This window comes from Gymnodraco acuticeps, unplaced genomic scaffold, assembly GCF_902827175.1.
Source record: "Gymnodraco acuticeps unplaced genomic scaffold, fGymAcu1.1, whole genome shotgun sequence".
NCBI lineage: Eukaryota > Metazoa > Chordata > Actinopteri > Perciformes > Bathydraconidae > Gymnodraco > Gymnodraco acuticeps.
This window is the reverse complement of record NW_022990459.1, coordinates 1,084,819-1,145,766: the sequence shown is the minus strand read 5'-3', so window position 1 is coordinate 1,145,766 and position 60,948 is coordinate 1,084,819. Positions and strand designations below refer to the sequence as shown.

General features: G+C 41.2%; 1 protein-coding gene across 7 annotated transcripts; it reads right to left on the bottom strand.

Annotated features, from left to right (window-relative positions):
• Window positions 1-1,150: 1,150 nt before the first annotated feature.
• Window positions 1,151-53,260, bottom strand: ppp1r12a (protein phosphatase 1, regulatory subunit 12A). Of its 7 annotated transcripts, none has more exons than XM_034225867.1 (27): window positions 52,925-53,260; window positions 33,091-33,221; window positions 30,534-30,652; window positions 24,965-25,124; window positions 24,256-24,400; window positions 24,097-24,171; window positions 23,878-23,969; window positions 23,522-23,679; window positions 22,540-22,631; window positions 20,072-20,299; window positions 19,855-19,946; window positions 19,496-19,609; window positions 18,605-18,757; window positions 17,439-17,624; window positions 16,701-16,856; window positions 15,627-15,717; window positions 14,839-15,018; window positions 14,579-14,750; window positions 11,465-11,586; window positions 11,265-11,324; window positions 9,670-9,686; window positions 9,447-9,567; window positions 8,745-8,849; window positions 8,616-8,663; window positions 7,585-7,635; window positions 6,619-6,630; window positions 1,151-2,886 (listed from the first exon to the last, which is right to left on the bottom strand). In XM_034225867.1, the coding sequence occupies exons 1-27, from the start codon at window positions 53,159-53,161 to the stop codon at window positions 2,800-2,802; spliced, it is 3,204 nt and encodes a 1,067-aa protein (XP_034081758.1). In that variant the 5' UTR covers window positions 53,162-53,260; the 3' UTR covers window positions 1,151-2,799. The 7 variants fall into 7 exon arrangements, with proteins under 7 accessions (XP_034081758.1, XP_034081760.1, XP_034081763.1 ...); XM_034225872.1 differs by lacking the exon at window positions 1,151-2,886 and adding an exon at window positions 41,193-41,266 and having other exon boundaries at window positions 5,719-6,630; window positions 52,925-52,996; XM_034225869.1 differs by lacking the exon at window positions 6,619-6,630.
• Window positions 53,261-60,948: the final 7,688 nt, after the last annotated feature.

Below are 60,948 nucleotides of genomic sequence, written 5' to 3'. Positions count from 1 at the left end.
CCCACCGTCGACCTCTAAGCCACGTCCGTTTTTAATGACATTTAAAGAAAAAGTATCTCTTTTACGTTATCATTGTCTTTTCCCTGCATGTTATTTTCTGCCTTTTTCTTTAATTGTAACTTGCCTCATTGTTTGGCTTTCTTTTTTATATTGCCTTCTGTGTATCCTGCTCCCTCAGTTTTAAGGTGCTGTATAAATAATGTTACGAGTTTTACTTTTGATGTATGATGCTTTTAAAAAAAAATCATTTCCCCAGTATGTATTGCTTTTATTAATGAAATGTAATTTATTAATTTGTGCAAAAGTAAAAAAAGGCCATAAATTGAACACATTTCTAAACACCTTAACTCCTGAGTGACATTTTGTTTTGCATTAGTTTGTTTTTATTTGCTTTAAAACATTTTAGTTTTCTGTTCATGCCCTCAGTTTTGAGTTATTGTAATGCACATTGATGTTTATGTGCCTTGCCTAATATGCAGCTGATGAAGCCAATTGATATGAATGTGAGTGTTTCAGTATAACATCCTTACCTTACATATTCAGACATGCAAGAAAGCCTTCCACTGTAACTGTGAACGATTGTAAAATGATGTTCGGTGCAGACTGACGGTCTGTAAAGAAGTGCCCCATCTACTGGTGTGATGGTGTAACAACAGGGAATTGGTTCTTTGCTCCCTTTCAATATTTAAGTTGTCCAAAAACAAAAGATCTACAACATTATATTAAGCCCCATTGTATTGTGATGGAAATAGATATAAAGGCTGATTTCCCCCCCCCCCCCCCCCCATTTTATTTCAAATGAATTTAACCAATAAAGCTTCAGCCTTAGATCCACACATCTGTTTGATCCTGTTCAAGAAAGGAAGAAATAAGTTAGTAAAAACATTATAAAGACAGACACTACAAAACTAAATTAAACAGATGTGATTTTAAAATCCTGAATACATCCAATAGTCTCACAGATGACATCATAAAAATGAAACAAACGGCACATATAAACAACCCAATCAAAATCAATGAGACGAGATATTCCCAACATTCGAGGATAACTCTCCACAAAAATTGTGAAAATGGGTGAACTCAGCCATTTCATTAAGGCAAAAATAAATCAGTATATAAACATTTCAGTAAATAAATAATGACACGTGGGAACTTTACAATGTACAAGTTTATTTTTTAATGAACTCTTCAGTGGTTGGTAGTCACAGCACAGCTTGCATGTATTAAGCCACACACCTATTTTACAAGATGACGGGAAAAAAATAATAAGAAAAAAACAAAACAAAAAGTCTAAACCAGAGCAGATGGTCATCAGCCCGTCTGCATTGACTTTGTTTTTAAAACTTCTTTTACTAAAATATCCTTAAAAAAGGCCACTGAAATGCATAAAATGTTTCAGATGCATGGAATATTTGATGGTGGCGTTGCTTAAACCTGACATAAAGACTCCTCACATGGCATTGACAGTGCATGTAGACATTTGTAAAACTGGGTTAGCGATACCTAAGATATTCTTTTTTTTTTAGTGACAACACCTTGGCTATAATACTACAGCTTTAAAAAAAAAAAAAAAATTGGAAACAAAATTAACAGCACTCTTCCAAGATACTGAATACAATGAAAGTGAAATGTAGTGAAGCGATTATTTGTTTTTAAATCTCACAATTCATGTGAACATTTATTTTAAACTGGAAAAAAAAAGAAGGAAATCACTGAACACTGCCAGCCGAGGCTTTACTGAACTGTATCCAATGTCTTTAGACTATCAAATAATTAAAAACACACCTCTTTGTCCTCTGGAATTTGTATACTTTTAATAGTAACAGACGGGAACCATAAATGCATGCCATGTGCTGCTCTCAAACAAATACAGGTATATACAGCATCACTCAGTACCTGCTAAAAACAAAGTGAGAATACAGAGTATAAACTGACTACACTACAAACTTAAAACAAAACAAAAAAGAGGAGGAGGAGGAAGGTGAGCGATGGAAGCGGTGGAAGAGTGAAAATCCTACTTGTGATGGACTCATCATTAAAAAAAAAAGAAGAAGAAATGCATATTGCACATACAGTGAAAGCTTAAATTCCACCAGGTCCGCCTCGTTTCGCTAGAGCGAGATTTCAACATTTTTCCCTCTTGGAGGAAGACACGCAGAGGTAACAAAAAAGGGTGTGCATTGGTGATGTGTGTGTAGGGGGTACAAATGTAAAAATGAGGGGCCACAAGGAGCTGATATGAGGCTTGGAAGTGGCACTTTGAGGGGGTTAAAAAGGAAGGGGGGAGAAACTGCACAGCACACAACACTAACACAGGGAGAGGAAACACAAAATAAAGATAATTACATCAGAGAGAGTGTGGCACAAATAAAATCAGGTGTTGGATAATATCTGTCGTTCAGCGAGAGAGAGAGAGATAGAAGAGATCGCTGCAAGTGTTTTTTTATTTTTCTCTTTATGTACAACTAAGGCTTATTGGTTAAATAGCTTTCAGGCTTCCCCACCCACAATGCTTTTACATGCTGATCACACAACTCCGTTTGCTCTGTAAACTCAGTGGTTCTATGGGTAATAGTGATGGAGGGATGGATGGATGGATGCTGCTGCTGCTGCGGTGGTGGTGGTGGTGGTGGAGGAGCAAAATGGAGATAAAGAGCTGCGAGGAGATAAAACGGGAAAAAAAGGAGTCTTGTCTCTGATGTCTGTTGCAATTAATATCTAAATGTGCAATTCCATTAGTCACTGCCATGGGGGACTGGGGGGGGGGGTGCAGAGGACTGGGGCAGGGGGGGGTCTGTTCTACTTGGAAAGCTTGCTAATGACTCGAATGAGCGCTCCGTTCTCGTCCTTTAGTCTCTGGTTGTCTGCTTTCAAGTCTGGGAGCGTCTGAAAGGGAATAAGAAGGAAACAGGGAAGGGAGGAGGAGACACAGAGAGAGAAGGCTTAGACGAGTCTCCACACATTCAGCTGTTGTTAAACCAGTTTCACAAACGGTTAATGGCAGCCTGTGTACAAAGCAAATCTTTGGAGTCACACGGCATCAATCATGTTTTATTTTATCCTTCAATAAAAAAAGTTGACCTCCTTGTTCCGAGTCAAGATAGAGAGAAGTAAAAAAAAAAAAAAGCGGGCACACCACAGGCCAGAGATCCTGAGAAAGCCATGCAGGATCTGAACGGCTGCTCACACAATACATACACAGCAAACAAAAGAGCTTTTTTAAATTTTTGATCTAGCGTACAGAACATGTGACATCTTTGTGTGTTATCTTAAACTGCTGGGTGTCAGGAGGAACTCTTTTCTTTTTTTTTACAAATAGGTAAATTACACGTTAGAAAATAAAGGGTTTGGTCCAGTATTGTTCGAAAGTGCTCACATGAACAAACAAACAGACTGGATAAGGCAAAAGGTAAATATTTATATTCCTCTCACGACACCTCCCTGATTCCACAGCATCTACAGTAATGCTTCACTTGTCATGACAGACTGACAGCACTCTCCTTGGATGTGTATAGTGATGCATTTGTGTACAGACTTTATATGAACACTTCTGACTTTGAATTTAGGTTTGCTGATTTTGGAAAAAGTAGAGAAAGAAAAGGATAATATCTCCTATAAAAAAATGTAATTGCTCCTTTAAATTCACCTGTATAAGCTGCAGTACATATATATTCAACCAGGCTGTTATAAATATGTATATTTAACTGGTGTTGTGGTGGAAATCAATTACATCAGTGACACTCCAACAAAAGATTCAGTCCCCTTTAAAACAAACGCATTCATTGATTACAGGAGACGATCAACTGTAGGTTTAAATTATGATCATCTGAAGTATATCCTTGACTTGATACATAATACTGATCGGGCACAATGCGGCTAACATTTGTTGATGTCATCTGTCAAATTCAAACGTGGGAGGGAGAAAGAAAAACGTTTCATTCCCTGAAGATTTGGGACAAAAAGTGGATGCATAAAAAAGGAAGCCACTTCATGCAGAGAAGCCAGGTCAAGCCAAACTGAACCAGAGCCCCCTCTAATGGAAGCATCAACACCAGAAACTACACAGAGGACACTTTCCTTCACAGTACTTGGTGCGTTTGTTTATAATAAAACTTGAAGTACATTTAGAAACCGGTCGGCTTTAACTCTGGGGTAGGCAGCTTTTTTAAATGAGCTAAAAACACCTTGGAGCATGTTGTAAATAAAGTAGAGACGAACTACTAGACTCCTCCCTCTCATCTTTAATAAAACAGCCTGTGAAGGGGGATTCAGGCCAATCACAGGTCATTTCAGAGAGAAGGATTCCGATTGGCTGGAAGACTATTTAGAGGAGTATAAAAATAGATTCAATGCAAAGTTTTGGAGAAATGGAGGGAACAAGTCGCTAAAAGTTTAACTCTTCTGCTAAATGTAAACCAGGGGTGCCCAACCAGTCGATCGCGATCGACCGGTCGATCGCGGGGAGATTCCCAGTCGATCGCGAGATGTGTCTAAAAATAGAACAACAATATTCTGTTTTATCGTTAATGTCCGATAACATAATCTTCCTGTGCCAGAAAAATGCACTTGAACGCATCAAAGCTTTGTGATTGGCCGGCGTGACCCCATGTGTCGGGGCGTGGCTGGTGGGCAGTGCACTAGTTCGCTGATGTTGTCCCTGTCAACAGGAGTGACAGTCCGCACACACACAAGACCGCAATTATGGCAGAAGCAAAAAATCCGAAAATATATAATTTTCACTCCGAGTGGGAGGATGATTATTTTTGTATCTATTCCAATTCAAAGTCCATCTGTCTCATCTGCAATGCGAGCGTGGCTTTATCGAAGAAGGGTAATTTAGGAGCGGCATTTCAAAACAGTGCACAAACGCTACGAGACGGAATTCCCTCCTAATTCTGCCCTACGCTCCAAAAGGGGAGGGGCCTGAAAGGACAGCTAAATGCACAGCAGTCCATTTTCACCAGGCCCAACAACAAGAGCAAGGCTGCTACCAGAGCATCTTATCGTGTCCGTCACGTTCTTGAGAAACACATGAAGTCTTTCGAAGACGGCGAAGTTGTGAAAGAAGCTTTCCTGGAGGCTGCGACGCGCTTTTGCGGGACAGTAAAAATAACAGCAGCATTTCTACAGGTTTTTGATATAATAAAAACTCAAGTTGGATACCGTTATTAATCAGCTGTATGTTTTAGTTTGTTTGAACTTATTCATTATAATTATTGTACAAAATGGTATAAGAATGCAAACATTAAGATCTGTTCTGTTTAAATTGATTATAGTCTATTATCAATTCAGGTTAAGAAACTAGTGTTGCTTGCATCCTATTTTTATACTCTACTAAAATGCAACAAAAAAAGGGTTTGATTCTATACATTTTGTCTTTTTTATTGCACTTTGGCAGCAGATTCCTGTGTAGCTTCTGATCTGAATTGTCTTATTAGTAAGCGTAATTTATACTTTTGTAGCAACACTATTTGTATATAATGGCAAAGAAAGGGTTCAGAGTCTTTTCTTTTGTCCTGTGTCATATGTGGCAGCACTGTTCAATGTTTCTTGAAAACATTACCCACTGTAGTATGTGACTCTGTATCAACAACACTGTTGTGTAACTTCAGTTAAATACTTGTATGTGTGTAGATTAGAAAGAGGTAAGATAAAGGATCTGCAGTATTTTATGAAGTATTAATCGTACGAAGGTCAGTTTTATACAAGTAGAAGTGTGTATTTACCTGGTAGTAGGCTGTCAGTAATGGCTACGCCTCTCTATTTGGACTGGTAGATCTCGGCAGACTGGCAACTTTAAAAGTAGCTCTCGGTTCAAAAAAGGTTGGGCACCCCTGATGTAAACAAAGGGGCGGAGCTGTGGTTAGCTCACGGCTACGGTTAGCAAAATGCTAAACTATTAGCAACTTTCTCTCATTTTCTGGAATGCTATGCAAATATTATAGCTAGCAAAAGCCCTACATCATAGTACGACTATACAGATGTTTGCTAAAAAAAACAGAATATAAATTCTCATAGAGAAAACTGCATCAGGATCAGAATAAAAAAAGGGATGATGATAAAAATTAAATGAATGAATGATGCATTTTTCAGAGAACTGCCTACCCCAGCTTTAAATTGTACTTCAATAAGCTTTTCCTCTAGTTAGTTTGACATATTCAAGTTGTTTTTAATATGACGAAATGTGTGAAAATCACCTTCCAGCTGTGTACTGTAAAAAGGAGAGTGTCCTGTTGTAAAAACTCCAAACCAAAAAAAGAAAAAGGCACCCTCCCCAATCTGAAAACCAAAAGCTCTGGGGAGGCAGAGGGGGCTGGAAAGGGGAGTTTTACAAAACCAGTGATGTTTGGGCGGCTGGACACCTGCCTGTCTATGTGAGCGGGCAGAGCACGGATGGAGCATGAGAAGAATGGGGTTGGGAGGGGGAGGTGAGGAGGAGGAAGAAGAAGGAGGAAGAGGAGGAGGAGATGGTGGTGGACAAACGGACGTGGCTTAGAGGTCGACGGTGGGCAGCTGGCTGCAGGCGGACTGCGAGAGCTTTGCCAAGACGCGGGACAGGGCCCGGTTCTCAGCCTGCAGCCGCTCCTTCACCTGCCGCAGGGCCTGAACCTGCTTTACCTGGGGGAGGTTCTGCAGGGGGGGGGGGGGGGGACAACCACAACACAGGGGAAGACAGAGAAACAGAGAGGAGGAGGAGGACAGGAGAAGAGAGGGACAGAATGGCAGAAAAAGGAAGTTTCAATAAACAAATGAGGGGTTAGGGAAAGGTTTAATGAAAGACAGGACAGTATAAATGAATAGAGAAGAAGAGGGGCCGAGAGGAAGGAGAGAAGGGAAACAGAAAAGGAAGATTGTTAGAAAATGGGGACAGATTTTTGGAAACCGAAGGAATGATTAAGAGCTTTCCGCCTCAGCATGATGCTTGTAGGTCAAATTGATAAGATCAGCGAGCTGCCTAAAAGTAAACACACTTTGTAATCACAGCGACACGACCCATTCTGGTAAACACCTGCTTACTAGAATTGACTACATTATCTCCCCCCCCCCCCCCCCAATGTCAACATGGATTACAACAGCTGACCATATCACGATTGTCCTGCCTCACCCTTGTGCCTCAAAAATAATAATAGGAGTCAAGGTGGAATTATAAAAAAGGAAGAAATAAACCTTACACCATTGCCAAAATCTATGCCATAAAAATCTATTACATTTAAATAAAAAAAGGCAAAAATGTGATCCACAAGGGGCTCCTTAGGAAAAGATATAATGTGCATACAGAGTATCTTAAGGAAAATACAATTCTGTATTCAACCAGATAACCCATTATTACTTCTATTATAATACTCCAGATGGGAATTGTTGAGTTACGGGAAGGCGGCTGATCTGCTCACATTCCCGGATGATAGATTCCTTGTTAGAGTTCAAGTAAAGGCAAAACCATGACAATAAATCAAGTCTGTAATAATTGCATATGATCTTTTACGCATCATGGCATTTGAGGTGACTCACCACTCCTAATAGACTCCTATCTTCTAAAACCCCCACTGTACATGAACAGAACATATAATGTGTGTGTGTTTATACCTTAAGTTCCTCCTCCATCTCAGATATCTTCCTTTCTAGAGCTCTTCTTTCCTGCAGGCGGAGGAAAGGCAGGTTAACTCAGGACTTTGAACAGAGATAGCAGAAAGCACACTCGACACACTGCATACAGAAAGGTGTGGAGGATGGTGAGGGTGGGCGACAGCACACACTGGAACACACACATGTCTTGTGAGGAATCTGCAAGCAACAGCCAGTTCACTTACATATTCAGTGATGTAGAAATAATTCATATGTAAGGAAATGAATGAGTTAAGGGATGGGGACGTAGATGTTTAGAGGTTGTTAAGGATGATAAGTAAATGACTCGTGAACATGGACAGAATGTCATTTTTTTCAACAAAAGAGGACACTCTTCTATAAGAGACAAATGGAGGATGGGTTTTGAAAGTAATGGATGGATTTTACAAATGTAGGGTTTCATTGCGACACATCTGCAACTGAAGATGTCAATAATTGAATGAGTGGAAAATGATGAAAACACACACATGCTTCGACTGTCATTTCACACGCATGCACAAGTTGTTTCAACAGTCATTCGACCGTCTACAGTCGTCCTGCATACATTGAGATAAACACACTTCAACACGCACGCAAAAATAACAAAATAAGCAATCTTGAGAAGAGGTGACCACACGCTGCCTCTTAGGTTTTAAAACGAGTGAGAGAAGGGAGGGGTGTTCTGAGTGGAGAGGAGGGAGGAAGTCCCTTTGACCCCCCCCCCCCCCCGACTACATGTGTGACACGCAGACAGCAGCAGAGAGTAGACTGATACAAAGAGTCAGGTTAAGATCATACCACCACCCAGATGAAATTGGGGCCTGCTTGTAACCTTCAGATAAAAACCCATTGGTGGAGTTACCATCATGTTTAAAGCAGGGATTTATCAGAGAGAACAGACCTGAGTTCTGTGTTTATTAGAGATGAACTTGAGAGACAGAAGTTAATCATGTTTTCAGTCATGGTGTAAGAAGGACATTTGTTTGTGAGTTGCGTTATTGAACTGTCATTACCCTTTTCTCCATCTCAAGCTGTGATCGGTCGGCATAGCGTTCCTGCCTCTGCAATGAGGGAAAAAACATCAGTCATCAGGAATTGTGTTATTATTACGATAGATCTGAATTGGTGTGAGGTCAGTGTACCTGTGTGGCCTTCTCTAGTTGTAGCTTCAAGTCTGCCAGCTCCAGGTCTGTGTCACGTAACTGGGCCTTCAACTTCTCATTCTCAGCTAAGATCTGCTCGTAGAGCTGCAGGGAGGAAATACACAAAGACAGTCAGCAGGTGTAAGAGGCAAGTCATTTGTAAAAACCTAGTATTGTGTAAATTCCACATTTTGAGGGTAGCAAATCCAAACTTCTCTCAGTCCCCTTAAAGGGGATGTCCAGCTCAAAAGCAGGAACTCGTTTTTTTTACATTACTCTTGCTATTTATTGAATTGTTTTTATTGCTAAATGTCTTTATGAGGCCGACATCTTTACTGTCATTATCTCCAACACTTACACCAAAACAATTTGATATATATCATTAAAGATAAGAGGACAAATATTAATTGTCCCTTTAAAATGTTGTATCACTTGGTACTTTTTAGACTGAGCTATCAATTATTAAAGGGTGATTGTAAAATAATACTTATATGTTAATCGGGCCTACGGATTGTGAGCAATGATAATCAATTGCATTAAAAAAATACATTTTGTAGCAGCCAGTAACTTTTCTTTTTAATGAATCTTCTGTGTTCCAGAGTCCTGAGTCTAACAGAATAATTTGCCAGTCTTCAGAATTAAACCAGGAACCCAACTGATCTCTAGCAGCAGTTTGTATAGCGTTTTAAATACACTACACACCTTCTTATAGTCAGTGGTGTCGTCTCTGTCCAGTCGGCTAGAGTATGTCCTCCGACTCTCTCCATAGCCGCGGCTATAAAGAGTGTCGTTGCGATCTAAGGTTGAAGTGCTGCTCTCGTTCCTGCGACAGAAATGTAATTCAATTAGAGTTGTTATAACACGGACAGCATATAAAAGATAATAATACAAAATAGAATAATAATATAAAGAGGGGAAACAATACCTGGACAATCTGTCACTCTGTAGGAAAACAAAAATGAAAGATATGTTAATGTGGATACAGAAGAAAAATAAACACTTAATGAAACCGAACGCAGACATTGCCTTCTTATACATACAGCAAAACTAAGTAGAAGAATATAATGGGATATGTTTTTCATTTGAAACTTAATGTCATACTTTCAGACTCTGCAGCCCTTCTCTCTGAGCTTTCAATCTGCGTCCTACACACACACACACACACACACACACACACACACACACACACACACTCCTGCACTAAGCACATATCTGACTTATGTCTTAGCAGCTGTCATGCCAGCTAAGTGCCCGATGCGTCTCCGGGCCCGCTGTGCAGAGCCTCAGCAGCGGCCCTCAGAGCAGGGCCGGGCATCAGATAGGGCGGGGCGGGGCTTCCAGCTATTCTAAAATGACAATGAGCTTCCTGAGTCGGACAGAGGGCGGTGACACAACAACGCTACCATCTGAGTCAAGAAGCCCTAGAGCTTTAAAGTGTGCCAGTGTGCCTCCATTTACTGCAAGACTAGGAAATGAATTACAAAAATGATCCTGAATTGCATCCTCAGAGATTTAAAAGTTGAGTCTTGGTGATGTCGTCTAAAAATGCAATACTATGCAATGTAAACTGTTGAGAGTGTCAGGCAGGAAATAAAGAGACTCAAACGCTTTTCCTGTTCGCTTTCCAATCTCCATGAAGAGATAATTGTTTGTTTCCTATTCAGTGCTCTGCTGCTGCTCCACCCTCTCTACTATCTGGCTGAAAGTGATGGTTGAAGGCTGCGACTACTGTCTGCTATTAAAAGACACTCCCATTTAAACAGGATGTTCAGCAGCCAGCAATATTTCCACAACACTGCCATTTCTGCCCCATGCTGCTTCTTCCATGGATAGTATAAACATAATTAAATGAATCTAAGAGCTTATATATGCTTTTATTTTTTATTTAAGGGACTGGAAGACCGGTTAATCCCTCTTTTTTTTTACATTAACAGTGAGTTCATGTATAAAAAAAAGCACAAAATAGCATACATTTTGGGTTGAACAGTTTTAAATATCATCTCCAAATCTGAAAAACTCTCCACCATCTTGTTATGTGTGTGCTTTGACCCAAGTGACCCAGACTTCCTCTCCTTTGCATGTCTGCATGTTTTTAAAACCCACTGATCCATGTCTGATACCACTTTTGGTGTTCAAGGTCACCCAGTCAATCACCCGAAGATGTAAAGAAAATTCAAAGGCATCAAAGGGTGAGACTGAAAGATAAGTGGCAGGGGAGGAAATCATCCCTGCACAGGGCAGAGCGCTGAATATCAAAGACTGCCGGACTCGCTTGGCCTTCACTTCACGAGATGAGACAAGAGGAAAGACGAGAATAGAGAGGAAATGCAGAAGGGCAAGAATCAAACGGAGGTCTGGCCACACAAGAAAAGCCAAAGGGTAAGTTTGCTTTTGGGCTGCCAGTTGAGTATTTTTTTCCTACTTCCTGCTGTGTGTGTGTGTGTGTGTGTGTGTGTGTGTGTGTGTGTGTGTGTGTGTGTGTGTGTGTGTGTGTGTGTGTGTGTGTGTGAGATGAGTTACCTGTGGCTCTCCCTTGATGCTGCCGTCCTCCGAGTCTGACTGCTGGTCAGGGTCGTCACCCTTTAATACAAAATAAGGATAAAAGGGTTAACGTCCAAATGATGAAAGAGAACATTTGAGGGTTGCGAGCGGCTGCCCCTTATGAAGAATGCTACGAATACTTAAATACAAATTGAAACTCCTGTCATTGAGTGTCTCACCTCTTGGGTCCAGAAGGAGACCCCGGTGGAGCGTCTCTTCTCGCGGGGCCGCCTGCGATCCCGTATGGAGCGAGGCTGAGACTTGTCCTCTCCCTCCTTCTCCTCCTCCCTTTTGTCCATTTCTGTCCAATCAAGTAGAAGGACAGCAGGTTAACTACACACACGTGATATTTCTCCCATAATATTAAAATGACAACTGATATCTGTTCCTGCCATAAATCCTCTGCTTCTGTATTTTACAAGAGCAAAATGTGACTGTTATTATTTTTATCAACAGTAAGCAAATAGCCATACAGTAATTTCAACAAGGATTAAACGTGATAATGTTAAATAAGGCATGATTTCACTTCACAAAAGCACATTCAGGACAACAACTCCACTTGGCTCGAGTTCAGAGGGAAAAAAAGAGAAACGGTTGTGGTCGTGGGAGAACAAAGAGGTCAGTGTTTCCGTCAGTTGAACAGATTAAAATGGCTTTCTGTTTTCCCAGGGATGCTTCATGGATTTATTTGTTAAGAGAAGAGTGACTTCTTTTGAGACACAACCCAATCCCTTTCTGTCTGGATGCACTTTGTCAGCATGTGGCAGTTCGCCCATGTGAATGTGAACCTGTGGAGACTGACACCAGCCAAGTCCACATGCTGCGCCTTTATCGCTTTATATTGGTGAGGATAGCACTGAATAAATATTAGTTTCAGGATAGTTAAGGTAATCAAAGATGGCTTTTAGCAGTGTTAGAACACATCTTCCAGTTTTTTTACCATTTCAGTAAACAGTGGCGAGCCGTGACTTGTATACCTAGGCCAGGGGTGGCCAACCCGCGGCTCTCGAGCCGCATGCGGCTCTTTGCCTAGTTTCATGCGGCTCTTCAGTTCATATCGAATTGTATATGTGTGAGTTTGGGGGAGAGACACTGACTCCTGACTAGTGTTGCACGGTGTACCGATACTTGAAAGGTACCGCGATACCCTGCCGTTAAAAACGTTACGATTCCTCCGTTTCATTAGTATCGGTACTTTAAGAATGACGGGGAAAGTACTCCGGTGAGAAAGCGCCATTTTAATAAGAGCCGTGTGTGTTCAGCGCTCTGCTTCCACTCTCTGCACTGCAGCCGTGCCTGCAGTCCCTCCCTCTCAAGCACGCTCAAGTGCCTCCCCTCTCTCGTGCACGCGCTAGCTGCCAGAGCATGTGAGAAAACGAGAAGCATGGCTGCAAGTGGGAGTGCAACTGCCGCTGCGCCTCGGCTTGTTGACAAAAAAGACGCCAGAAGCGAAATTTGGAAGTATTTGAGCTATATCTCTGACAGTGAGGGCAAGCCTACGGACACCACGAGGCCTGTCTGTGAGACATTTATTAATTTTATTTAATAGGAAATCTTGTCATTTATTTTGTTTATTGTTCTCATTGTTTAAAAGTGTGTGTTATGGTTATGGTTCTGGTGTGAAATAAACCACAATAATTACATTTAAGACTGTTTCCCTTTTTTTAAGAAAAGTATCAAAAAAGAATCAGAATCGCAATTCTTGACTTGGTATCGAAACCAAAATGTTGGTATCGTGACAACACTAGCTACTCCTGACAGTTAAACCTGATATTTAGTAGGTCTGTTAAGTATTAACATAATTTGGCCGGTCAAAGTTGTTTGGGCTCGGATAAAATCGCTCCGTTACTTTCGTCGCGTGTTACTTTCGTCCCGGCTCCCGGTGTGTATGTGTGGTGTCAGGTGTCAGTATGAGAGGATGACAGCGCGTCTAATTTTGATGTGGCCCAAGAGCCAATCAAAATAATACCTGTGATGCAATGAACCAATCACCTTTGAGGGGGGGGGAAACCTATCGTTGATTAAACAATATCCAGTGTTTCCCCTACCATTGTTTTGGAGGGGCGCTGCGCCCCGCCAACGGAGCCCCGCGCCCCCCCCTGAAATTCAAGGTGTTTAAAACAAATATATAATTTTTTTTTTTAAATATATATATAGCACCAAATTGCAAATAATCTATAACTACTGTCACTTTTCACATTGAACATGTGCTCTTTTAATAAATAAACTAAACGCTTTCATTTTAAGTTGTGAGTTTAGTGTTTTTGACCCCAAGAAACACTGATGCATTAATCAATAACAATAATCCACAGCTCCTCTCTCTGCTCCAGAGGATTTAAAAAAAAAATATCCCAATGCCACAAAGATGCATCAGTGACGTGGTTGAAATCTTGTCTCCAGAAAACCAAAAAACGGAAACAAGCGGTATCAGTGACTGTGTGTTTGATGTGGCTCTTTGCAGTAACATAGAAAAAATGTGGCTCTTAACCTCTGACTGGTTGGCCACCCCTGACCTAGGCCCTCTGACCCCCAACCCTTCCCTCGAAAAAAGAAAAGAGTTATTACGTCACAGCGTATACTTCAGCGGAATATCAAAACAACGGCCCGGGGTGCAAAACGCATCAATGAAAGCGACCCTCTACCACACAAAACACATGTAAATGACCCAATTTGTGTTCTTTGAATTTGAAAAGGATATTGCATTGCGTTTGTTACTTTCGTTGCAGTTGTATGTCTTAAGTGTAATTTGGCATGCTTTTATTTTGAAGGCGAGTTTACGCTGTTGACAGGAAGTTGTTGTTGCTGTGGAAACAAGAAAAGCTTCACAGCGGGCAGAACTTGTCATAAAGTCTGCGATAATAAAACCCACCCATTTAGATGGAAGATATGATTGGTCAATTGTACTGTCATTTGACATTACTCTCTCGTTCAGTTACTATCGCTGGCCCTCTGTGAATTTACAGCAGGACCACCAATCAGCTCCCGTCTTCACAGTAACTCGCAGAGACGGCTAAAGGAGCTTCTTTCATTTACCCTTCACATTCAAACAGAAACTGAATAGGCAGATTCGAAGGATTTATTTCTTTGGAAATGTTATTTTAAATACAATTAAATCAAGTTATTTTGTTAAAACAAAAACAAATATTTTAATTTGTAATGTTTTTAAATATTATTTTTTAGAATATCTTAGGCCCTCAGAGAGGGCTCGCCACTGATATATAACTATTGTTAATAAAGGAATTTAATAGGCCATATAGCGGATTTTGAGGTGTATTCTGGAGAGTGGTACGGACCTTTTTCCGTGTCTCTGGAGGAGCGGCTGTAGGAGGAGGTGATCCCCGTCAGACTGTTGGGCCTGTTGAGGGAGCTGGAGCTGTAGGACAAGCCGGTGCTAGAGTACGGGGTGGATGCAGTGCTGACCGAGGAAATGGCGGAGGTAGAGGAGGAAGACGAAGGCCGGTAGCGCTGGTAGGGAGAAAGGCGAACGGTTAGAGGGACATTGTAGTCAAATATTCAGGGTGTGGAAGTTATTACATGCAGGGCAGAGATGTACCTCTTCGAGGCTGCGGTACTTCGACCGGTAATCGTCTTCCTTAGTCTCCATCTCCTTTTTCTCTTCCTGCTTCTCCTTGTCCTGCTTCTCTTTCTCCTCCTTCTCCTCCTCTCGGGTCTTTGGGGGACGACTCCTGCCGATGGTTTTCTCAGCCTCTTGCAGGTCAGTCAGAGTTACACCCTGGAACGAGATCGCAATACAACATCGGTCAATCAAACTTCATTTACATAGCACTTTTCATACACAGAAGGAAAAATAAAGTGCTGCCGAAACCAAAAAAGCAAACATAATACCAACAGAAATCAATTAAGACAGGAATTAATTAAACCTAATAGATAACATTTAATTCAAAGCCAAATTGAGAACAGTTCTTGAGTTAGATCATAAAAGTATGAACACGGTTTCCCAATGATCTTTGAACTCTAGAATTCTTATTATTGGCTTGGCTTAGACCTTTATAAACATAATTGTATTATTCAAACCAAGCTCCTAGCAGCTATGCAGTGAAAAGTCTAGCTGGTGATTTACAATGTTTAATTTGTTCTTTGTTGTCCTATAAATGTCAGCTAGTAAAACAGTCAGCTCTTTGTACAGACCTGGATGTTAAGTGGTGTCTATGTACACAAAACATGGCATTTCAACCAGTGTGACAACATTCATTTAAACACACATGGCCAGGAACAACTAGAAGTCACCATGACGTAGGAGACTTATTGGTACCAAAAAGTGTGCCTTTTTTTGGTGGGATGGAGGAAAAGAAAGAGCTCAACACTTTGAAATGAACTAACCTGGGTGGACCTCCTCGACTGTCGAGCCTGTCTGGAGCGAGCTTTCCTCTGAGACTCTGACTCCTCGTCTCGCACTGGCGTCAGGTATGACCTGAGACACACACAAACGCACACAGGGTTAATTCATCTGGCAATAAAAGCATAAATATTTCAATCCAGAATCAGATCAGTGTTGAGATGGGGAAAGTGCAATCAAATATGTTTCTGTTTAAATGTATTTTATTAATATATCTGGTAAATGTGTTTAAGGTAGCTAGTGATCAGCAAGATGGCCGCTTTCATTTATGAACTAGCCGGGAAATGAAGAAAATAACTATGATCTTAAACAATAATTACTGCTAAGTTAATATATTAAAATCATAAGGCACTACGAGTGGCCAAAGCTGACGGAATGTAGGCTTCCACTTGCCAAAAGTAAGAGTGCAGATTTATGAAGAACATGTGTGCCCTAAAACAACTCTTAATCCTTCTGAAAGTTACTGTGGTGAAATAGGATTCAGTTATGTTTGCATTCAACCTTTTGCTGTAACAGTACCAGGCTCAAAAGGCTCCGAGTTATAAAACTGTAAATGAATCTAGCCCTTTGTGTCAGTGTTCCTCACTACTACTGAATTATGAACTCATTCAGCGCATTTGGAGCCTCGGCCTTGAGGAGAATGTGCAGCTTCTGCCCTCCTCCCTTTAAAGGAAAAGTCACTGCAGCAATCCAGTCTCTGAAACAGTCCCGCCTCACTCCAACTATGACAGGTGGCTTATTTCAGCGTTTGCTACAGGAAGACGTGCACTCGACCCCACACACGTGCAAATACATGCTCCCTCTGTCACACTGTGGAGGAGGAGAGATACTTTCTCTGTCTGTCTGTGTGTACAGAGTTCAAGATCACACACACACACACACACACCCTGTTCTCAAACAAAGGAAGCGCATCCGGATAACTATTTGACTAATGGAACGATATTAATGCAAGTGCCAAAATATGTTAGAGCTGCCTTTAGTAAATGTATAAAGACATATCAGAAGGTGAGACAATAGTTTGGGTATACATGAGTTTTGTAGACTTTTTAATGCGTTACCTGCGTCTTTCAGAGCCAGTGACAATGCCAGTGGTGGTGGATGTGGCGGTGGTGGTGGTGGAGGACGAGGTGGTCGTGGAGCCAGTGTTTATAGTAGGGATGACGGCGGCAGACTCCTTCTCCTTCTCCCTGTCTGCACTCTCCTCTGACCAGTACCTGTTCACACAGAACAAGAAACTTGCTTAAACTGAGGGATCCAGTTTCAATGGCTTTGTTATAAAACATAAATGTGTGGTTGTAAATGAGGCCACATGTCTGTTGGCAGCCACTGTGGAGGTCAGGTACTGCAGCATAAAATACTTTGAAGGTGAATGAAGGTGGTCCAGACTTATATAAGTTGTTTTCTCCCCTGTGTCCATGACATTAGAACAGGTGAAAATAAGTGTTTTGCCAGGACAATCTTTCATTAAGTCCCTTTTTGTAATCTCTGAAGAGGTGGGGAAAACGGTTTGCTGATGTTTTAAGTCACTCTTCTTTTTTTTCCTAAATAGGACTGTATTTAGAAAACATCTATATTTTCTACGGCATACTCATATTTGTTAATTCATAGTATATAAAATTGTCAATAACGCTCTGTAATATATTAATTCTGTAATTCTGTCTTATTTATACCTGATCTGTGGTGTATTAATGTTCTATGCTGTTTGTAGTGTGTATACAGAACAAATGGAATAAACCTTCTCCGAGGAAATCCACTGAGTTATAACACTAGTGGAATATCTACAAGCTGTTGATTACCTGCTGGTGAGACTGGTGGAGCCAGTGCGGGTGGAGGAGGAGCCCAGGCTGGAGAGCAGTCCGCGATGGCCTGTGGGCGAGGTAACAGAGGTGGTGGTGGTGGTGGTGGTGGTGGTGTTGGTGGTTGAAGAGGGCGAGGTGGTGGTCGAGGAACCCACGTCCTCGTTCCTTCTGCCAAAGGAGCCGCTGGAGGACAAAACGTCAGACATGGACACAGCAGGGTCACCAGTGAGCCAGAGCAGAATACAAATACCGATATATTAACAACCACAGCATCTAGCTAAGTTATTGTAGAGATAATTAGTTGATTATTAGATGTAAGCACTCTTTTTCTGTTATTTGCTTCACACTTCTCAGACACATATTGCATTACTAATAGCAGAGGTTTGACAGTCAGTCTGAATGCTGTATTTCTAACCCTCTGCGGATACTAATGGCTGCACGGCATGTATTATTTAAATGGTCAAAATGTCAGACGCTTTATATATTATTTGAGAAACCCTCTAGACTAGAGGAAGCTTTAGAGATAACACTTTTTTTCACACATTTTGTGAAAACAAGCAGTCTTTTGGAGACTACTCGATTTTATTTTTGCAAAGCCAATAGCTGTGCCAAGAATGGTCACGTAATCTGTTCATAAATGACCAGTGACATGATTTAAATTATATATAGTTTTTGAGTATCAAGTAATGAGACCTTTCTTGAAGAGTTTCACTCTGACCTTGCAATTTTCAACATCATTTTTAAGAAACATTTTACTTTTAGCCAAAGCGGCCTGATAAGTTTTGTATTTGGATATCCGCTTGTAAAGAAAAAGAAGCTCAGAAGGCACTTCCTAAGCCCCAATTTTTAAGAAATGATGTGGGCGGCTGAGTAAAAAAATAAAACAGAAAAATTACCTGTGCTCTCAAAAAGCACATTTAAAATACTACTGTTTCAGAAAATGTTTTATCTGAACATAATTTCCTTGATAGTACTGGGTTGTCGTACTATTCCTCCATATCATCAACATTGAAGGTTTGCAGACTTGTCATATGGACATTAAATGTAACACAGTACTCATGGTAGGCAGTGAGCAGAGCACGGACAGTCAGAGAGGACAGGAGGGTGTAGAGACGGCGGTGCCCTGGTGGGTGGGGGAGGGTGGGGGGCGGCGGCGGGTATACCTGCGGTAAATGCTGTAAGACTGGTAGTGGGAGGTGGGTGGCTGCCAGGGTTTAGTGTTACAGGTGTTAGGGTCCAAGCTGGAGGTGGACGAAGACTTGGCTGGCACGTCCCGCGTGCTGCCGCTCCGCCCTAGTGCTAGCGTGTGGGACGTGCTGCGTGTTGGCAGGCGGGTGGGAGCGAGAGAGGCACGTTAGCGGTGGAGGCGCACACACAAACAGATATAGTACAGGACACATACATATTTAAGGGGTATTAAGCTTATACACACACACTATTTGTGCATTCATGTCATATGGGGATAGAGGTCGAATCATAGCAACTGTCAGGAGTGTTTGGAGAGTTCATGAATGAAGATTTTTGTAGATTTGTGATGATTGCAATCACCTTGAACAGTCAAGTTCTAAGGTAAAAACTAGGAATATTTAGAGATTTTAAGATAGATCATGGATCCAGGATTTCCCCATATGACATGCATGCAGCTTGAGTCCATGCTAGGTTTTTAACAACTCTAAGAATTTGATTTATCTGGTAGTCAGACAGGTATATAGGCTTGTTAAAATGTCATGAGTAATGCTATGAAGACTCAGTGGCACAGCGGCCTGACAGGACAGGTACAGTCATGCAACACACTCAGTGGCAGTGATAGAGAAAAGGTGCTTTCTCAGCAGCTGCTGCTGTGCATGGAAGCATGTACGTACATATCTCTCACGACATAATCTGAGCCAAATGTACAGTAGGTGACTGATCAACAACTATCAATGCTGCCTACACAGTGGTATTAGTTCCAAGGCTATGCAAGTCCACCTCATAATGGATAAACACATGACATCAGATGGAGCAGAGCTCTGATGAGGAGGGGGGATGGGACTTGTGTCGCAGTAGAGGCTGACCTGCGCTGGTAGGTGGGGGTTCGGTTGGTGGAGGCGCTTCCTTCGGAGTTCTTCAGGTCATCATCCCAGCGTCGCCGGGTGTATGAGCCACTACGTATCAGAGCAGTAGAGTCCCTGGGGATTACACTTCAATAGTACCTCAATCTTCCTCAAACAGATCTGATGTAGATACATGTCTACCCTGTATGAAATCTACCCTCCTTTGTCTTACTAAACATAACATCCTAATGAAAGCCAGTTTCTAAGGCCAACACAGCATGCATAGCATTGAGACATCTTGCCTGCAACACACAGCAGTGGGCAGCAGGAGCCGCTCAAACCAATGCATGTTAGCACAGAGCCAGGCCCAAAGGTCTCACCTGTTCTCCTTCTCGTCGATGTCCGAAGTACTGGCCAGTCTCCTGGGGATGGTGGGGGCAACGTAAGCAAGCCGAGTTCCTTTATCTTTTTCCTGCAGACAAAAAAGGACCAACATTAGTGAAACTGTCAAACAAGGGATACAAGTCTTCAGTGAGCTCTCATAAAAAAAAAAAGGTACAGCATTTTCATATTTCTACATTCTATACTAGAGTTGACCTTCTCTTTGTCTTTGTTGTCCAGAGAGGAGGACAGGCGGGGGCTGGAGGCAGAGCGCATCACCCCGCTCGTGTCCTTCTCCCTCTGAGCCTCCTTGGTGGCCGTGATCTCCGCCAGCGCCCCGTAGCTGCCCGTCTTCCTCAAACCCAGCCGCCACGACGCAGGAGACTCGTCCTTCCTGTCGTCCTCCACCACCTTAGATGTGACCTTTCCGGCAGGCGGAGGGTTCTGAGAGGGAGAGGAAAGGGGCAGGGGGTTAAGTATGCAAAGCTAAAATCTCTTCACATTTAAATAGTTAGGAGATTATGAGTCATATTGGTGAGTAACACAAACGTCAATCAGGTCAAAAACCATTTGGATTAATCTCCAGGGGCTGAGGACGGGCATGCCAGTTAAGAGATCATAACCACGACCAATACTAAAAGTTATTTCTGAGTAAACCGATCAAACGTGTTGGTTTTTTAGGCTCCGGTTGATGGACTTCAGGTTTGGCCACATGATACACTATCCAAAGATGCATACATGGTCATGAGCAACCAAACAAAACACAGACGCCACACAGACACACGGTGAAGGACGACCAGGAGAGTGCATTTGTTGATTAAAAGTGAAAACGACACCATGGAGGGCTTATGAGTGGACGCCAGCGTTAGAGGGTTCATTCTGCGTCACCTGGATCAGGCCAGGGTGGTTAGAAGGGGGCGAGGGGAGGTGTAAAATACTTTAATTTAGTGCACAGGTGCATGTAGGATGAGAGAACAACTCCGGTGCACACCAATGCCTCACCATCAGTTTTTTGGGCAACAGAGATATGCCAGTTTTGCGCAAGCCTTGACGCCACAATGCAGGACAGCCTGGCTCCGCCACAGGCATGAGGGGAGTAACACAATCAAACTAAAGCCAACCAACAAGAGCCCAGGATGAGAAAGACGCGGAGGGAGGGGGGGGTGGGGCAGGGAGGAGGTTGAGACAGAAAAAAGCCAGAATAAGACAGAAGCAGCAGCAAAAGAAACGCACTACATGGCAAGGACAGATTTGTAAGGCCTAGTCACACCACACAATGCTTACTGCCAAACCAGGGGGGGGGCTACCGGTATAGTTTTCAGCTGGAATAAGTGACAGGTCCAACAAACATTTGGTAGTGTCGAAACTGGACGTTGTTAATGTTTTGCTCACTCTTGTTAGACAGAAGACATTGTGATGTGTGAGCACTAGGCTTCAAAGGAGGACTGGAACAAGGAGATCATCGCAAGAACAGAAGCAGGAGAAAATAAACAACATTTAGGACGTTTTGGAGAGGTGGCCTACTTGTGGGGTGGGGTGGGGGGGGGGGCAGAAAACTGTGAAGGTACCCTGCCATTTAGGCTGCATTCAGGAGTGTGGAATGATAATAACTTAAGGAATGGGCGTCAGGGCTTTTGTGTATCCCATACATGAGAGGTTTAGGACGATACAAAAGAATGAGAGGAGGATGAAGGTAGATTCTAAAGTTTATAGTTGGGATGGGCATTATATTATTTCACTGGGAATAATTTGCCCAAGACAATATAATAATCTCATAAACTATTTTATTACTTATTATTTTATGTCACTTTTAATTAATATCAATACGGTTCCAATTTTTAAATACAACCATATATATTTATAGCATCCGTTTTATATCTGTGAATGTAAATGAATATAATTTGACAAGTATTTCAAATAATATAAATGAGTATTTACAACAATATATGGAATACAATATCCTTTGGCTAAATTCAAGATATTTGAAGCACATGTGTCCACTTTGGCAACGTTAGTTAAGTGCTTGGCCTCATCCTGCCAGCAGAGGGCAGCAGACTCAAAAGTGGCACTCCCATGCAAGCCTTAGTTTTATTCCTAAAAACTAAACCACTCTTAGCCTCCTAGTTTCCCCATCTTATGATGAACTGTTACCATCATCCAGAATAATGGCCATTAATCATCCCCACTGCTCAGCCTGTTGCAGTGTTTGCCCCCAACGCCACCAACAATCACTTTTAAATGTCACTCTCAGGGCCTCCGTGACATTTGTTAGCAGTGTGTGCTCATTGTACTGCGACATGAAGAGCAAATCACAAGCAGGGACAACTATTGCTGTGATGGCCCCGAGTGTGAACGGCAAACTCATTTATGTAAACCCCCAGTCAGCTGTGAAATGGAGTTTGCGTTCAAGTGGGAGAAAAACTAACTAGATGGTGAATTACACTGATTTGTGTATCGAGTGAGGCACCACTGTGTCTCAGTAGAACACGGTTGATGTGATACTGCTCTTGGTGTTTTGATGGGAGCGCCATGATCACATCAGCTGCTAGTTTACTCCAGGGCTTTTTAAAATCAATTTGCTTCTTTTGAAGCCAGCACTGTGGCAGCTGTCGGCGCAGGGGAGGATGATAAATGCTCATCCACCAGGTCGCACCATGTTCACCATGTGAGGGAGGGGTTGTCACCTGGTTGGTTGGGCTGGTTGGAGGCGACACGGTGATGTCGGCAGGGGCGGGCGTCGTGCTGTTGCTCACCGATGCTGCAGGCTTGCTCTTGTCTGGAGGGGGGAGAGAGAAATGAGCGAGAGTCAAACAACAATGAATCAAAACAAGTATGGAACCTGTTATTGGTGACACGCATCGAAATACAGAGCTGAATGAAATACAAATGTAACCAACAACCAGTCAATTCTAAGTCTGGAGAACTGATTGAAGTCTAAAATAAGTCAAACTGCTAAGTACATAGGGCTGCAACAAACGACTAATTTGATAATCGATTAATGAAACGATTAATCGACTATTATGCCTTGCCCAATTTCTCAAACGCTCTTATTTAGCCATCAACTTTTAGATTTAGCTTGAGGTTGTTTTAGGCATGTGGATACTAACAATGAAGACAATAACGATTTTAATCGATTAAGTCGAGTAGTTGTTGAACCCCTATAAGTACATTCACTCAAGTATTGCATTTATGTTCAATTTTGATAAACTTGAATTGCATAATGTTTTTTTTTTACGTCAATGTACTTTACCACTGCAATTTATAGAAACATCGCAATACTGTAATCTACTACATTTATTTATATCTTTAGTTAAAAAGACAAGAGTTTACATTTGCATTAAAAACACAAGAGTTTATACAATATAATATCATACTAGCCAACAGACTATAGAAACCCAACAAAGTCCTTTAATCAACTAGCCAATTGAGAGATAACTAATTGGCATCCATAAACATTAAAGTTATTTTAAATGTATTTGAATATTTTGAGTTAATTAGTTGTGGTTTTTTTTAAATCGTTTCTGTCTTGGCTGCTTTTACGTTTAATACTTTCCTACATTTTGCTGACTGCACTTATTTACTTTTACCCAAGTACTTACTTGTAACAGAATACTTTTACAGTATGGCATTAGTACTGGATCTGAATACTACCCTCAAACACAGTACCTGCTTCAGTCTCCGACTCTGAATCTTCGTCGTCCTCTTCCTCACTGGAGCAGCTCGATTCGTCCTTCTTCCCCTCCTCTACTTCATCCACCTTCTCCGGCTCTAAGGTCTCAATGCGTAGGGCGCTCTTTTCTGGCTCCAGAAGCAGCGTCTCTTTGCTGCAACAAATACATTTAACACCGTCAGTACAGAACTACAGCATCAGTGTGGGACATTATTCAGTAACAGGGAGAAAACAAGACGTAGATAGAGAATGTAGTATTTAGTTATGCCTTGTATTTAGTTATATTTATGTAATCCTCACACTAAGTAAGTCAGTAGTTTCAATGTATCACCATAAATCTTTAAACACATACCTCTTGATTGGTTTCAGTGATTGGTTGTTATCCCCAGTGGTTGGCATTTCAATCAGAGGAGATTTCTTAACGTCTTTTTTGTCACCGATCAGCTGGAATAGAAAAATAGAAAAAGGATGTACAACAGGAGATAAGACAGGAAAGCATACAATATTAGACACCTAAACAATCTTGTAAAAAATAACATGTATATTTGATTAGATTACAATAATGACTTACCAGATTCTGTTTCTTTTGTAGTTCTTCTAAGTGTCCCACAACATCTTCGTCTGCTACATCGAAAGCAGTCTGACCCTGAGGGAAAGAAATAAAATGTATCTAAAAATCTGGATTGCACATCTCTTAATGACAGGACTCATGACCGTTCCATTTGCTCACCATTTTATTAATGAGGTCCATGTCACAGAGACTCTCCACCAGTATCCGACATGCCTCCTCTTTGCCCCAGTGTGCCGATGCATGGAGAGGAGTCCAGCCATCAAAGTCCTTAATATTTACATCATACCCTGTTTGGATTAAAAGCCTGCACGATGAAGGAGTGGAGAGGAGAGACAAAAACAAGTTTATTAGAATTTGAAAATCTGGTTCTCTGCTCTCTGTAAACTAATATTTAAAAAAAGGTGCCGATAAAGTCCAGGCTTTTAGAAGTACGTCAGCATTGTAACCCTGGGTCAGATTTATGAGATACCAAAACACATAATCTGATAATCTTAAATCCTCCCTAAACTGGAAAAGAACGAGGTTGGCAAAATGTGTTATGATGGGAGAAACATTTAGATCGCTGTCTTGTGTATATTGGAGTCATCGGAGATCTTAAGAGCTTTCTATGGCAGTATGAAGTGTGCTGGCTGGGTTCCCAGACCAGATGGACAGGTGGCTGCAGTTCCTTTCCTCGAGCAGCGGAGATTATTAACAATCCACTGAGACAAATCACTGACGAGATGCATAGACCAAGATATGTCTGGCATTAACCAAGGAAACACAAGACACAAGGCCTTAACATAGATAGCATTTATATAATGTGGCTTTGTGTAACAGAAGAGTTGGTTGTTATATTTTTCTTCTACCTGTGAAATCAAAAGCTTACTTTAAAACCTCGACGTATCCTTTCGCAGCAGCAACGTGGAGCGCCGTTCCTCCGGACTTGGTGTGCCGGCTGTCTTGGATCTGGCCGCTGTTGAGCCACTGCCGGGCGTCCCTCAGCATGATCCGCTCCTCCTCTTTCCGGGCTGCTTCGATATCCACCCCTGATGTGTGTGTGTGTGAGAGTGTGAGAGAGTGAGAGTGAGAGTGAGAGTGAGAGAGAGAGAGACGGTCAACGAGGCATTCGAGGATTACCTGCTACTCATGAACAAGCTGTGACTCCTAGATCAGACAATGGAGGAACGTGAACATGCCACACTATGTAGGTATTGGTCGAGGAAAATGTTCGTTTTACATCTAGATTAAAATGTGAGTGTTTTGGATACATTATTTTAGATTTTCAATAATGATCACAGTTGAGAGATAACCTAAATAGTTTAATGCAAAGCCATGAGTTAAATATTTGCTTGGTTTTCAAGAGCTAGTTATTCATCTTTTTTGAGGATCTACCTAGCAGACGGATAGGAAAAACACCACCATGTTATTGTTTATGGAAGTCTGTTAAAATGTCTTTTGCTACAATATACAAAAATAATTTCTTAAATGCATAGAAAGGAGGAAAGATTCATTCATAGAATCAAGCAAATACCCTAGCAAAACAAAAGTTTAATATATTAAGTCATGTGTCAGTTTGACCTAAACAATGCAGCATTTAAAGATAAAATGCCAGCAAAAAAGCAATTAGCTAGTCTTTAACTTACATACAGTTGTTTTCCCATTAATTGTTATCCAACTATATTATAACTACTCCCTTTTAGTTACACTTATCGATTTTTGGGATCTCAGATAGAGAGCCTTGTAGTTGATTCTCAGCTAAATGAAAATAGCAAATGTTGAAATAATTTTCCATGGCAACAAGGTTTACCTTTCCCATGTGTTTTCAACGACTGAAACATTTATGAACTGCTCTCCAGGTTTTCCAGGACACATGGGAACCATGATGCCGCAATTATGACAAAGTCTTTTACACAAGATTCAACCCGTGAACCCCAGTGCTTCCATTAATGTTATCCATGTCATGTAATGTTATCCATGTCATGTAATGTTATCCATGTCATGTAATGTTATCCATTTCATTTAAGGCTCTACAGAGGAAACGCAGACATGACATTATTCTGGCATCCTTTCTAAACACTAGAGGGTGTTGTAAAGCACTTTAGCAAACGGTTACGTGCCAATATTCTGTCAATTTGTCGAAGAAATAGTGGCTGCAAAACGCAGGCCTCAGCCGTTTAAGTGGGTCAATATGTCTAAGCCATAAGCTGCGTGCAGTACAGCAGTGAAAACAGGCCGGTATTGTCCTGTTGACACCTGGCTGGAACACGAGACGCTCTGAAATGTACTGCTGCGTGAGTGTTAACTGTGTTGAACTACATAAACAGTGATCCAAGAAGTGCTCTGGGGTCGGAGCAAGAACTTCAGCTGATTGTATAGGTTTTTTATTCTACTCCCGAGGATACATCATCGCTCATTTTCTGACACTCAAGAAAGCTTAAAGATTGCCTCAAGCTCTTAAACCAATGAAAGATGACATCTGTGTCTGCGAGTTCTGCTTAAGAAAAGGCCAGGAAGAGGAAAGGTCTTACTCTACTCAGGGGTTTGGCCATTGCTAGCTGGAGATGAGCACAAGAAGGTCTGTTAAGCACGAAGAGGGAACTTGAGCCATAACAAAGACACCTGCTAGAAGCTTTTTGCCCTTTCAATCTTTTGACAATTGGCCTCAAAATCAGTGACAATCCACTTTACAGCACACTGGCTTAAACTGAACAAAGCACTGGGATTATTTGGCTTGTTTAAACTGGTGGACATGTTTCTCATTAGTGGGCTGAAGTCTAAGAAAGTGAAAACGAATGGGAAGAAGATGACTCAGTGTCTGAGTTTATGTTTGACTGGTTTCCAAGTTTCATTCTTCACATTTCAAACCAAGCTTGAACCATTGCCTCAACATGGGTGGCTGATCAGAGTAGCTGTAATTTAGTAATCCACGTCATAAAATGGTCACATTCCTTTATTTATATAAAAAAAAAAAATAAAAAAAAAAAAAAAAGGGTATACAAATCTGAATCATAAATCAAACTTTTACAAAACTGCAGCTTAGTTAGGTGTAGGGCAGTGGTTTCAAAATACATGATTTTAAATGTTGGATTAAGAGCATACATTGCCAGGAATATAAAGCGTAATTCTTAAATTACCGGCATTAAAGGTGGGACACCACAGAAACGCTATAATTCAAACTGAGTTGGGATGTATTTTCTTACAAATAGGAGGAAGTACAGGGCATAAATGCTATGTGGTGAAATGAACCTTAAACCTCCTTATGGCAGTTCAGTTAATGAAGGCAATGGGAGACGTCCAGGTAGAGATCCGTCCCGTGATCTCTTGGGAAGTAGCCTACACTGAGTCTATAAAAAGCCGGGGGCCTAATGGTCTCTAAGTAGGACTACAGAACAAGAGCCGAGTGTAGGAGTTGGCAGCGGTTCAAAGATGAGATTTATAAGAGAACAGCACATCTTCTACACGAGAAGATAGGGAGAAAATTCAATAGACCTAAAAAGGACCTTCCTCCTCCTTCACCTCAATATACCTACAGTATTTCTGGAGAAATATATGTACAGAAATCTAGCCTGAAGCATTACAAGGATTCTCAGAGGTATTTTTGAAAAAAGGGCAAAACAACTATTTTTGAGATAAGGTAAATAATGTCAGAGTAACACAAGTCAACCCTGTGTCCTCTCACTACAAGCCATAGTGTGGAAACATATGAGATTTAGGGCTGCACGATATATCGTGTCATGTCGATAATCGCGATATGCGCACGATTCACATCGCAGGACCTGCCAATTTTAAAACATTTTTTTTTTTTAAGTAAGTTTGAGAAACCGGCTCCAGATCGCTAGAATTTGAAAATACACGACCGGAGAAAATCTGCCACTTCCTTACAGAGCCCCTCCTCCAACACACACGAACGCGCACATGACCAATGAGGGCACGAGATAAGTTTGTGCCCCGATGGAAGGCTGACAGGCAGGTAGGCCATCCAGTTATTTTAGCCGGGCCGGCTAAAATGATTGGTCGTGCTTTTCACAGTACTACGGCTTCCACAGATGACTTTTTTTAATGGATTTTTTGTCAAAGCACTTCAGATATTCATTGCTATCGGGATGTTAAGAGCATTAAGAGCAACAACAAGTGTATCTCAAGCCGGTTTCTCAAACGTACATACCCTACCTTTAAGTAGGCAAATTAACTCAAACACGTCATGTTACAATTATTGTTGCTGCCTGCTACAAAAGGAAAACTTGTGCGGCTCATGTCAGGGGTACTTGAGTGAGTGACATGCAGGCTTTGCATGCACAGCAAACCACCAATCAGATCTCCAAAGCAAACTTAAAAAGGTAAAAACACTGAATAAAGTAGTTTCATGTGTTTCTCCAGGGCAGTTTGTCGCTGCTAACCGAGCTAGCTCAGCTTGTTGCTCTGATAACTTAAGATCCAGACGTCCGTGACTAAAATCCTTTATCCGGTTAAAGATAGTTACGAAAATACTAATTGTATAGCATTAAAGTTCAAGAAAGGATGGTTTGCGGGAAAAAAAAGGGTATTTTCTTCAATTCCTGTATGTATCGCAATATACAGTATATCGCAGGGGGGGGGGGGGGGGGGGGGGGGGGGGGGGGAATCGCAATATCATTTTTTTCCGATATCGTGCATTCCTAATGAGATTGTCCACCTTCAGCCCATTACAAGGACATGCAGCAGCTCTCATTAAGCAGCTAAGGAGGGGGGGGGGCTGGGTGGATGTCCAGTCAATTGACCCAATCAGGGTCAAGGAGAGGATCTAGAGGTTGTCCCAGCCAAGGAGAAACCATGGCCACTTACTAAGAAGTTTAACCCCATGACTTGTATGTCGTTGAGGAGAAAATCACATTACAATCATACAGGAGCGTTACACAACAGCCAGTTGCATAATGCTGCCTGCTACCTCGAGCACAGAGGCCTGAGCTGCGGTTTGTCTGCAGCTGCCCTGAGGCCAGGATTATTGCAAATTCACTCTTCACTGAAGTTGTGTCTTCGAAAGCAGTGTTACGCAAGCCTGCATTGAAGAATAAATAAAGCTCAAACTTGAATACATAATGAAAAAGTATTCAGTAGTTTGGCTTTGATGAGTGTATGAACAATGAAAATGAAGTATGGTTTTGGGTCTGTCAGTGATCTTATAGGAGACAGCGCAGCACATCACTCAGGGATCTCAAATGAAGGCTGACAACTGCCGCTGGCCAAGATACTTGAGGTTCGCTTGATTGCATGTCTCACCGCCGTTATATAACACAGACCAGGAGCGTAATATGCAAACAGCACCGTGGGTGTAATTATCACTGTATGCCGTGTGCTTTTAAACACTCTACTTAAAGAACTCTGAGGAGACTGACAGTTACAGGGAGAATGTTTATTTAAAGGTTGCTACAGATACTAGAAAGTAAACATTAGAGCACAATACACTTGAAATAGTATGATTGCAGAGGAGGCATTATGGTGTATATTACATATGGAATGTGCTTATTATACACATTTCTAATGGGGCTCCCATGATAGGAAACCTGTGCACAGTTGCGTTTCACACCTTCCATCAATAACCATGTATATAAATGTAGTAAGGTTGCTCAGATCAGTATTTCTGGGACGATTCCAACAATTGCTGAAGTGTAAGTGTGTGTGTGTGTGTGTGTGTGTGTGTGTGTGTGTGTGTGTGTGTGTGTGTGTGTGTGTGTGTGTGTGTGTGTGTGTGTGTGTTGGAGAATTGAGTTTTGAAAATATTTAAAATGTAGGATTCAGGAGTCATCTGATAGGCTCTCCTGATGCGCCTTTTTGAAGATCAGTGATCAAACTATTGAGAACAAAAATCTTCAAAAGACGACTGCTAGCAGATCAGAGCACTCGTAAAATGTAGCATACAATATGGTAATGTAAGCTATCTTTATAAAAAAGGCAAATAGTGAGCTGAGGTTGACACGTGTGTGCGTGGCCCTTAACCATAAGGGAGGGCCTTCATTATCTTAAGAATGCCCCATCCCAGAATAGAAAAACTTGACTTATCAGTTTTGAGTGCTCACAGCTGGATCACTATTCTATATTATGTAAGAATTATTCAGGCGAGCAAGTGCAAAACAGCAGGTGACTGACACTCGATGAAAACTCTGTGGAAAACATTCTCGTACATAACAAAGCAATAACTGTTCTCAACCGGCAAACAGGCGGGTACATTTATTTTAACAGCTTGCATAACCAACAACACAGCGACAAAATAAAATATTGTTTATAGTTTAAATTAAAATGTGGAAGACACTGAGTATTGGACTTCAGGTGAAAATATCCAAACCCAAGTAGTTATATAAGATACGGTTTAATACCAAGGTTTTGACTCTTTTTTTGATACTTTGAGTTGGGAGGGAAAGGAGACCCATCAGTCAAACATAGACCAGACAGCAGAGTTGAAGATGTCTTTAATACTGTACCTTGTTTGTTGATCTCATTCTTAAGGAGCTCCTCCATCGCCTCCTCTTCTGCGATGTCCAGCGGAGTCTCACCCTCACTGTTCACAACTCCTACACTGGCACCCTGGGCGATGAGATACCTGCAAAAACCACACACACATTTTACATAGGACCCTGCATGATATGTATATAGACATCCTTAGAACACTTTCCAATCTGGTTGATTATTCTACTGAAAAGTTTGAGGTCAAACTGTAGCCTCTGTCTGGGTGAAAAGGAAGTAGGTAGAGTCAACTGTCACTTCCTCCAACTGATGAGGAAACAGTTGAAGGACAGGAGCTGTTTAATGTTACTTTTGGTTCAGTGCCAACATTAGTTGACCACACATCACAGTCTGCATCTCTTTTGCCTGTCACAAATTCCCAACAACATTGACATTTTTTTCTGTGGGGGATGAAAGAAAAGTGTGTAGCACAGACTATATGACAAGGGTAAATAAATAACCAAAGCACATCTTCAAATATGTGTTTGCAAATGGCTCACGTGTTGGTATTTAAGTTGCAGAGGGTCTTCCTAAGGCTGTGCAAACAGAGTGAGCGTGCCACACCTAAACAATAAATAAAAAGAGGAGAAGGAATAAGGAGTGGCACAAATCCCGATAGGTGTGTGGCTGTTTGTTAAAAAACGACCATCTAGTAAGTCATAACTGCTACGACATGCAATGGAAGCATTCATTCCCATTTTAGTGCTGAATTTTAAGACTCAGGATCAACTAGGTGGTCTCCTAACAAATTACGAGGTGTTAAGTGGAGTTCACCCAAGCGAAACCCAATTACATGAACGGGCAATTTGTGGAAATGTTATTGGTGATGTAGTTTAAACATCATAAGTCTTTGTCTGCATAATTTTTTTAAAGACCTGGAGTTGAACCCTAAAACCCGTAACGGAAGCAGACAATCAAAATAAGCACCAAACACAGTATTCAATGGCAAGTCAACAAGTTTTTTTTTTTCAAAACTTGGCGTCTTCTATGCGTTTTGGCCTTTGGTACACACCCACATGGCATTTTTAGGTCACTGAAAACCCACCTTTTGCATGTCTCTGTGGTGTGTGAGTGTGAGAACCTGCTCATTGGCCTTTCCAGCAATATCATTATCGTTTTTTAAGTTGCAAAAACTGTTTGAAAGAATACAAACATATGTGTGTGGACCATGCCTTACTGATTTATCTCTTTATATTTGTGTCCTCCCCCCAGCAGAGATTTAAGGCCTTTTCACCCATTCAACATCTTGACTTCAGCTGCTTCCAATTAAGCTGTGGTGAGACTCGGGTCCTTCTCATTAGGCCGACACCACTTGAGACGGGCTCAGAGCTTACGACTTCCCCCCCTAAATGGCAACCAACTGACGCAGTTACGCTACAAAGTTTTATATCTTCTTAATTGGACTTTCAATTCTGCCTATTTTGGAACAGCAGTACTTGATGGTTTGTGGTGTGGAGTCTGACTGTGGGCTCCTTAACCTGTGGTGACACTGGGAGCTTAGAGATAGAGTCCTGCTGGGATTAAAATGTGTCTACTGAGAGCGCACCACCCACACAAGCAGCAGAGTTTCTCTCTATGACATGATATCTCCATTAGTCACCAGTTTCAGGCCAAACACTTGACCTTTCGTTCATTATGCGACAACAAAAAACTTCTTGTTTTCTGTAAAACTAGCCCAGTGTCTATGCAGAGTTCATGAGGCCTACTGGACACAGAGATTCAGAGAATTTCACTCGAAAGAATCTCTAAATGGTTGTGTATATTCCTACATTCAGTCTCGTTGGGAGACATCAATGGGAAGGCTAAATCTTCATGTTCCTGTAATGTAACACAGAAGTAAAGCAGGTCACAGCACACTCCCTATGTGCTGAACAATGAGTACAACTGAGCTCTTCAGCCTGTTTAAATATACTCCGATAACATCTCTGTGTTCTGTGTTCTGAGCGCAGAGTTCTTACCTGAAAAGGACTAGGGGCAAGAGAATACTACAGTGAAACTCTAGAGCTTGATTCCAGATATAGCCGCCTGATCTCTCCATATTTGATTACATCACTAACTATATCTGAGCTATCAGATGGGCCGCTGCTGCAGTCAACATGTGACATGAACTGTGTGCTACGGAGAACAATTGCTTATGTTGGTTGATTCTGCCATGCTAGCTCAAATGAATATGCGCACACATTTAATTGAGGTAAAAACAAGATTATATTAAAGGGTTTGACATTGCAAGACTAGGCCATTCTTAGTAGACAATCAATCTTGCCAGAGACAGGACAGAGGTCACTAATGGGGGTCTTAGAGAGGTGACAGGAGAGTGTAGACCTCAGCTGGAGCCTAGCAGTGTCGGCCATTGTGTCACTTTGTGCACTGCAATCCAAATAAATTGTATAGTAGCAGCTGGACCTCTGAAAGCAACAATGAAGAGTGCTACAGTTACAAAAAAAATAAAAATAATAGGATGTAAGCGTTAGCTAACTGAAACAGATACTACTGCTGCTTCTTAGAAACGGAATAAACTGGCCTCTTGATACTCACTCTGCTATGTCCAGGTATCCACAGGAGGCTGCAGCGTGGAGGGGGATCCAGCCCTCATTGTCGGGCTGGTTGATGGCAGCTCCGTTCTCCACCAGGAAAGTAACCATGTCAACATTGTCATCTATGCATGCCTGAGAGAGAAAAGGAAAAAAAGAAAAAGGTGAGTAAGGTACTGCCCTTTTTGTGTGCGTGTGCAAATACATGAGCTTATGTCAGTAGGATGGTTACAATCAGCTTGCATTGAAAAAGCATTGCTATGAGCGTTCAGAACTGTTGGGTTATTTCTGCAGACGGAGCTTGAAATACCACATATCGTAGTACTGCTGATGGATGGAGGCATTGTGCCTATTTACTGCTGCTTCATGCAAAAAGTAAACATTTAAAAAATGTTCAAAGACTGCGTTTGCTTATCACTCATTGAACTGCACATTAAAACATTTCTTTCGTGTGATAATATCTATGTTTAAGCAAAAGTAAAACATTCTCTGCCAGCAAATGTTGCCCCCCAAATGAGCTCCTCTCCATTATTCCTTTATTAGAATATGTGTCTTTTGTTCTAGGGACAGCCTTCAGAATGTACACCAGTCTTTTGGATAAAGACATGAGGGCGTGAAAGAGGACATTTGGAGCACCTCAAGGAAAATCTGAATACAAGTAAAACCATTAGAGCTCTACATTGAAAAAAGGTTCACTACATTTTCCGCAGAGGGCATCTCAGATTACATTATTTCAGGACATGGACTCAATGGGAAGTCCAGACACTGGGTTGAGATTTAGCAGTCAAAAATATCAGGTAGGTTTGATACTGATTGACACATCAGAAGCACATGCACTGGTCAAATAGATATAACCACAGACAGAAATAGCAGCTGTTAAGTGGGGGGGGGGGGGGGGGGGGGGGATCTCATTTTGGATTCGGTGACATATAAAGAGGGAGATGCTGTGATTCTACCTACATAATAAAACAGCCTAGGTTTGAAAGGCAAACAATGATTTCAAAAGTTCTAATCTGCACCAAGTAAGTTTTGTACAGTCATTGTTTGTATAACACTTGCTGCTGTTAAATACCATCAACCTATGTGCAATACATACATTATTATATACATATGCAGGATTTCCCCACAGAAACTATACTTGGGCGGGCCGCACAGGTATATTAACGGCCGCCCAAGTATATTTCGCGACCCATTAAGGTATTTTTTTATCATTATTATTTTTATTTTTCGTTTGCGACCACGATGCCATCTGTGATCGATTAACTTGTGGACAATGATCCCTCGCTCTACGCCTCCTGTACCCAGTCCCGGCCTGGCCATCGGGAGGACCGGGGGGTTTCCTGATGGCCAGGCCTGTTAAGTGGCCTGCTGGCCTGAGGATTTTTTGATTTCTCTTTAATGTATTGTGAACGCAACGCTGCGCAAATGTGGGCCTGCCTCACACAGGGTGACTGGCTGTCTACATGAGGTGGCCTGCCAACATGGCCACTGTCATACAGATCATACAAATGATCGGTCTCTCTGTGTCATTCAAGCTCGGGATAACCTCAGCTCAGGTGAGGTAATGGACTCTGTGTTTAGATAGTTAATTTAGTCTAAGTTCTCAGTGGGTCTCAAACGGTTTGGTCACCATTTATGTAAACACATATTTCCATTTGAGGGGGTAGTGATTAGTCAAATACGCATGAATAAAATAAAGTTAACTAGGGGAAAAAAGGTAAGATACACTTTTAAAACTTGTTGAGAGCTAAAACTAGTCTTTGCTGCTGCCTCAAAGAGAAGCAGGGGGAGAGGAGGGAGACAGGAGAGGCTGGTTCAGGAGCACAGACACACTCACAGCTATAAATGAACCAAAAACAAATAAATAAACAAGTTTCAATGTTTTTTTGTATTGGATATGGTATGTTATTGGTTATGGCCATGTTCTTATGATTATTGAAATGTATACAGTTCTGTTTCATATAGGTGTTCCGATAGATCTAGTCTCTTTATTTTCCCCTCAAAATGCACCAGATTGATGCATTTAAAAATAAATCTTACAGGGGAGCATGCCCCCGGACCCCCTTGGAGGATTTCAGATCCACCCCCACTTAAAATCACATGGATAGGTTCCTAAATACATTTACAATTTGTTTAAAATAGTAACCCGTGTCCATGTTTATTTGTGGGTAGTAGATTTAAACTATAGGGCTATCACTATGGGCCCTGCCTGTACTCGTTTGCTCTCCCATCGCGTGAAGGGTCTGCTAACAAGCGACCGACAGAAAGGTTAATGTTGTTGCACGCCACAAAGGCACGTTACCTCAAAAACATGATTATATATTTTGAAGAATACATTTATCTTGTTGGATGGACATTTGCATACATATTTTTATGGAAATGAAACGACAGTGTCTTTCATTGACTGGCAGCTGTTGAAATAAATAAACACTTGAAATCCAAGACCAATTACCACTAAGCAATATTCAAACCAAAACTTTGCCACCCCAATCCCCTCACCCCCCCATCACTGAACACTGTGCCTGGACTGTCTCGCTTCTCTCCTGGGGTTACTATGACAACACAAGCGTTGACAAGAGAAACCGATACACATGAACACACAGCGGCCTCACGTTCAGGGCACACGACTATCTGGCTGGAATCCTTGTCCAAATTTGGGCCGTTTACAACACTGTATATGGCCAGAGCTGAAGAGTGCCTGCTAAAGGCCTCACTGAGCTTATCTGACAGTGTGTGTGTGTGTGTGTGTGTGTGCGTGCGTGTGCGTGGGAGCTAAGGCACAGAGTTCCTCCAGGTGCAGATTGACTTGTTAACAGATTGGGTTCATCAGACTTTGTTACAGGGCAGACAACAATGCCAGATATTACATTTGACAGTACTGCAACTCTCACTACAAGTGAAAGGTCATGTCAAGTGGCGTGCTAATTGGACATCACCATCATATGCAAATAATGTGGTTACACCGTGCTAACACATGGCAGCTTGTGGTTCCCATCCAAGAACACATTTTGGTAATGTCAGTAAAGGCAGACCTGTAGGTTATTTAAGTATCAGGACACCCAAGACTACTAATAAGGATATGTCTTGCCACTCTTAGCACATTTAACTTTTTCATTATGAGGATACATTTGATAAGGTAGTTGTTTTTAAATCTTTGTTCACATTTATGTTTTGTCCTTCAGAAAATTCATTCAAAAAGCCTTTTATTTCCTTGAGGGATTTGAAACAAAAAAATGAAGTGGCACCGTTGGGTGTTGAATTGGCAAAAAAGACAGTATGTGAACAGAAGCTATCCTTCTGGCTGTTTAGCAAGGGGAGTCAGTGACTACCTTTTTAGTATAGACTTTCTTATAAGTCTTTCGTTTCTCCTCAGACAAGCGAAAGAACACATGATAATGCAAATCCTAAATTATTTAAATCAGAAATGTTTTCAATTTGCATCACTTTTAAATTGTGGGCTAGTCTGCGCTCTGCATTTGTTTTTGGGATAATAAATACACAATACTGACTGGTTATTTATTTTTGTGTAAATGCAGGAGGGCCATTCCTTGCCGTGTTTTAAAATACATTTTTGTTACGAAAGACATTGGGTGATTCATGCAACACAAAGCATTAAATCACTCAGTCTTGAATTAGTGTAGCAGGTACCGCTAACATGTAAAGCAGAGCGGAAATGGGACTGAAACAAAGGATTGTTACGGCTTTCTGCCTCATCTGAGAACTGTCCTCTTTGCCCTTACCTAAATCCTCCCCCTCAGTCATTCCCCACACACTTATTATCTCTTCAAAGTCTTCTCCTTCTCCAAGAATGGAAACAAGCCCCTTAAGGCGAACTCAGTGCTGCCGGTGACCTCCCCCTTCAGTGCGTCACCAGCCTGGCTCCACTGGCCCCTCCCAGTAACTACTGCAGCCCAACAAAGGTAATCCCTTAATGGCTGTAATTGTGTGTGGCTGACAGGTGCCAAGAGTATGCAAAGTGTAGTAGCCAGAGGGACGAGAAAAAGAAGAAAGTATCATGCTGTTTACTGTGTTTTATTCCTCTAAAATGGTGGTGGCCTCCAAATATTCTGCCGACGGGGGGGATAACACACACTTGCATTTAAATCCATGTTAATCTACAAAGAAAATGGTATGTATATCTGACAGCACGCAGAGGGAGTGTGTCAGGCGTCTCAGAGGAGGGGATTTGACCCTTAATTTAAGTTATATTAAGAAACATTGGGGCTTACTCCTGTCTCTCACACTCCAATCAGCCCCAGAATGACAGAGGAGCTGTGTGGTGCTCGTAGTCAAACATGTAATGACTCACTCTCGAGCAGACACGTTGACATTTAAACCTGTTTAGCCTGTGTGTGTGAGAGGGGGGAGAAGAGAAGATGCCTTGTAAATCATAAATGGAATAAGATGGACGGTACTGCACGGAATAAAAAACAAAGGCAACAAAATAAAATAAAACAAGCACATACAGAATATTCTACATTAGACCTGCGATTAGTCGATGATGCAAAGCATTTTTTATAATTGAAAACCAATTTTCCTGCTTAAATGACAAAAAAAGACCCTTTTCAGCCTCTTGACTTCCTGCTTTTTTTCCTGGTTAAAAAAGACATTAAAAAAATACATTACCTTGGACTTTTAAAAGTTTTTTCTGACATTTTCTACACCTGAAGATGTCCCCTATACTTGTATTCCTTCTTGGAGAAACAATATCACACGTATAGTAGACCTACAAAAAAGCTGAATTTAATTGAGACAGGATACGGCTTTGCTAAACTCCATTCCTTCACTGCATGTTAGACATGTATCCTGTCCGTTTTCCATGGAAGACTAGAGCATCAGCCTTGACTCTCTGATAAAGATGACCTCTCTAATGGAAACCGAGGCTTCTGGGAAGTTGACATAGCAGCAAGTAGTAACCTAATCAATGGACACAGGACGCTCCATTTAATTGATTGAGTTTAATGTACATTATGTGGACCAGCTTCTGAAAAAAACAACAGTTTATCCATTAGGCTTTGTGGGATTTGGTTTGCAGTGAAGCAACAATGCAGTAAAAAAGAAAATCCTAATTATAAATTCATTGTTATGAAACGTTAAACTCAGTGGTCATAAGAAGTGAAAGGTCAAATTCAATAAAAAAGAAAATCCATAATCCACATAAAGTAGGTATCATTACACCGTTTTCCCTGAGAGAGCGCTGCTGGCAATATCCCACTGGAGACTAAAATTAAGTGACTCACGTCACATTAAACAGTGATGCAAGGCTGAAACATAATGACAGGCTTTCTAGGTTTACAGTAGGAAAGCACCGTGTAGCAGGATCTACTGCAATGCTTCAACGGAACGCATTTGACCCTTGAGGTAGTGACAGACCACTTAGCATCTTATTTCACAACACAGGACTGCTCCTACCATGTTCGTTTCCAACTCTTCAAAACATTGGCTCTGAATCACAAAATGTGTCTTGTTTATAAGCTAGTATATGCTGACAGGAGCACATACACTTTGTTTTTTTAATTAAAGCTAGACGTTACTGGATGGTCAGCCTATATGTGTCAAGGGAAAACCTGCCTCAATTGAAAAAGCAGGGAAGAGAAAGTAGTCCCTAGCCATCCGGAGTTAATAGGCGCTTTCACACCGGAGTACTTTTCCCAGGAATAGTTCTGATAGTTCCTGGGATTTTGCATTCACACCAAAAAGATCTGGAACTAGAACTTTTTTTTGCAAACCTTTTCACCCCTTTTTAGTCCCTGCTAGAGAGCAGGGACTTTCCTGGGGAGAAAAAGGTTCAAATTTCTGATTGGCTGGGCGAATTGCAAACCACGCCCCGTAAAACTCTGAAAAGGTTTGTGAAGCCGACATTTTATTTGCTCGCATGAGCATTATTAGCATTAGCATTAGCCCAGCGCACCAACGGAGAGAGACTAACTTATGGCAACACAAAAGAAAACATGGGAGCGGTGGCGTGATGAGGAGGTGTCGGAACTAAGTTCCTGGGAAAAGTACTTGGTGTGAACGCGCCTAAGGTAATGCACCCCAAGGAAGCCTGAAACAACAATAAACATGCCTTATAAAAGAAAAAACGTAACGTCGGTATAGAAAAACATTAACACGTCATCAAGCCAAATCTTTCTAAATAAAAGGCAGTCAAAATGCTGAATATATATAAATGCCTCAGTTGTTAAAAAAAAAAGAAAAGGAGAGCGGCAATTGGATAACAAATTTAAAAACAGAAAGATAAACAAGAACAATGTACATATGTCCCATTTCAAACACCCATCAATTAACTGCACCAGTGTGGGGATGATTATAGACACTATCAAGAGATTAACTTAATAAACCTCCCCAAGCCAGCGGGGATAAATATGGAGAAGATTAGGCCAGAAACAATACAGTGTCCATCGTATGCGCCAGTCTAATCCTGAAATAATATGGAGGAATTTGAGCCCTATTCCCTACCAGTGCCGCAAAAGAAGATGGGCTAAGCCATTCTCGGAGCGGACCCAAAAATGCACCCATGACGAGCACCCAAGAAAGGAGGCCGGTCTGTTGCCATGACAACAAAGCCAAAAAGGGAACATGGGTTCAGGCCTTGTCAGGCTTTTGTAAGAAACATAAATAAATAGAGAAAGGACTTCATTTTAAAGCACCCAGGGGTTGCTCGGATGGCCCCTAAAGGCAGCACGGAAATCAAACCGCTGTGAGAAAACATACAAAAATACTAAAGTTGAAATGAGTATCTTGAGGTATCTTTTTTCTTTTTAATCTCTTGCAGGCATGACTTTTAAACGTTATTGGAGAGATTCTCATGACCTTTTCTGGCAAAAGAAGAGGTGTCTTGTTATGTGATCATGTGGGTGCCACTGTCTTCGATTTGAATCATTCAAAACAAACTGCACTTAAAAGAAATACAGGAGCCAGCGGGTGATAGTAAGCCACCCAAAACTGTAACTAATGTGTTCTAAATTCACAGTAAGAGTAACTTCCACTTATTGCAGTAAAAAGGCCGGTGTCTTTTTTACATAGCCACATTTACATCTTTCATTGGATAACATCTAAAGCTGCAACGATTAGTAGAAGTGGCTCAACCAATAAGCAAACAAAACCATACATTCTGCACCTCATGCTTCACCTCAGAAGTCAGACAGCCCAGACACAACACTTTAAATAGGCAGTCTATTCATGCTATAGTAAAGGCCTATAGCTACTGTGTGTGTATAAAAGGGTAGGTTTATTATCTTCGGGGCCATCAGGCAGAGAGCACCGAGCTTCATTTAGCAGCACTCCACATCAAGGAGACACTTGAAGACCCCTCCCCTCCTTGACTTCCTTTAGTAGCACACTGAGACGGCCAACTCGAGCACCCTGCAGAAAGCTGCCGTCAGGCTCCAGCACATTTACTGCTGAGTGGCATGGAACCCAGTGGCACAGGCAGTTAGCTTATCCCATAGTGTTGGCATTTATTCTACAATAAATGACAGTGTTAACGGTGCATGGCCATCAAGTGTATTTCAGACTGTAGGTCTGTGAAAAAGGGGCCATCATAGCCATTACATAGAAAAACATGCAGACAAATACAATTAAAGCAGCACAAAAACAAACAAGTCAGTGTCACCTATTCTCAAAAAGCCCAAATAGACTCGTGTCTAATGGACACATTTCCAAAATAGTTCATATGAAGCTTTTGGAAGGTTTCACCGGTGAATCAGTTGCTTCTATTTTTAGTCAGTCAAACATACATGGCATGGCATATGCTGGCATCTAGGCAACTATGATGTAGTCTTTGATGTACGTAGCATTATAGAGTTTTGGGAAACACAATAATATACCCATGTGTTAAACAAATGCATGTTTGTGCTTGTTGTGCCTGTATTGCAGGATAAATCAGTGTACATGGAAATAAGACATCAGAAACTAGGTATCCACATCATTTGAAGATGTTGAATGTTCATGAGTGACTTTTACCCTGAGCATACATTTGAACACTTTTTACACACTTTCCCTGATAGTATCTAAACCTTAGCACATTATAGTATAGCTTCGGGCTTTATTTGCCAATGCAATTTCTTTTGTAGTGCTAAATCATTGAATACTGTCATACTCAACTCTTCAGTGACATGTCTTTCCAGAAACAATGTCCAGATTCCTCAGGATAATCCATAGACATCGACCTGTCAGCCCTATTTAGAAGGAAAAATGTATTTTCTTTTGAATAAATAGCTCCAACCAAGACTCCCCAAAGAGATGTCTGTGGATTAAGCTACTTTCGCTAAATGTAAAAGTACAACAGCAACAAACAAGAGATTATCAAAGTAACAGCTGCTTAAAGCCCCAAACCGCAAAAGGCTCGAATAACTCAATTGTAATCAGGACTTGACTGGGATCAAAGCAACTAAACAACCACAGCAAACTCAATGCCTTTTTGAAAACACAGCACATGGAGAAGGGTGATATCACCAGCACTCTCTCTAGGAAAACATGACAAACTCATAAAAAGCAGAACTTTACTGTGCCATCCCTTGCTATCACCTGGTGCTTTCAATAAGCCCTCTCCAGTTGTATTCTCTGGGGGATGTGGGGGGAGTGAAACGGCTGTGTTGAGATGGATGAGGGCTGAAATCCTCTAGTATCTGTCAGGAAAGCCAAAACATTATCTAGGCATTGTGGTGTAATGTTTCTCAAACATTGCATGTACAAAATGGAGGGGAAAAAAGAAGCTTGTGGGCTTTCAGAATGTGCGCTTACAACAAAGCTAATTTTGTCTTTCCTCTAAATGGAAAGAGCAGTTTTCTCCCATTGAAAGCACCCATGTTTACAAAACAATAGCGTCTTCTAGAGCTCAAAACTGGCATCTCTCTCTCTCTCTCTCTTCACTTGTACTTTACTCGTTTCCCCCTTCTTGTACTAGTACAACTCTATCTGCAACCACCTGAACCAGTAAGCAGTGAGGCCCTGGACTAGCATACCAGTGGAGAAATTCCCAGATAAGTAATACTCCTAGCCTTGGGGCTTCAGGCATCAGCGCTTTGGCCCCTCCTATGGGCTACGTCATCAGCTCAGAGGCGCGCAGCCACTTCCACAAAAGGAATTCCTTCTTACCGCCTGCATGTAAGTATGAGTGCGTTATTTGTCTGCCTTTGCATGTGTGTGTGTGTGTGTGTGTGTGTGTGTGTGTGTGCAATAGACTGATCAGCCCAGACAATGAGAGATGTGGTAAAAAAGAGAATAATCATAGTGGAAATACATTCATTAATAAAAAAGCAATTCAATAAGGAATAGTCCATGTATAATTGTGTGAGATTTTAGTGTGAATTTTCATTCTATAAAAAAAAAAGAAGGTGTACCTCTGTGTGTGTTTACGCCTGAGACAAAGAGCTCGCAGCTCCTGTGCTATTGGCAGGGTTCATGAGGCCAGAGGGTAAGAGGGGGAGGGTTAGAGCGCTGCGGGGAGACCAGCTGGGTCCCTCCACTAGATGAGGCCTGTTGGGAGCTGTAACCAGACTACACACATGCACACAGCCTTCACTGCCCTAACTGCTGCCGCTGCTACTGAGGACGACCATATATGGCCCTGGGATTCCCATGGAAAAAACAGACCAGGATTGAGGAAGAGGGGGGGGGGGGGGGGGGGGGGGGGGGGGGGATGCCGGCAAGATCGTAACTGTATGTTTCACTTGGGCCTTTGCTCGATGCCAAAACAATAGCCCCACTTGAGAGCCAAATGAGTTTCCATGTGAGGGGTCCAAAGGCGAGAAGGGGCACCGGGGAGGGAAGAGAGGTCAGATAGCCGCGGAGAGATGGGAGAATACAACCTCCGTTGATATTTCCATATAATAGAACCCTTATGTGGAAGCTACTATACTGAGGAAAGTAGAAAGCTCAGTCAGCACTCACTGACAGTCGATCTACCAAAGAGGCATCGAGTTTGGTCCACAGTGCACCCCCCTCCTCTTACCCCAGTGTACTGGCACCCATCGCTCATGCCAACAAGCTCTGAGCCAAAGAGGTTAAATGGATAGTATGTGGGTGCAAGGGTCTGCCCTGCAGGCATTCGACTCATTTACAGCCATTACCAGCACAAATATGGATCACAAAAGTTCAATGCATCACAACAAATGCTGAACCACTAGTATGCAGTCACAAAGGAGACTCATTTCACAGTTTTGATTGGACTAAAATAGAATGATTATAATGTAATGTCTACTTTAACATCTGCCTCATGTAATAGGGCTGCCACTTCTTAGTTGACGAATTGGTTGTTTTGTTCTTAGCCAACTAAGATTTCTATGTTTTGTTTTTTTCATTTTCCAAGAAGTGTATTGACACATCTTTAATAAACTGATATCAAAGTGGTGTTTTTCCCTGCAGAAACTCAGTTATACAGATCTGTCAATTATATTATCTCATCTATACAAAATGATATGAACGTTAGTCACAGTGCTAATATGTAAAGAAGCAGAACAAACCTGTACATCTACTTCATATTTTGGAAATGTATCTTGTCAATAAGGTTATTTCTCTTGCTTTCATCTGTTGTGCAGCTATATAAAACACTTCAGTCCAGAGTAAGACTCAACTAGGAGGGAAATTGTATTCAAATAAAAGACGATAATATACTGTTAGAAAACAGACATTAGGCTGCTCCATAAGTAACTGGCCGACAATTCATCCAACACAAAACATTAGGATGCATATTTGTTTGCCTGTTTTCATGTCAATTATCAGGCAGTGCAGATAGCTTCATCTTACATGTGTGTTCATGTGTCTATGTTAGGGTAATGTCAGATATGAAGGCAGAGGGAGTGGAAGAAGCATGCTCACTAGTGGAGCCTCAAAGAGGAAATGAGAAAAATAAACAGCCACTTCCTGTTCCTCTCTGGCCTGAAATCTCCAACACCCAGACCACTCCTACTATCACTACCTCAGTAAGGAAAGACGAGCTCCCCGAGCTCTGGGCCTGAAAACGCACAGCACAAGAGCAACAACCTGAACAACACACAATGGATGGATATATATTAGGCAAGTTCACTTTTGTGACGGTTAAAACCCATAATTGATTAAAGGTGGGGTATGTCATTTATTTCAGAAACACTTTGTTATATTCCATGGAATGCTCTTAACATCCCGATAGCAATGAATATATTAAATGCTTTGACAATAAATACATAACAAAAAGTCCTCTGTGGAAGCCGTGGCGCTGTAAAAAGCACGACTAATCATTTGAGCCGGCCCGGCTAAAGTAACTGGATGGCCTACCTGCCTGTCAGCCTTCCATCTGTGCACAAACTTATCTCGTGCCCTCATTGGTCATGTGCGCGTTCCTGTGTGTTGGAGGAGAGGCTCTGTAAGGAAGTGGCAGATTTGTTCCGGCTGTGTATTTTCAAATTCGAGCGCACTCGAGCTGGTTTCTCCAAAATGACCTACCCCACCTTTAATGATCAATGTCAGCGTTTTTAAATCTAACAGAGTGGCCGAGAGATGACAAATGATGTTGCACAAACTTTGTCAGTCAGTAAACTCTGATAGGAGACAGAAAACTATGATGCATCACTAAATAAGAGTCCTGCACAGTGGAGCAAAATTCAAACATGTACATTTAACATGTTCAAAATTGTTATTCATCTGAAATGGTGGTGATTGTTTTTGTATAAATGTTTTACGTTGAATGCCAAGTATTTTCCTTTGTCTTACTACATCTGTGAGCCATGCTGGAAACAAAGGTTTTCCAACAGGTTTTCCTTTTTCCCTGCATCAGATAATCCAAGTATAAATTCAATCAATTATGAAACAACCAGGGGCCTAGACCTTGAGGATTGTACATTGACTGTTTTAGCACAAATGGTTGTGGTTCATTCATTATTCATTTGCATATTAACGTCTCAGCTTGATTGGAATCAGTGACCTGACATTAATGCTCTATAAAACATGGTGATCAAATATTGTTTGAGGGCACTGTAAATACATTCATTTCACTGCATCTTATTTTCCAATTGGTTTTGTAAGATTTGTAGAGCCTCACTTTGATAAACAAAAGGCTTTTTAATTCCACTAGGCCTGATTTCAATCAAATAGTGAGTTCATATCTTGTATCAAGAGTATATTGTTAAGAGTTCTCATGAATATTATATTCTATCAACAAAATCTAGTCTGGCACCAACAAGAAACGTTGAGTTTAGTAAAAGACACACATTTGTACCTAGCCAGTAAATCTTAATGTTTTTCGAGGGACATTTGGCCGCAAGGTTTAAAACAATGTGGATTATTCAAACATAAAAAACAGACATACTAATAGAAAAAAGCACAAGCTAACAAAGAGGCTATACTTATGTAAGGCTGTTTGAATCATGAGCCAAGGTACTCCGACTGTCATGGTCCAGGCCCTTTTACTGACACTGCTATTTATCTGCAGGAAGAGTATCACTCGCATGCGCTTATTCACAAGAACACTAATGGGGTAGCATCATGGAAAGCAGCAGGTTCATTCAATCTTATGTCCACTCCTGGCTCAGCGCTAACACAAATCAATGCCAATCAGGTATAAAGAGCGAGCCTTACAGTTGGAGATGCAGCAATGTAAAAGCTTGTCAGCTGAATTTGCTTTTGAAAGCCAATGTTGCGTCAGTAAAATATTAGGTTTACAGGTGATATCCATGCTAGGTGGAAGCAACAATGAGCTCATGCCATCCCTAATAAAAACGTTGTGTATTAACAATAACACAACATGTACACGTGTGTAATGGGCAAATCTCCGTGTTCACCTCTATACCCTTATTTCGTCAGCTGAATATGCAGCCATTTTGAGAATGCAAAGAATGTAACCTCACCCTTCCACAGACAACAAATGGATGCGCTCTGTGACTTAATTGTACTTGCTGCTCTGTAAGACAATGAGGAATTCTGTGACCAGGTGTTTCCAGTTCAAAAGCTCATAAAAAACACTCAGCGTGAGACATGTGACTGCCGCCAAGCAAACAACAGCAGTACGGTTTCAAGAAGACCTGGCGGAAGTAGAAGACAGACACTGTGTGCCACGGGGTGGGAGGAAAAACAAGCTGAAGTCATCCCACAAACATTTCACGGCAGCTCAATACTATGCACGGCTTGAAAAAGTGGGGGTAGACAGCAAAGCAAGTGGTGGGCATTTATCTGTTAAGCCACATCGCAGGTTCATTTTAAAAGTCTCACAGGCAATTATGCTTGCATTTTCATTCTCAACAACATGAACCTTGCCACGATAATGACTAAAATATTATGTTTGGGTATAAATAGTGGCCATTAACAAAACACATTCAACAGAAATGTTTTGTGAATGAATGTAGTCAATTCCATCTGGCTAAAAAGGTAAGTGGGATATTGATAATAAAAAAAACTACCCAACAATGTGCTTTTGGGCAAGGTCAAGTTTAAATCCATAGATTTGCCATCAAGTCAGCACAGATCATATACGTGGCAGCAGGTTTTCTCTTCCGAGGAATTCTCCATACGACCCCAGGTGAACCAGTTCCAACCTGCAGCAACGCTCGTCTGACATACTTCAGAGAACCCTTACTGCTCCAGATCCTCTGGTGGGGATGCCTTTGGCATTTTATCCCTGCTATGCGTTATCACAGCAGTGTCATATAGAGTTGAATAGAAGACGTATGCAGACCAGAATCAACTGAGGTATGCATGATTTTAATTTCAGAGGTGATCTACAGTACCGTCCTTCCTGTGAACGGCAGCTTCATGTTTAGTTTCTGAGCAAACAGAAAGAAAATACATATGAGATCGTACATCACCTCACTCAAGACACAATACTCATGTATCCATGTAACGTGTCACAGTTCAGTGGCTTTATACTCTTTGTGTTCGGGTTACGAGTCGAATACATTGGACCTAAATATGAACATTTGATTTATATTATAAATACTACAAATCAACTCCACTGCAAGACATTAGATTATCCTTTCATCCCGTTTTGTCTACACTGTGGCTACCTATTTTCAAAAGTCATATACATGTTCTCATCGTGATTGTAAAAGAAAACACCAACGCGTCACAATCAGCAGATGACCAGGCATGTTGCGAAGCATTGGCGCGCACAACACCACAAGAACTTCCTGCTGCTGATTCTGGGGTTGGTGAAAGCTGAATGAAACTGCGCGGGCCAGCTCAACCTGCTAATTATACTCAGGTAATATACATGTTCTCGGGCTCCAATTCTAAACGTAACATCTGTCATGCGGCATACCGAAGATACAATGGTGCTACAGTGATTCACTGCAGACCGGAATTCATTTTTACTTATGTAAGATGATACTGTTACGTAAGAAGGAGATTGAGGACATCATGCTCATCTCCTATTCGTGAATCTACAGACAAATGCACTGCCTCCAAACACCCAAAGCAGCTCACAGGGACATGACACCCACGGGTGCTTGCTGTGTTCAACACACATTTTAGCACTTCAGTACTGGTCACAAACACTGATTGTTGTTCAAACGTAAAATGGCTGATACTGGCAGAACATCGAATATAACATTCCTTAATCAAACTCCCCTCTCCATCTTACTGTTTCTTCAGTTGCTTTAATCCATATTGATCCAGACATGTTTTCATAATGTTGCTCCTGCCATCCGTCTGATCTCATTTGATAGGTTACAACTTACTTCTGCAAGACCTGTTTAGGTTCTCAAACGCTTGATGAAATAATGTTTCCACTACTGAAGCTACAAAGCTGTGATGCTGTTTGGGGAGTGGATCATTCATTAGAATAAGTAAGTGCACAAAGTATCTGAATACAAATTATTCTATTCCAGTTTGCATTGAAAACAACCAAATGACATGAGTCAGTGTAGGCTCCTGCTTTTAGAATTGAAATATGAAACTAATGTCATTAATGATGCACAATCTCCTGTCTAAACAATAACTACAGCATGAGGTGACACTTGCTAATAATTTGCATGGAGGACTGGCAGCTAACTAAACAAAGAACGATCAAATCTAGACGGTCTATATTCCACAGCATGAATTATTAACTTGCATTTTAATGTATTCTGCAATAGGTTAGAAATGCATGAGTAACTAGCTGCTACTGTAAGATGGCCTTCAACCATAACAAAGACCCCAGAAACCTTTTGCAAGAAAAGAGATGTGAAAGCAGACATCTTCTAAAGCAGACTGATATCTAACGCTCGTACTGCCTTCAGGTATTCGGGCAGCGAGATCTTGTTACAGCCTAGAGTCATTTACATTTTATTAAGCCATTATTTTAAATGCAGTTTACCTTTTCAAGTTGACTTTAAAAAAGGTAATCTACCTGCAATTACTCTTCAGCTAGTTAGAGCATAGAAGCAGCAGCTGAGGTACTGGTTTTCTTTGCATACATCCAACAAAAGAAGCAGGCATGCTGGATCCACACAGTCTTCTCTGAATCTTGAAAGCATCCTGGTTGCAAGTCACCTGTACACAACAACGTCATGACACTTGAACAATGGATAACATATTGACTGAAAGACTGCAATTCAGTATATTAATACTTTATGTAAATGTCCAAATATCAGCAGGATTCCCATTCAAATCTTCATGCAAAAGAGCATTTCTTCATCATCTGGGTTCATGTTGGCCCACATGCTATACACCCTTATAAACCCCACAAGATGATAAGAGCCTTGTGTGTATTACATCTCACCCTCAAAAAATGTAATCTTCGGTAATCTTTAAGTCATCGAATCTGGGAGTTATTCAGCAGGCAGCTGTAAGATTTGTTTTTGTGGATTAAGCCTTTTTTGATAAATCACTAACCTGTTGTATGGGCTAGCAAAACAGGTGAGAGAAACAGGTAAGATCGGTGGTGCAACGTGATGCTTGTCTCAGCCAAGGGGCCTTAGCACATGAGATAGAGGGATTTTCTCCCTCAGGCAGAAAGACAGGAGGTTTGGGGACTGTACGAGGGTGCCATTATGCCCTCAACAGGGTAAAAGGTCAAACGCACTTGCTTTTGCTCCTCTCACTGGCCAACTGCGATCCTCAGGCACAGCTGAGAATCTCAGGGTTGGGGCTGTAATGAGAGATCCACAGCAATTATGTAATGTGCTAATATGACTGATGCTGGTCTGTAAAAAAGAAGAAACACAGCCACCTCACCATCTTCCACCACATGCTCTAGAATTATTCCATTGCTAAATTCATGAAACTGATTCTCATTTCAAACTGCTGAGCGCTGCCAAAGACTCTTTCTCTGCTCAGTGTTATGCAACTCCCACTCTGTACATGCAAATCCACCAACACAAGTGACTAGCAACCTTCGCCGAGTCGTCGTTATGGAGACAGTGCGAGATAATGTTCATAGACTTCAGGGCCATAATGAGGGTGTGTAATGTCAACAGAGCAAAGGCATTGTAATACCCTACTCTGACTTGTTAAGCTGGGCTGAGTCTTGTCACCTTGGGCGTGGGGGATCAGCAAAGGCCATGCATGCTAAAGACAAAAAGTTCAGGTGAGGGTCATTGTGGAGATGTTCTTGTGTGAAGCGACAAGCCCTGGTTACCTCCGGACTAATTGCCTTGATGGAGTTCAGTGGGCAACAGTCAGCTGGGCCTTGGCATTGTATGGGGAGAGGCAAGCCAGAGAGAGAAGGACTTGAGGGGAGGGGTTGAGGTGACAGCTGAGGAATGTCTGCTCTGCTCTCTCTTTGCCATGGTTTCCAGCGACTGTCATGTGAGGAATGCATGGGCTAGCACGACAGGACTAGGAATGCTACTCTCTGAGACGAGTTTAGCCTACGAGATCTGGAGTCTCCACTTGTCTACTGAACCCGTCATTCACTTGTATACTCTTTACCGTCCAGTGCATGCAGTTTGTATTTGGGAGGACCAATCTGTCTCAGTCAATCACATCACAAAAGGGACATTTGATTTGGAAATGACAAAAAGCTATATAAAGCCGCACTCTTAACTCGATCAAAGAGTGGTGAAGTCACAGATTATTATTGGTGAATTCTCCAAACCTCATCCCTCACAGCGTCCATATGTGCAAGGGGGCCTGTAATGACAATCATGAATCACATCGTAGAGACAACAACAGACGGGAACATGTTTACGGGTCCTTCTGAAACAAGTCATTTTTCCAGTGACAGAAGGACCATGAATCGCATAAAGGAACAACCTCTGGCCTTATTGTGAGCTTATGCCAGGGCAGGACTACAAAGCAGAGCTACAGACTCTGAGTCATACCCAAACTTAGTATCATCTCTTGAAACCCAGTTAGGAGAATTGGTGGCGCTGGTTATTTATAACCCTGCACCGGTCACTAGCACTGGGAGTGATAGCGCTGCACCCAGAGTGGGGTGAGTCCTCATGCAACAACATGACACACTTCACAACAAAGCAGGAGGTCAGTCGTACAACCGAATAGGGCAGTTCACTTTAAATGACCAAAAAATGATCCAATTAAAAACGTGTTATGAATGTTATGATCTGTATTTAAATTTAAAAAAGCACAACAAAGTTATCATAAAAGACATCCCATGCATGCCTGACTGTCCATCTCCTCTGACTGTCCTTCTCTTCACCTTGAATTTTTGGAAACTATCACTACCTTGACGACATTCTGGATAAGGACTTTAAACAGATACCCCTCATCTTCTACAATTGTTTTTATTAGATCTCAAAACCCCAGGTTTACAAGCTGGCCTACAACAAAAACACACAAGGCAGCTACTTGTCTCCAGAGATGGTTAGGTCTGAAGAGCGGCACTGCAAATTATTTCCTCACTCTAGCTCATCCCTGGACATCAGCCCAAAAAAAGGCAGTGTTTCCACCCAATGAGTTTGCATGGGGGGGCCATGCTTATTCAAAGTTTCATTATAGCTGACTGAGCACAAATGATGGTTGATTTAACAACAACATTAAAAAGCAAACTGAGAAAAATACAGATCAACTCACTAACTAAAGATAAAGCTTATGATGAACCATCTCAGAAATGTGGCTTTTAAACTTGTATTAGGTGTAACAAAGTCTAGCAAGGTGGCGCTCTTAGCATTACACTGGACATTTAGAAATGAGTCATAAGGTGACATCACTAGAAATCTATAAAAAAGCATTTAATATGAATTGGAAATAATAACCTTTAATTAATTATACGATCATTCAAGCACTTGCTATGCAAATAAATAGGGGGAGGAAGTTTCTTAACTGTGGGAATGTGGTACATGTGGAATACATGTAATCTTGCAATAACTGGAACTTAGATTTGTTCATAATAAAAGCAGCTATGTAGCCTGTGCCCCCAGATACAAGTTAAAAGATCCCTTTCAAATGTGTATTTATATAAATGCTGATAGTGTTGATATACTATACTTATATATTTAAAGTATAACAACTGTCACTAAATGTAATAACAGTACAGTAATAGTTTCCTGGATAATACCAATTATTTAACAGTAAATGGTAGAGAGAATAGCTCACATCTAGAGAAAAGCATATAAAGAATCAAGTAGTAGACAATACAGGAATTCCTAACTAAACTGACTTGTTCATAATGACTTCAATTACAATTATGTCAAGCTACTCTGTTGTATGTACAGTAGTACACATCACTGAATGCAACTTGGCCACATCAGGACTCTTCTTTATGAAACGTTTACTGCACCTTCTATAAACCATAATAATCCTATCCATGGACAGGCATTTTAAAACTAGGTGTATCTGACTCACACACGGTGTAACTGACTTACGAAAGCCCAGACAGGCTGCCATTTTCATTAGTCGGCTTTGAAAGTAGAGGCTAGTAAACGCAGCTACCGTAGGCAGCGGGCAAATAGTTAGCTTAGCTGCTGACATTCCAGCCAAATAGCAACGTATTTGGCACTCATATGTTCTCGTAACACCACAAACTATAATGTCACAGAATGTTAAACTTGGAGACAAAACGATAATCGCTGACGTCGCTTCTCAAGCCAGCTAACGAATGAATTAACCTGGGCTAAATCTCCAAAACAGCTATCGACAGCTAGCTTGCCCTGCTAATGAAGCGTTAGCATACATTCCGCTTGGCTCATACTCTTCTAAAATAATGAACAACTTAATGACATTTGAAGTCATATACCATACCCTGTTGTCCACAGTGTTTATATAACGTAAATGTCGCATACAGTAAAGGCTGTGAAAGGATAAAATAAGACTGTAATCGAATGACGTTGTAAGCATCCAACGCTAGTTAGCTTATGCTTCCTCCAGAGATTAGCCGCAGTCGCGGTGGAGGGTTTATCAACAAAACCACTTTTACTGCTAGCCAGGTAATAGCCATCGTTCTGGAATTCATTTTTGTTTGGACCAGTGTCTCAATCAATGACAACATTTGCGTTGAACTCATAGCATGACAGGATCGTAGCACCCGAAATTAGTTTTAGCCAACAATATCAATGAACCATACAATTTACAACATAAATAACACAACGTTGCAATCTGAAGTGCAGCAGTACAGCAATTAGACTGCCCCCACCGACTGGGGATATAATAGCTCCGGCAAGTTTACTGGGGCAAAAGTAGTTCTGAAAGCGAAGCGTTTAACTTTGTTGCTTACTGTCGATTGCACTCTGAAAACTGCATACACAGTTAGTACTGTTATGACTTTAGAAATCCCACAACCAAGCTCACAGAGTAGCCCTGTGGTCATCTATAACGTTGCTCTGCGTCGAAAAGGACGTGCTAGGTAGGTAAACAACTGGATGAGAATGGCTTCCATTTGACAGGTGTTCCAGAGCAAGCAGTTGCTAGCAGCAAAACGATATGTATGTCTTTATAGTATCGGCAGGGCCAGTGAATGACGTTGACACATACAGCAGGCTACCACTAACCTGGTGGAGGGCGGTGAGACCGTCTACATTGGCGTAGTTGATGTCAGCGCCCCGGTCAAGCATTCGGAGCACCTCCTCGGTATCGCCGCTTGAGCAGGCAGCCAGAAACACGGCGCCATCATCGAACTTCACCTTCGTCTTCTTCTTTTTCAGAACAGGAGGCTCCTGGTCCGTTTCCGAGCCCAGCCAGCGCTTTAACTGCTCATTCCTCTTCTGCTTGGCGTCCGCCATCTTCATCCCCCTCCTGTCTCGGGCTTCTTATCTTTCTCCGAGAGAGGATATACTTTATAGTGCCACTATCCCACAGCGCACTGGGGCGTGGGAAGGGAGGGCTGGGGAGGAGGGGGAAACCGAGAGAGAGAGAGGGCGTCTGGATTGTTTCCCATAATCTCGCGAGATCTGGAGCTCAGGAGCTGCAGTATAACGTCATCATCAACAGATTATGAAGGGAGAGTGAGCAGCAGGGTAATCCCTTATGGACCGTACGGTGTACACCAAAGAAGACAAGGGTACTTGAAAAATATATATTACATAATATTTAGCTAGCTTGCTATTGTAGAGAGGGAGGCACTGTTACATACAGTTTCAAATATTTGTACCATCTCCTATCTGCTCCTTTTTATAGGCTATTGTTGATATTACTGGGGGTACATAATAAAAGTTCACCCTCAGTTCAACCATAACATGTTTACTACATCTGTGATATAACTAAAGCAACGCATATCAGCAGGCTTCTCCTAATAATAACATCTGCTATCATATACAATATATCAATAGCTGCCCACAATCTCTACACAAGGTCCAATTTCATTTTCTACTTTCCGAGTTGCTCAGTTGTCATGGAGATGGTTTACTTTTATCAGGAGATGTTTGACTGTGTGGAGATTATCTTTCTGAAACTCAATATATGAAGGCCTTCTTAATTCTTCCATCAAGCCTGTCAAATGTATTGTATACCCGCTCTTATACAGTATTTAATGCAAACAATGTTATAAAGGAAGCTCTAATTTTCATAGTAAAAACCAAACATTATAAATACAACTGTTGAGAAACTAAAGACTGTATCTCCATATCACAAATTGTGTTATTGCTTTTGTGTCAAATGTTTTCTATTGTTTCTGTCACAATCTTTTAGATCGCATTATCATTTCTAGTGATTCAAAGGAATGTGCATCACTTCTGCCTATAATATGCTTTTTTATTAGTTATGTCGGGGTTTTTCAAATAGACATGCCTTGCTGTATCTTCTTTCTTTCCATTTCAGAGATCTACTTTTGCATGTAAAAAAAGTATTTATTTTCATGTGCAAAATCTGATATCAAAAAGGATACATTAACACACATATCACACCCAGACAGGACACATAAAAGCACATTTACGTAAAGAAACAATAATAGCAACAATAAAACAGATATAGGAAAATAGGAAATGAAATTGCTATATTGCAACTTTGTCATATTATGTTTAATATACGCCTAATAAAAACACATTACTCTCTGTGGGAGAGCCTTCTTACCACAAAGTACCTGTAATGATTTGATGGGTAACATTTGAATTGCGGGGAATTTCTAGTGGACTTGAGCACCGGGGTGGTCCAACTCAACCTGGAGTAAAAACAAGGTGGCCAGGCATAAAGTGTTTTTTATTTTGGCAACGCCACGTGTTATTGTTGGCAGACACCCATGTGTACTCAGCAGGAGGTGTGGTATTGCCTCCTCATACGCAAGTGGTTTGAGCCATGCAGCCCCCTTTCTTTCTTCAAAGTGTCATTACAGATGATAATAATGTTATTTTTGTGTTTAAAGACATCTCAAAGAGTGTAAATGATGCAGCTTGATTACCACCCACCTACTGAACGTGAAGTTATCATTCTTTAACAAGCTGTTATCAAATCGTCATCAAAAATATTTATAGCTGTGATGAACCGTTGACTGAAGTCACTCAATCCCCATTTTCTTATTTCGGAACCATTCCACATGTTGCTGACCCTGAATGAGGATATATTTGAATAATTTATAGCCAGTAACTGGGACTCTGAGCCAGCACACAGAGAGAGGACGACCAGCTCCACTGATACTGACTCTAATGTAACAGAAATGGGAAATGACTGTTGTTCTCTGAGTCAGGGGGATGGTGGAACACACGTCAGTGTCAGGAAGAAGTTGGCCAGAGGCTTGAGCGAGCTGATAACTAGAGGGTTTGATGGAAATTGATGTGTAAGCTGCTGTTTGCCCAGGAGGGCCGACCTTAAAGTGACTGACAGCACAAGGAAAGCCATGTGGGCCCCATCCAGCTCTGAACGCAGTGTCTGTGTACTTTGTGTAGGTATTTGTGTGTCTGTGATACTTTAGAGCTGCAGACTTTATTATTACTTGCAGAACAAAGAGCAGTGCTTATCTTTTTGCCTGAGTGGTTGCAAAAGGTTGCTTCGATATATTATTGAATTCAAATGTTTAAATATCAACACATCATTTCAATTATTAATGTCATACACCCGTGGAAAATAAATATTGCAACAGTTATCTTATCATTATTTTGGCCTCTGAATATGTGTGCCCTATTCATATTTTGGCACATCCTGCATTAACCTGTTATTGTACATAAGTAGCTTTTAAATAGCAGGTTTCAAGAATGGAGGCTACAAACATCAGATTACATATCCATCTAAATAAATCAGATTCAGAGCACATTTTAAATAAACTTTCCAAAGCTTTGTCCCCTAAAATAATATCTCATCCATATGTTTTGTCAGAAATATACACAAATTAATTATTACGATTAAAATGAAACAATGATACGGTCCTACCAAAAATGCTTGTAAATATAAGGTATTGTGTGCAGCTCAGGGCCTAAAAAAACAGTTTGAATCAATTTAGAAATCAAACTATAAGAGTTTAAAATGGATTTGAATATTTCCTACAGGTGTTTTCAACAAATCAAATCTACAGTGTGTTTAACATAGTTATGTAAGAGAGGCCTCTCACTGAAGGCATGAAAACTATTCAATGTATATCCGCATACTCCACTTAATGCTGTAACGCATATCTTGGATGTACAGTAATGCATCCTGTTTATGCATCCTGGGGCCCCCCCTCAGCGGCTGTATTTATCTCCTACAGAGATATACAGAACATTATGGCTTGTTTGAGTGGAGATTGGATTAGAGAGTGAATCAACTAACCTTACATTGAATTATCAGGACACTGTCAGTAAAATTACTCTGCCACATTTCCTGCAGATTAAATCAATCAGTGCAAATAAATGTGGTTATGCCAGAGAATGCATGAGTTTTTTAATGTTTGTTGTAGCTGATTGGATGCAGGAAATACATTAAACAACACAGGAAAATCACAATTTATCAGCCTCACCTCTGAAAGTACATGTGTCATGAGACTACTTCACAAACTCCTGTTTTTCATTACCCTTCACTATGATCTGCGATGACTCTTTGCTGTTGTTTCTGATCCTTGAGAGGATAAACGAGTGACTCAAGTGTATCAGTGAAACAGATACACTTCGGCACACTCTCTGTGTTTGTCTTCAGCCACTGAGACATACATGAGCGAGCTGATTAAAACCCACAGACAGATATAAAAGTAATGTCATTGTAGTCAGTTCTCAGTGGCTCACCATCAGATCCCTGGGCACCTATGACCGATCCCTCTTAGAGGAAGCTTGTGTTTACAGCTTTAATTGAGTGTTTCCGAAGGGACTGTTCTGTGGTGCGCTTTGGGAAACCAGATGAGGTGTCCAAGTCAAGTGTTCTGGAAAGACAGCTGGAAAGAGGTGATGTGATATTTTGGAAGTGCCTATATCTGACCTACAGTAGAAGTCTGTTTAGTCTTATAAAATGTTGATTGAGTCAAATAATTATTGACATAATTAAAGCAGTCATTTGACATTTTGGGAAATATGCATACTTGCTTTCTTACCAAGAGTTAGATAAGAAAATAGTTACAATTTACATAGATGTCTGTTAAAATACAGGCTTGGGGAGTAACGGATTACATGTAACAGGATTACGTAATCAGGATACAAAAAAGGGTCACTGTATTCCCTTATAGTTACAATTAAAAAAAAGATTTAATCAGATTACATTTTTAAATAAAATGGGGATTACAAACAGGATTACAATGGTCCAATACATTAAAATAAAAATAAAATGGATATAGGAAATTATTAATTTTGGTTTATTTAGGCTACTTTTAAACTTATTTAGTTTTTCTTCATTTTAATGTTTTTTTCAATTGCAGTTGGTGAACACCTGATTTATTAAACAAAAACACTGTGTTTAATTACGGTATTAAACTAATTCAGCATTTGTTAACTACACTATTTGTTTCATATCTGTCAGATTAGTACATTTTCTTTAATCCTGATGACAAACCAACTGCAACAAACTTGGCCGAGGAAATTAAGTTTACCGAATGTATACCATAAATAACAATATATTGAATATCAAAACAATTGGTGTCTGTTTAGGCTTTTGTTGTTAAAAGCCCTTTCAGAAGCCATTATACAAAACGATATTCATTGTCATATAGCTGCTGTATCTAGTCATATCCAGCAGCAAGTCAATGCAGGTGACTCAGACAAGCAGCACTCACAGAGGGGTGACTGTTGAAGTGTGGACAAGTCAGTCCCATCTGAGAGAAAACAGAAGCTCTGCTCCCATGCTCCCATGTCGCCCAATGCCTGTTGTTGGCGCCTGCGACACCGACACACTCATCTCTTTCCCCAATTTACGGGTCCAGACAACAGCGCTATCGAACAGATAGAAATAGTCATGCTTTGATGTTATCTGAGGATGTCTAAAAAGTGATGTTGAGAATTGCCCTGAGAGTCCTGGCTTAGCCCTTCAGACACTTTCAATTAGTCACTGGTGGACTCAAAAGCTTGTCCTGGCCTGCAGTATCAGGTGAGAGTTAGCAAGTCTACAGACAGTGCAAAGCCAGATGGAATATAAAAATATTCTTCTAAGAACAGTTTAACCATGGAGCCCCAAGGTGACATCTTGTGCTGCACTGGGCTCAACCCTGAATGTCATTATTGAGGAACAGGCCTCCATTTAACTGCATGTTTACTAGTTCTTCGCCTCCCCATCCTAAATCGCTCAGGGCTTCCACTGTCAAAGTATTCCACATGGAGTGGAATAAGGAAGCAGACTCCTTCCCAGGACAATCAGGCAACAAAAGTGGAAGGAGTGCTCTGGTGAAATTAATGCATTCAAAATGTTAGTAAAAATGACTCCAAATCCAAAAATATATTTTGGCTTCACTAGGCTTCTAAGACACACCTCTTTTTATTGGATTTGAATGTTTGTTCTGTTTTCTATTAGATTTGTATTGAACGTCAGCTGTTTTTTTATTAAAAAGTCTAGATTTTTCCCAAAACGTTGATGTCATGTGAACTCCATAAATGCAGGATTGTGCACTACACTGGACAAGTACTGTAGTACACACCTATTTTTACAGAATGTTAGTCTACCTTTTATTTATTTATTTTTAATTGAAATTCAGATAGCTTTTTGTGAAAAGTCACATTTCATATCAATAGCTTCCATGCCATGTGACCCAGTGACTCCAAATCAATGCAGCATGAGGGGATGAGTATAGGACACACCCCTTTTTATTGGATTTTAGACCAACTTCTGTGTTATATGAAACATTTTATGAAACAATTAGCAGTTTTTTTTAATAGAAAACTATTGGATTATATCCTCAATATTATGGGACCCGTGGTGACATGAATTTAAATCAAAACAGCATTGTATAACTACACTGGACAAGTTTGATAAGACCCTTTTTTGGAATTCAGTGCTTCTTCTATTCTATATGAATATCTGTATACACACAATTAATGACCTCTTGCCTTTGACCAGTATAGTGCTATCAACAGCTCCCGGAAACGTAAGTTCTAATATTACACTAGATAGTAAACTAGAATGCTTTTCAGCCATTAAGCTTGAACAATTAAATTCAATGATTCTCTCATCTAAACCATCAACGTGCATGTTAGACCCAATTCCAACTAAGCTGTTGAAGGAAGTTTTTTCATTAATTCGCACTTATTTATTAAATATTATGAATATGTCTTTATTATCAGGCTATGTTCCACAATCATTCAAAGTAGCAGTGATAAAACCACTTCTTAAAAAGCACAACCTCGATCCAGAGGTTTTAGCCAATCATAGACCTATTTCTAATCTTCCGTTCCTCTCAAAAATTCTTGAGAAAGCGGTCGCAAAACAGCTGTGTGATTACTTAAAAAACAATGATTTATTTGAAGATTTTCACTCTGGCTTTAGAACACATCATAGCACAGAGACAGCTCTGGTTAAAGTCACAAATGACATTCTAATAGCCTCAGATAAGGGACTTGTCTCTATTCTTGTTTTGCTCGATCTCAGTGCTGCATTTGATACTATCGACCATGATATCCTATTGCAAAGACTAGAGCACTTAGTTGGCATAAAGGGAACTGCTTTAGGCTGGTTTAGGTCCTATCTATCTGAACGCTCTCAGTTTGTACGTGTCAACGATGAATCTTCCACGCAAACCAAAGTTAGCCATGGAGTGCCACAGGGCTCAGTGCTCGGACCTATTTTGTTCACATTATACAGTGGGGCAAAAAAGTATTTAGTCAGCCACCAATTGTGCAAGTTCTCCCACTTAAAAAGATGAGAGAGGCCTGTAATGTTCATCCTAGGTATACCTCAACTATGAGAGACAAAATGAGAAAAAAAATCCAGAAAATCACATTGTCTGATTTTTAAAGAATTTATTTGCAAATTATGGTGGAAAATAAGTATTTGGTCAATAACAAAAGTTCATCTCAATACTTTGTTATATACCCTTTGTTGGCAATGACAGAGGTCAAAGTTTTCTGTAAGTCTTCACACACTGTTGCTGGTATTTTGGCCCATTCCTCCATGCAGATCTCCTCTAGAGCAGTGATGTTTTGGGGCTGTTGCTGGGCAACACAGACATTCAACTCCCTCCAAAGATTTTCTATGGGGTTGAGATCTGGAGACTGGCTAGGCCACTCCAGGACCTTGAAATGCTTCTTACGAAGCCAGTCCTTCGTTGCCCGGGCGGTGTGTTTGGGATCATTGTCATGCTGAAAGACCCAGCCACGTTTCATCTTCAATGCCCTTGCTGATGGAAGGAGGTTGTCACTCAAAATCTCACGATACATGGCCCCATTCATTCTTTCCTTACACGGATCAGTCGTCCTGGTCCCTTTGCAGAAAAACAGCCCCAAAGCATGATGTTTCCACCCCCATGTTTCACAGTAGGTATGGTGTTCTTTGGATGCAACTCAGCATTCTTTCTCCTCCAAACACGTCTAGTTGAGTTTTTACCAAAAAGTTCTATTTTGGTTTCATCTGACCATATGACATTCTCCCAATCCTCTTCTGGATCATCTAAATGCTCTCTAGCAAACTTCAGACGGGCCTGGACATGTACTAGCTTAAGCAGGGGACACGTCTGGCACTGCAGGATTTGAGTCCCTGGTGGCGTAGTGTGTTACTGATGGTAGCCTTTGTTACTTTGGTCCCAGCTCTCTGCGGGTCATTGACTAGACCGTGTGGTTCTGGGATTTTTGCTCACCGTTCTTGTGATCATTTTGACCCCACGGGGTGAGATCTTGCGTGGAGCCCCAGATCGAGGGAGATTATCAGTGGTCTTGTATGTCTTCCATTTTCTAATAATTGCTCCCACAGTTGATTTCTTCACACCAAGCTGCTTACCTATTGCAGATTCAGTCTTCCCAGCCTGGTGCAGGTCTACAATTTTGTTTCTGGTGTCCTTTGACAGCTCTTTGGTCTTGGCCATAGTGGAGTTTGGAGTGTGACTGTTTGAGGTTGTGGACAGGTGTGTTTTATACTGATAACAAGTGCAAACAGGTGCCATTAATACAGTTAACGAGTGGAGGACAGAGGAGGCTCTTAAAGAAGAAGTTACAGGTCTGTGAGAGCCAGAAATCTTGTTTGTTTGTAGGTGACCAAATACTTATTTTAT

What these genes read in the sequence shown, in the direction of transcription:
- ppp1r12a (XM_034225865.1), bottom strand. Translation starts at nt 53,161, where the DNA reads ATGAAGATGGCGGACGCCAAGCAGAAGAGGAATGAGCAGTTAAAGCGC. An exon ending in GGATACCTGGACATAGCAGA is followed by an intron (nt 30,653 to 33,090) that starts GTGAGTATCAAG and finishes TGGTTTTTGCAG; the next exon opens with GTATCTCATCGCCCAGGGTG. An exon ending in AGTCGAGGAGGTCCACCCAG is followed by an intron (nt 15,019 to 15,626) that starts GTTAGTTCATTT and finishes ATCTCGTTCCAG; the next exon opens with GGTGTAACTCTGACTGACCT.